The sequence below is a fragment of the Sycon ciliatum genome, chromosome 11, assembly GCF_964019385.1.
Source record: "Sycon ciliatum chromosome 11, ocSycCili1.1, whole genome shotgun sequence".
NCBI classification, from domain to species: domain Eukaryota; kingdom Metazoa; phylum Porifera; class Calcarea; order Leucosolenida; family Sycettidae; genus Sycon; species Sycon ciliatum.
In genome coordinates, this window is record NC_088653.1 from 5,630,211 (window position 1) to 5,702,299 (window position 72,089).

The window sequence follows — 72,089 nt, forward strand, 5'->3', positions numbered from 1 at the left end:
TCTGTGTTCAATTTCTGACTTAACAGCGGAAATACGATGTCCGTACCACCCATCAACAATCATAAAGTATTTCTCCGTGGAGATGACTTTCTCTGATGCAACCGCTCATTGCCATAAGTTCAATGCATATATCGCGTCTAAGGTCTCGTGCGTGCAGGACTATCTTCGGCCCACTGACAGCGTTGCCTGGTTGGCCCAGAAGAGAGGGGTGTTGCAGACTGCCAGTGACGGGAAAGCATATAATCTAGCATCTCAACCAGCGCCCAAGCTCACGGTTGTGTGTGAAGTTGAACCGGGTAAGCCTGGTCCTTTTTTTCCCACAGCCAAGGAACACGCACGTGATTTCTGTGCGTTCACAGCCAGCTTATACGTGTGTCCCATATGGTGCAGTGGTATGTGCAGCGATTTCCAATCGATAGGTTGCGGGTTCGATTCCCGACGATTATGGTCACACACGTCTTTCTTCTCTTTCTCAGACTCTTCCTGACTTTTCTTTCATTCTCCTGGGTGGTTACCAACAGCCAGTGTATGCCGGAGTATGTGGTGTGTGTGTGTAGAAAAAAAATAGGGATTTACTGGCCAGAAAAAGTCACTTCAAACAGCTGTGTGGTGGATACCAGGCTAAAAATAGTGGCGGTCAATTCATCAGCCTTGCAAGCTGTTGAATGGTGTAATCCCAGCACAAGTTGCTATGTCTAACATAGCTGTTCGCTATCATCGCTTCCGCGATGGGCATGTCTGAGGTCTGAGGTGTACACGCAAGGGCAGTTCTCTTCAATGTTCGCATGGTCAGTGGAAATAGGAGGAATTGATTGCCATGCATCTTTGCTTGCAGCATTTCTAGCTCCTTCTGTCCTTCCACTCTCCCACTTCCTCTGTCTCTTGTTTGCCTTCTTTCTTGCTCTCTGTCACTCTCTTTTACTCACCATTTCTCTTTATTTCTCTCTCTCTCCTCTCTCTCTCTTCCGAGCTCACTGTTTCTCTGTATGTGTGAATATGTGCTATTTTCTGTGTGCAGAGGTCAGCTACACGTGTAATAAAACTAGAGCTCACATTGCCGTGTACGCCAATATCGGAACGTATACACAAGCGAAAGAACAGTGCGGACGCCTAGGCGGGCGCTTACCGGCTGGAAGTGATGAGGGAGATTGCCTGAATCACGCTCTGACTCGTGCGAAGAGCACGTCGCCTGCTAAAGGAGCCAAGCCCTGGATAGAAGACTTTGAGGACCAACCACTCAACGTGAATTCAGCTAGCTACACGTTGCATGAGAGCAAAAGAGCACACCGGCTCGCCAGACACACGGCCGCTGTGGCATGTGCTTTCAATTTCAGTAAGCCGAACACATGTGTTGATCAGAATTTCTTGTTTTAGTGAATCTATGAAGGGGCAGCCGTCCGCGAAGTTTGTTTAAAAAATACTTCGGGCTCCCGCACCGCCTTACAATATCGGTACCGATGTTTGGACTAGGCTGGCTGTGCCTGCTTCTTCAGGAATGTGTACTGTCATACACACACACACACACACACAAACATCACGCCATACCCATGATTCGATTGCACATGTGCAGCTTCTGACCTTTTCTGATGGTTGTCTTTCACGGAGAAATTCCGGGATTACATCACACTTGGTGCAGATCTGAGGTGTGAAGTGGCATAGTGCACACAACTGAGCTGCAGTTGCGCAGAAAGAGACCTGCTTGAATCCTGGCGGTATACATCACAACACTGAAATGACAACAGAGACCCATCAGATACATTCATGCAACGTGCTTTAAGTCGGTGTGTCGTCAATACACATAATTATGAAAGTGGCCATACACATGAACAGTGTATTGCTGATCTATGGTTGTGTAGGGTATTGACCAGTGTATTGCTGATCTATGGTTGTGTAGGGTATTGACCAGTGTATTGCTGATCTATGGTTGTGTAGGGTGTTGAACAGTGCATTGCTGATCTATGGTTGTGTAGGGTATTGACCAGTGTATTGCTGATCTATGGTTGTGTAGGGTGTTGAACAGTGCATTGCTGATCTATGGTTGTGTAGGGTATTGACCAGTGTATTGCTGATCTATGGTTGTGTAGGGTGTTGAACAGTGCAGCCGATCTATGGTTGTGTAGGGTGTTGAACAGTGCATTGCTGATCTATGGTTGTGTGGGGTGTTGAACAGTGCATTGCTGATCTATGGTTGTGTGGGGTGTTGAACAGTGCATTGCTGATCTATGGTTGTGTAGGGTATTGACCAGTGTATTGCTGATCTATGGTTGTGTAGGGTGTTGAACAGTGCATTGCTGATCTATGGTTGTGTAGGGTGTTGAACAGTGCATTGCTGATCTATGGTTGTGTAGGGTATTGACCAGTGTATTGCTGATCTATGGTTGTGTAGGGTGTTGAACAGTGCAGCCGATCTATGGTTGTGTAGGGTGTTGAACAGTGCATTGCTGATCTATGGTTGTGTGGGGTGTTGAACAGTGCATTGCTGATCTATGGTTGTGTAGGGTGTTGAACAGTGTATTGCTGATCTATGGTTGTGTGGGGTGTTGAACAGTGTATTGCTGATCTATGGTTGTGTGGGGTGTTGAACAGTGCATTGCTGATCTATGGTTGTGTGGGGTGTTAACCCATTCACTGCTACTGGGCCTTGCCTATGGTACTCTGCATATAAAATGCTAAAAACAAGGCAAATAGAAAGTTCTAAAACTCCAGGGTTCTGGCAACTGGGTCCTCAAATATTTTGGAAATGATTGCCAAGACTATCAACCACAGGGTGACAGAATCGATACAGTCCCCGAAAAGAATAGCGCTTCACAATAGGGGACGCAAGTTTGCTCAAATTGCGTGAAATACGTTAAATGTGTGAAATTGCAGCTGAAAGATCGCTGAAAAGAGAAGAAAAAAAGACGCATAGTGTTACCAAGCGGGATTCGTACCGACGACCTATCGAGTATTGTACAAGAGGCAGGATCATGATCCAACTGACTAACAGTGCTTTTACACACCTGATAGTGACGGAAATCACTATAATTATATCCCATGACGTCTATAGACGTCATCCCGCGCATGGGGGCATTTTCAATGACGTCTATAGACGTCATCAGCGTTCAATGGGTTAAACAGTGCATTGCTGATCTATGGTTGTGTAGGGTGTTGAACAGTGCATTGCTGATCTATGGTTGTGTAGGGTGTTGAACAGTGCATTGCTGATCTATGGTTGTGTAGGGTGTTGAACAGTGCATTGCTGATCTATGGTTGTGTAGGGTGTTGAACAGTGCATTGCTGATCTATGGTTGTGTAGGGTGTTGAACAGTGCATTGCTGATCTATGGTTGTGTGGGGTGTTGAACAGTGCATTGCTGATCTATGGTTGTGTGAGGTGTTGAACAGTGCATTGCTGATCTATGGTTGTGTAGGGTGTTGAACAGTGCATTGCTGATCTATGGTTGTGTAGGGTGTTGAACAGTGCATTGCTGATCTATGGTTGTGTGGGGTGTTAAACAGTGTATTGCAGATCTATGGTTTTCAATGGTTGGCATTATTGCTTGTCTGGTGTATTGCTGGTTGTATTGTTTGATACTGAACCAGTGAATATAAATACAATAGAAGGAATCACATGGAAACGAGTTATGAAGCAACTATCGACGACTGTAACAAGTTAGTAAGCAGTTTTAAATTACGATAACAGGGCACAACACTGGCATGCTACTGAGACATTCCACGACCTGAGACGTAGCTCTAGCTTGAATATCTCAGTAGCCCGCCAGTGTTGTGCCCTGTTATCACACTATTTGACTGCTTGTTAACCTTTTATGTAGCAAGAAGGACCCATGAGTTTGTGTGATCCCCGGCAGTCTAATCGGTAGGGCACTGTCCCGGAAAGACAGGGGTGCTGGGTTCGAATCACGCTCATGGATCCTTCTTTTGCAACATTGGCGCCTGGCGATGGCTCGAACCCACGACCCATCGTTACCCCGCGAGTAGGTACGGCGTGAGAACACAGCCTGTTGGGGCGGAGGAGCAGTGTAGCAAGAAGGACCCATGAGTGTGTGTGATCCCCGGTAGCCTAATCGTTAATCGTTAGGGCACTGTCCCGGAAAGACATGGGTGCTGGGTTCGAATCCCGCTCGTGGATCCTTCTTTTGCAACACAGCTACAGTCATTGACAGTAGCTTCCTGCCTTGTTTCCATGGGGATTTATTCTATGTTTAATGTATTTTTTTGGTGGTAATTTTTGTTCTATTTTTGCTCCTTGCCTTCCAATCTGCCTGACAGGGGAATACTTCTGCGAGCAAGCTAATAAGGCGGGTGGTGTTACAATGGTCCACTATCCGTACCAAGCATTGGACCACCCTTCAAAGACCGACGCGTTTTGCCAGGAGAAGATAGGTCGCCGTGCCAGCACCCACGAGATGCACTGTATTTTGGAGTTCAGAGATTTGATTTACAAAGAGACGGGCCACTTGGAAAATGGCCTGGAGTACCAGGTGTGCGTTTTCGATCCGCGTAAGTCGACTTGTCGATCCACCCCTTCATCCATAACTAGTGAAGATGTGTGTTTGCCGCTGCTTACCTTTTGCTGTTGAGATTCTTAGGTGATGTTATTCCATTTTGCACTAAATGGGAAAGGATTAACTCAGACGCCATGATTTCCATGGCAACGTCGCATAACAAAAATGATCCAGATCGGACATTTCGGTAGAAATGATCTTATACGCAGTCAACAGATGATCATTTTACCTGCCTGCGCGCAAGTGCGCAAAATATAAAAAATCCTCGTGTTGTGGTTTGTGAAACGAGTTAACATTTGATTTTAAAATTCTCGCGTACAAAACAATGCAAAGTAAGGGAAACAGGTCGAGCCGCGGCTCGCAGTTTTGACCAAGAATGGTATAGAAATCTCGTGTCGTCGTGAGCTTCGGCCTCGCTGCTCCAGCTCGAGCCGCGGTCACTATGGTAATGGTGACATTTCAAGCCGCTGATGACGAGCAGCAGAGCTGCAGTGGAACCCGGCCATTAGTGCTATTCGCTGTTTTTTTTCTTCTTTTGTCGTGAATACCCAATTTACACTGTTTATATTTCTATCTTAGTGACATCCACAATTTCCTATAAAGTGCCTGGTGTGTTCGTGCCTTTATGTGCCCCCATGTGTGTTTGTGTGTCAACGTGTTAGTTCTTGCCTGTGTGGGTGGGTGTCCGTGTGTGTGTGTATCTGTGTGTGCATGTGTCTTTGCATGAGAGAGTGTGTGTATGTGCATGCGTGTGTGCCCATGTTTTTTTGTGCGTGCGTGTCTGTTTATGTGTGAATATGCACACACGTGTTCTGTGTTTGTCCATCAATCGGAGATAGGTGAGAAATTTTGTCCGGCCACAGCCAGGATGCTCAAATTTTTTCCGAAGAAGATGAACTATGTCCAGGCAAAAGATCACTGCGAGAGAGTAATTTCCAGTGCAGCTGAAGGACCCGAACCGTTATATTCGATTCAAGCACGGTTGCCGTACCCTCATGAAGGGCAATGTATCTCAAATAACTTTCCATTCACAGTTGATGCCAAAGAGTCTGCCTGGATCGATGCTCATGGCGATCATAAAATTAACACCACTTCCGGTGCTTCTTACAATGAAAACGGGCCGGATCTCAATTACGTTATATGCTCTCTTTCCGTCGGTAAGTGCCATACCGTGGTTATATGTATACCCACACCCTTATGCATGTGCACATACACACACCTTGGACACGGCACGGCCATAATTTGGCTTTGCAGACTCCACGGGGGGGGGGGGGGGGGAACAGGTTCGGAATAGTAGGGGCGATGACGGGATAGGTCATGTGGTCTACTGAAACGCCGACCGCAAATCCAAATGATGCAAATGAAGCTTCATGCCTTGACACGATAGCATACAGTGGTTGCAGCGGGCGCAGTGGAAGCTGCAGCGTTGAGGAGGAGTTGTCCGTAACACACAGACACTACTACTACTACTACTACTACTACTATTAATCAGCTACCCCAGTGGGGTCACGCCACCCTCCACTCAGAGAACTGAGCGCATGGTGAGGGGCAGTGGCGCAAAACAAAACAGGAAGTACAGCAGAATGAATTGAAAAAAAGAGAAATCAACAGAAGCTGCCATATTGATGGAAAAGAACTCACCAGGAGAGGAAAGAAATATCACAAACCAGATGAACAGTCTGCTGCAGGTCCACTATAAAATGCAACGACTGAAAAAGGAACAATATAAAAAGTAAATATGAACATGATGTTCTGTTCAACAAACGTCTGTACGCGTGCTGCTTCAGCCTTCGTGAATCAGGAAAACACAATCTTGAGCTGGAGGGTGGGCACCGAACGTCCCACAAGGGCTTCACAAGACGTACTTTCACGAGCGACGAGGAGTGTGCACAGCAAGCTAATAACACTACACCATCGCCGCACGACGACTGGCCCCTCAGGTCCAAACAACACGGCCAAGGACAAATTCACGATTCCAGCGATACACTGTCCCCTTGGAAAAACGCGATTCCGCGGCCGCGGCAAATTTCGCAGAAATTGCCATCATCCGCGGAAGTCACTGAATCCACACTATTGCCCGCGGAATTTGAACTTTTTAGGATGAATTAGTAAAATTACTACTCAGAAAGCAGCAGAAAAACTACTTAGCTCTTGCGGGTGTGGAATCTCCAAGATTCTTCACTCTCATTCAGTTTGTGACTGCAAACTATAGTGTGAAAAGACTACTCCTTTACGCAAGGAGGGTGAAAAACTTGCAGAAAGTGCCGCAGATTTTTGATTTTACCACAGAAAACGCCGCAGAAAACCCCCCTTTTCCCCCGCGGAATTTGCTGCGGAATATTGAATTATTGGCCACGTTTTTCCAAAGGGACAGGATGCACCGTGCAGGAAGAATTTTCTGCGAGTCTGACCTGCTTCCTTTCTCATCCAGGAGTCCGCCACTGCATTGTTTTTGGCTGGGGTTGATCCGAGGGCTCGCCACACCACTGCGGAGGATGCGGAGAGGACGCAAGAAGACGGTGACGGCAACAAATTACCCGCCCTGGTCGTTAGCTCACTGAATGTCCACACACACACACATACACACACCATTGGACCATTGGACGCCCATCGCCGAAGGCGATGATAGCGATGCTACAGCAGAAGCCATAGCAGCTTGTGCTTGGATTGCACCATTCAACAACTTGCAAGGCTGAAGAATTGACCGCCACTATTCAGACACAGCTATGAAGTGACTTTTTCTGGCTAGTGAATCCCTAACACATACACACATGCACATACACACACATACACATACCTTTGGACCTTTGGAAAGCACATCGCCGAAGGCAATGATAGCTATTAGGCGAGGCAGTAGTTCTTGTGTCGGGATAAATCATTCGGACGGCGAAAGTCGCGGCCGCAGACACAGACGAACACTCTTGGTTGGGGCTGGCTTGGTGGCTTCCGACGGCTACGTTCGCGCCAGTCCCTCCGGTCCTGAGCAAGGTGGTACCATTGCGCCTCCAGGATACCGGTCGCACGCAGGTCTGAAGCTGCCACATCTCTCCAACGATGCTTGGGTCCATGGCGGGGCCGCGTGTTAGTGCCCTCCGCAAACAGGATCTGCTTTGGCAACCTGGTGTCGTCCATCCTTGCGAGATGACCAAGCCATCGTAGGCGATTCGCACGAATGGCCTCCTCCAGCGAGGCTGGCATGCCGCTGCGCTTCGCCAAGTCTTCACTTGACAGGTGTTCCTGCCACTGCTGGTCTCGGGTAACACTCAGGATCGTGCGAACACACTGTCGATGGAACGTGTCCAACCTGCGCAGGAGGGGTGCCTTCAGCGTCCATGTCTCAGAACCATACAGCAGCACTGTAAGGACCACGGTACACATACACACATACACACACATACACATACACACACATACACACACGCACACACACACATACACACACACACACAGTCATATGCACATGTACCCCCCCCCCCCACACACATGCACACACACATATGTCGTCGAAAATGCTTTGGGCAATGCAGGCAGGCTGCACCAAGACGTTTTCCATGGTGTCGCCTCGAACAATTACCGAAGCGATACGAAGAGAGGTTGCTGAGTTATCGCACTCGTAATTCTGGTCCCGGGAAATGTGTGTTCAGAGCGCAACGCGCATGTCGGCGGCTGGGATTTTCCCTGTTTACGTCACCTGTTGGCAATGCTACACCGATTCAAATTCAAAAGTAGGTTTCCGGGAGTCTCTACGAAAATATTTGAGCTTGATACGAGCAACAGGAGTGACATGGTAGATTGAGATCGATCTCGAGCGTCAGCTCAGCACTGGTGTGCGTTGCCTGGCTTGCAGCGCTGGACCAGTGCATCATGTGGCGCCGACTGTTGGTTCATTGCTTTCGTCTCGTCAAGACCTTTCCAGGATGCCCAAGATCGTCAAATTCAAACCAAAGTTTCGTCTAAGGGGTAAGAAAGAGTACCCCCTCCTCCTCCCCCTAGTCCACTTGGAACACGGGTAGTAAAAACCTCATGCATGGTGTCTGTGTGTCTGTCGTCGCCCCTCGTATGACAGGGCATGTGGCCGTTTTACAGCAATGTTCAGGGCAGGTGTGAGTGCCACTGGGTGTGTGTGTTTGTGTGCGTGTATATGTGTGTATCTGTGTGTATATGTGTGTATAATGTGTATGTACGTGTGTGTAAGTGTGTGTAAGTGTGTATCTGTGTGTATTTGTGTGTGTCACTGTGTGGGTGTGTTTGTGAGTGTATATGTGTGAGTGCGTGTGTGTGCATGCTGCTCACATGTCTGTTCCCTGTTTGTCTTGTTGCTTTTTGCTGCCTTTCAGAATACCATGCTAATTCAACTTACCACTTTGATGGGATGGATCTGGTTGTTGCACCCTACTTCATCTCTACCACACACATTGCCACAAGGCACGTCTGCCCCATTGGCACCGAGCATACCACTGACAGCGCAATCAAGGCGCATCAGTATGATGTGGAGACCTCAAATCTTCGCCATCTCTCATTTGTGTACGGCATGTCCGGCGCTTCGGTAAGTTTAGTTCGAAGAACAGTGAGGGAAAATATCCCAATCTTAGTTTCTACATGGAGTCAATTGACCCGTCCGGAATTGGTTAAGCCTTACGTTCATATTTCGACCACAAGCCGTCGATGACTTCTGTATGCTCGACGCTGCAGTGTTTCGCCGCATTGAGCTGGGAATTTCCCTGTGGGGTAGCTGGGACTTTCCCTGTGTGGTAGCTGGGACTTTCCCTGTGGGGTAGCTGGGACTTTCCCTGTGGGGTAGCTGGGACTTTCCCTGTGTGGTAGCTGGGACTTTCCCTGTGTGGTAGCTGAGACTTCCCTGTGTGATAGCTGGGACTTTCCCTGTGGGGTAGCTGGGACTTTCCCTGTGTGGTAGCTGGGACTTTCCCTGTGTGGTAGCTGGGACTTCCCTGTGTGATAGCTGGGACTTTCCCTGTGTGGTAGGTGAGACTTTCCCTGTGTGGTAGCTGAGGCTCTCCCTGTGTGGTAGCTGGGACTTCCCTGTGTGGTAGCTGGGACTTTCCCTGTGTGGTAGGTGGGATTTCCCTGTGGGTAGCTGGGAAGTCACACGTTCCCTTCTGATTACCGTAAAGTCTTGTACAAAAGCCGCGGCTTCTATAAATTTCTTGGTGAAATTTTGCCGGCTTCTATACAAGACAGGTATTTCTATGTATGTCAACACTAAAACCTGGCTTATGTGTGATTTGATGGGCCCAAAATTGCGGCTTCTATTCAAGTGCGGCTTTTATACAACACTTTACCGTATGCCAATATTGCCCATTGTCCTGCCAACAGTACCTTATCTTCCCCACTTTTTAGTGTCACTGAAGGTTCGTGAAAAAAAAACTGGGCAAGTGCCAATGTGATGTAGCCTGACTATTATTCTCTATTACTAGCACAGTTCTCCATGACTACTAGCTCAGTCTCTATTACTAGCACAGGTCTCCATGACTACTAGCACAGTCTCTATTACTTGCACAGGTCTCCATGACTACTAGCACAGTCTCTATTACTTGCACAGGTCTCCATGACTACTAGCACAGTCTCTATTACTAGCACAGGTCTCCATGACTACTAGCACAGTCTCTATTACTAGCACAGGTCTCCATGACTACTAGCACAGTCTCTATTACTAGCACAGGTCTCCATGACTACTAGCGCAGTCTCTGATACTAGCACACTGTGAGCACCTTTCAAAACATAGCTTATTGTGTTCGCCCTGCAACTGCTGGCTCTAATCGTCTGCTTGAATCTTGTCTCTGTGGATTGCTGCAGCGAACGCTGTCCCTGTTTACCGGACCGCGGAAGTGCTCTTGTATGTATGGGACTGCCGGCGTCGTACCCGGATTTCGCTGGGTGTCCTCCTATACGCTTCTGCAGTTGTACTGGTACCTGCTCTGCAACGATGAACCACCAGCGTTGCTTTGTAGCAGTAAGTTTGCCTCCCCCCGGGTCGTTTAGTGACAGCACACTGACCTAACCTCAGCCTATCAGTTCCAATGGAATTTTAATTATTTATTTCAGGGTGCGTAGCACCCTTGAAAACCCTGAAAGTTTTCTTCCCCCGGGAATTCCCTGAAATCCCCTCAAATTTTGTATTTTATAGAAAATGTTCCTTGAATCCCCTGAAATTTGTTTTCCAGATCACGCAACCTGGTAGACCTCCGTACTCAGCGACTGACTGTCATGACATCAAGATTACATAACTCCCTCTGTACTCTTGATGATATGCATAGCTCTACGAGTGCTAGTCCGGTCACCTGTACTGGTCATGTGAGTCGACGGCCTTAGCGGCCAACGCAGCTCGCGTAGATCTTTACAGTATTTTTACATTTGAGCCTTGATCGCCATGACTATCGACTGCGGTACGACGGTTCCTGACTGAAGCGAAACTGGAATCCGCCACTGCAACTGCCTTTCCGTTTTATTTGTTTGTTTTGGCCTTCAACAAGACAAAGTGTCTTCAGCTTCAAGTTTTTCGGAATGCCGAATATGTTTTACAGAGTTGTACTTGTTCTCCATGCTGAAAGGCAAGTGTGTTTTCAACGATCGCTGGTTGTCTTTGGACCCGTACACAGACTGGCTAGTGTGTGATGGTGACGGTGGCTCTACAACTTGTAGTATTCATGATTTAATCTTCGATTGTTGACATTCCGAATCAGTGAACCTCTGCATGGCTACGGATATGTTGTGCTACGAACCCTGTTTATTTCTGCGCATAATAGCATGTCAAGACAGCCAATCGAATTGAGGAGAGGGTGATACCAACCACGGAAGAAATGAAAAAAAAGAAAAGAAAAGCACGTACACAAAAGGGGTAGGGCAAGTTACAAGGCAATGGGATGCCCAGCGGGCTATGCAGCGGAAGTGGTGAATGTGATTTTGTTTACTGGAAGCTACTGAAGTGCCAAACTTTAGAGATCGCGTAGGTACTGGAATGAATCGAGCAAAAATGGATGGGCTCGTACGAGAAATTGTGGGTTTGAGTGCATGCTTTCAGAGCGTGATGGAGGCAAGTTACGTAATGAAGGCAGCCCGCCGCGCACTGGGCCATAACCACAGTTGCATACTCTTGTTTATGCACTCTTGGTAATATAGGACCAGTCAAGGATAACAAGAATTAGTGGAGGTCGATATAGAAGAGTGATAATCCTGAATATGTGCGAGAATTGGTGGGGGGGGGGGGGGCAGGCTGCTCTGCCGACCTTAAACGTTTCGGCGTCTACCCAGACAAAGTGCGCCTTAATACAGTAAAACCACGAAGAGTGGAGGAGGAGGGGAAATTAACAATAGTGAGGAACGAGGACAATGGGTAGGTTGAAGTGCCTCCAACAGAATTGGAGGTGTTGTGGTATGGCAGGTCAGTTATCACACATTGCATCATACGTTGTATCATACATTGCATTACACATTGCATCACACATTGCATCACACATTGCATCACACATTGCATCACACATTGCATCATACATTGCATCATACATTGCATCACACATTGCATCACACATTGCATCATACGTTGCATCATACATTGCATCACACATTGCATCATACATTGCATCATACATTACATCATACATTACATCATACATTGCATCATACATTACATCATACATTACATCATACATTGCATCATACATTACATCATACATTGCATCATACATTGCATCATACATCATGTTACATGCTAGTCTTGTAGCATTTCAGTTGTTGCCTGTATGCTATCACCTTGCCTGCATGTTGACATTTAGCTACACTGCATTCATAATGCTTGCTTTTTGTAAGTTACTCGTCACAATACACCTGTTCACTAGCTTAACCCTTTGCCGGCAAGTGCATTTTGTATATGAAATCCATAACATTGAGAAGGATGCCAATAACTCACAACGAGGGCACATTTTGTATGTGCAAGTTATGTTTTCTTGGAAGTCTGGTACTACTTCTTGACCATGGAAAAAATTATTTTCACATACCACACACATACGCTGCTAAATTGGCACCTATACGTCTAAACACGGAAATTGTACAAATAGTCAGATTCCGACATTGACATGATACTGCCGAAACAAGTCGACTTCGGAGCGGAAACGAACGCCATAGCCATCAGAGACTTCAGTGGCCGTGTCCTATCCACTTTATAGACATGCATTCCACAAAGTACTTAGATTGAAAATCCCTGCGTTTTGACGTACAACACAAACATGTATGTTAATAGGTGGGCCGGGTCGGAGGGCTTGATTTGATAACCCAGCACCCTTGTTTATCCAGCAGAAAATGTCGCTGCAAAAGGTGCCGGATTAGAGAGGGACGGCCGTACTATGCTAACAAACTTACAGCCTAGCAGGAAGGGTGAACAAGTAGATTTAGATTGAAAGTTCTGTGTAGACTTTTATGGCATGGCACAGTGGAAGAGTCATTCGGAATCTACAATATCTAGGATAGCAGTGGTGTTTCCAACATAAGGCTATGGCTTTAAAGGCGCTGACATGCGGAAAGAGTATTCATTTTTTTTGGAACACGACACATGTATTATAACATCCCCACTGGGCAAGGATCTTTTGAGTTCACGTCATGTTGTACGTTGAGGTGTGACATCAGTGGTGCATCATACATTGCATCACACATTGCATCATACATTGCATCATACATTACATCATACATTACATCATACATTGCATCATACATTGCATCATACATTACATCATACATTGCATCATACATTACATCATACATTACATCATACATTACATCATACATTGCATCATACATCATGTTACATGCTAGTCTTGTAGCATTTCAGTTGTTGCCTGTATGCTATCACCTTGCCTGCATGTTGACATATTAGCTAAACTGCATTCATAATGCTTGCTTTTTGTAAGTTACTCGTCACAATACACCTGTTCACTAGCTTAATATATGGGGTGTGACAGGAGTCGCAAAGGGATGCAGCGATCTCCGTTGGACAGACAATCTGGCAAAGAAAGGAGTGAAAAATGTTCTGGTGAACACAAGAAATGAATGTTGTGAACCAGCCTGGGAGGCAACACTGTTTGCCCAATGGGATGTACGTCATGTATGTTGTAGAGTGCATGGTGCTGAAGCCATGGCCCTGACCACACTAGACTGAGTGGATGACGGAACACTAGTGTTGATTATCTGTACTTTGATACAATTCACATTTCACGTTACATTTCTACATTTCTTCTCGATTAGTTTTCTGTCTCTCCGGTGAAAGAACTCATCCGCAGGAGCACTATTTCTCAAGTGCTGATTTGCAAATTCCCACCCATTTTTCTATCAGGTTATTGTATGTGGGTATTCTCACCTTTCTTGTCCTCCAGGAAGGACAACTCGCAAGTCAGAAACATTGTGCGGACATTGGAAAGTTCTTCTGCACACCCAGACTTTCGAAAAGGTAACATATGATGCAGCCCAGGATGCGTGCCGCAAGAACGTTGGGTTTTTCCTGCCAAGCGAAGCGTTATGGAAAAGCGTATTGGGCGAAATGAAGATAGGCACTCCCGAGTGCAGAGAACTTGCCGCAACCTTTGACAAAATCCCCCTCTGGTTCACAAGGCATGGTAAAGAAAGACAATTTGCGAAGTATTCATCGGTTTGTGTCGGTAAGTGAAGGTCAAAGAATGCATATCCTTTTTTTCATGTCAATGTGCACATTGTACCATATGTCTGCACCTTAAAAGCCATAGCGGTATATTCGATCATAAAGCCATCATGGGCTTCGTGAATGAAATGACATTTGAAGTATGTTTTGTAAAAATTAAGGAATAAGTACAGTGGTCCCTCTCTAATCCGGCACTTGTTTATCCAGCACCCTTGCAAACCAGCACACTTTCTGGCGAAACGGATTGTTTCAGTTCATTTCCTACTCTTTAATCCCGCACTTGAATTCCGCCTCCAGCAGCAATTTTCTGCAACAAATCGCTCAAACTGTACATAGTTCGATTTTATAATCGAGCAGTTGTACATCGCATACCGTACGGCCGTGCACAGCTATGTCAGTTTGGTCAGTGCATGACGTGCATGAACTAACTTATCAGGGAGCATTATTCACATGTGACATACACTTGGGAATATCCTATCCACTTTATAGACATGCATTCCACAAAGTACTTAGATTGAAAATCCCTGCGTTTTGACGTACAACACAAACATGTATGTTAATAGGTGGGCCGGGTCGGAGGGCTTGATTTGATAACCCAGCACCCTTGTTTATCCAGCAGAAAATGTCGCTGCAAAAGGTGCCGGATTAGAGAGGGACGACAGTACTATGCTAACAAACTTACAGCCTAGCAGGAAGGGTGAACAAGTAGATTTAGATTGAAAGTTCTGTGTAGACTTTTATGGCATGGCACAGTGGAAGAGTCATTCGGAATCTACAATATCTAGGATAGCAGTGGTGTTTCCAACATAAGGCTATGGCTTTAAAGGCGCTGACATGCGGAAAGAGTATTCATTTTTTTTGGAACACGACACATGTATTAACTCATCCCCACTGGGCAAGGATCTTTTGAGTTCACGTCATGTTGTACGTTGAGGTGTGACATCAGTGGTGGTGGGGGGGGGGGGGGATGTGTAGATTTGCATGTGTGTGTGTGTGTGTGTGTGTGTGTGCATGCACATATGTTTGTGTGTGTACGTGTGTGTATGCTGAAAAAGTATGCTACTTATTTGGTTAAGGGCTTGTACCTGTTCTTTGGTGTTGTGCTTTTGTGAATGTCAGGAGCACGTCTGCCAGGCGGTGCAATCTCCAGCCGCGGTATTCGCCGAGATGAAGGCATCCGCTATGTTGATGAGAGCGGTCGTGTCAAGTGCCACCACGGTTACAGGACATCACTGCGTGAGAGCATACCCGCCAAGCCATATAAGGGTATCTGGCAGAACACTGCTGGTTGCTACAGTAAGTTCACACGGATTAGTCGAGAGCCAGTTTCGAGGCGAAGAATAAACGCTGGAAACGATTAACTTGTCAACTTGTCGTTGATCACTGCGCATCAACATATTGAGGATTTATAAAACAAACAATAGGAGGACAGAGGAAGTGTTTTTACTCAGAGTTTCACGCACTAAGCGATCATCAGAAAACAGCCGGGATTTATAGGAAGATGGGTGGCAATTCTGTCGTTTTGTGCACAACAAATTCGAAAATGGATGTTTGATATCTGATCGCCTAAAAATCTATGTAAGAGTAATTGCGAGAAGGACCTGGTCAACATTCTGAAAAAATTCTCAAAAAGCTGTAGCCAAATTTGAAATATTTCAAAAATACCATGCACCTATATTTTTGAAATGGACTGTACACTGGAAACTTACATAGAATACTCTGCGATAACAGAACACTAGAAAACTCTGTGATCATAATTTTAATATAAGGCCACACGTTTTTATATCTATGTTTCTCGTCACCCGCGCGCATACGATTCAGGAGTCTGGAGGAAAAAAAAGAAAAAAATGTGCTGCACTGACTGTGCATGTGGGGACCAGCATACTCATGCACATGTACATAATGTGGCCTGGCCTGCGCGACACATGATGCGAGGTCACCAATTATTGTGCGCAATCTAGCTGCACATGCACAGATTGTGACAGAAGCTCCTACCACATACTAGTTGCTAACTATGGATGCTATTTTGCATGGTGTATTGGTGGATTTTAGTGTGAACAAAGGTCTGATAAACTTTTTTATTTTTCGGTCATTTTTTATTTTTTTCCACCTCTCGCATATGTTTTTAGATTTTCAGGTGACGAGAAGCATAGAAATAAAAACGTGTGGCCTAATACAATTGCAGCAGATGTTGTGGAACCGGCAGTATTCTCCTGAACACAAACCACGGTTGAATGAACAGTGTGTGTTTGTGTGTCTGTATCTTGCTTAGAGTATGTACGTAGGCGCGGGAATTACCAACTCGCTCTAGTAAGAGAAGACGGGGTCAGGAGTCATTTTCACGGTGAGTCTTTGTGTATGTATGTGCGTACGTGTGTGTGTGTGTGTGTGCAGTGTAGGTGAGTCTCGGTGTATGTGCGTGCATACGTGTATGTGTGTGTGTGTAGGCGTGTCAGCGCGTGTGTGTAGGTGTGCTTGTGCCAGTGTGTGTTTGTTTGCATGCATGTGTGTTTGATAATTGTGTGCGTGTTGCTGACACGATTGCAACAAGCCGTCGTGGTGCAAGCACCAGCAGAAAGACCTCAGGTGCACACAACAGCATGGATTGCATGTGAAGGATTCATGTTTCTGCTGCCCTTGTTCTTCCCCGTGCTGACACCCGATGTGGTTTCAGTGAAAACTCTTACTAAGGTGCTGATAGGTGGAATGCACTGCCACCGGCTTGCCGTACGCCTAGGTCACCAGCTGAATTTCGCGCATCCATCAAAATGTCCCTAGGGTTCCCTGTAAGAAGGCGTTGCCGCCTGTTGGGAATTCCCTAGTAAAACAAGAAGAAATAATAATGCTGTGCGTGCTTCCCTTGGTGCAGCTCATGTTAAGAATTTCTAAAGTGGTCTTTGTAAAATCAAAAATTGAAGAAAAAATGCAGTACCCACCAGCACCAGCACATTCCCTATTGGAGTACATACGCATGGACGGAGAATATACATCAATCTACTGTTAAACGACAAACTTTCGCGGCGGCTAAATTAGCGTTTTGGCAACCTGGACCAGTAAGCGGCGATTAATTTTAGCGATTTTTGCCTTCCACCGAAAATCAAAGAATTCATTTTATGAAGCCTCGGAGTGCTGGGTGCAGAGTGCATGAAGAATGAGAGAAGAAATCAAAGAATGAAAGAAGGAATCAAGGAATGTAAGAAGGAATCAAGGCATCAAAGAGAACCATAAGGTAAGTACTAGTACTGGGAGAAAGGATGGCACGTTTGAAGAGTGATCATCGGAAGACTTTCTCTTCGAACTGCTGAGCCACTGCGATACTCATCGCGATATAATTCAGAAGACTTCTTCGAGCAGTACAACACTAAAATCTACGCAACAGCAAGCTGGCCAAACGCTCCAAGAAGTTCAACAACACTCTCCACAACACTGAGACATTCTCCAGCCGATCGTTTTATTCTCTTGTGGTTCAAGTCGCCGTACACCAACGACAACTAATGTTTGTTACTTGCAAGACTGGTGTTGGTACGTAACCCGTCGTTGCAACAGCTGCGCGCTTTATGTGGACATAGCCGGCCATACAAGCATCGATCAGCGCTGTGAATGTACAGCCAGTGAGTGATGCATGCGCATATACGGTACAGATCTGATGCAAAACGATCGATCATCGACGCATCACGTAGTACGTAATAGTACAAACTTTCATATTCGCGTGTCAAACTTTCGCGATTCGACCCTGCTCGCGAAAGTTAATCGCTCGGGAAAGTTTGTCGTTTTACAGTATAGAGCTCATGTTCCCATTGCAAGCTTTGCCCTCGCGTGAGGGACCACTTAATTCGCAGGCTAGCCCTCATTTGGCCAATCGCATGTGATCACAGTGCAGTCTGCTCACTGGCAGTTGAAAGTTGGAAGCTGGAAGCAACGGATGTTGACTTGACTTTGTGACATCACGGTGATCAGCATCACACGCTGCAGACCCCGACCTCGATGACGTGGTGAAACAACTGTCACTTGTTAGCAAGGGGGTCAGAGATTTGCTCATGACCACCTAGATCCCGGGTTCGAGTCCTGGTGTCCTGGTGTCCGGGTGGGGTTTGCACCTTGTCCTCTTTTCACGCATTTCCCCTCAACGACTGATCTTTTGAATTTTGAAGTTCCGCCAATCTTTCAATTTCCCAAAAATCTTCTTTCATAACTCCGTACCATGCTCACTGGGTCTCGGGACAAGGTCACATCGGGATAGTGTAATTGTGCAATGCAAGCGGCATTTGTTTATCTGCTCTTTTTGATTTCACTCCTCTTCGTCTACTGTTTGCAGGGTGTGGTGGTACTCTACAGGGTACTGTGTGGCAGGATAGCAACATAGACGGTACAGACCCTTGCCCTAATGGGAACTTTTGGCGGTGTATAGCCGAACATGGTTGTCCAAGTGCGGATGATGATCCCAAAGTAGGGCCAGTGTGCACCGGCACTGCACGCAAGAACTATCGCACCTGCTATACATGTAAGTTTTTCGCTGTGTTTGTACGTGAGCGCGGACGTGTGAGCATGTGTGTGCAGGAATGTGTATGTGTGTACGTGTTCAGTTGTATGAATGTGTGTGTGTGTCGCTGCCAACTTGTTGAGAGCTTTGAAGTGCTCGAGAAACCCCTTGTCCTTGTGCGTTGCGTGATTCAGTAATAATGGCTTGAAACACGGTCAGAAGTGCGTGTGGGTCCTGCAATGATATGCTCTACACTATCTTGTTATTCGGAAGAAACTTTGATTTGAATTTTCGAAATAGAACATGAGCACCCTCACCATTAGCTAAATGCATCATGTTGCAGACCTGTGTTTGTAGGACCCACTAGCATTGAGAATGACCCCGGTCCACTAATAACGCATGTACTATAGATGTCATTAGTGGACAGGGGTCATTCTCAATGACATTATATGAAAAAAGTAAATTATCGTGTCCGTTCCCGAAGGGAACTCACGACGGCCGCTAACACCCGATAAACCCTAGCGGCAGATGCAGCGCGTAACGGTGGGGGTGAGTGGATAAGTCTCACAACCACTGGCACAAGTGCTGAGAACGACCCCATTAGCTGCATCCATGTACCCCTTGTGCCTGGCCACAAGTTCCCAGTATATACATGTTTAATTATATAATATTGAATGTTTATTATACTCACAACAAGGTTGTCAATTTCATACCAGAAGCTTTTCACCCATTTTCATCAGTGGTTACATGGGAATAAGCAATAACGAAAACGAAGCCAGAATTTATATTAGGGGTAAAGAATCAGCAAGAATATTCTTACACAGCTCAAGTATATTGTATAGAATAATATATATATATGAGCCCGGATCAGCGAAAACCATCGCTTGTGTTTGATATCAAGTTGATCAAAAAGTGACGTTGAAGTCGAGCGAAAGAAAAGTCGCGGACCTAACAACTACCCACCACCTTTCTGTCTTTCTTGTCACTAGTCCTTCTTTCCGCCTGACAAGCCCGTGTTTGTTTGTTTGTCAGTGACTAGCTAGCTAGGCGAGCCCCAGGCAAGTGAGGAGACACGGCTGGGAAACCCCACGTACCTGAGCTTGGCTGGCGAATAGGTACGATCGCGGGGCGCGAGCATCGCACGCGCATCGATCGTCGTTGACGCCAATCACGACACGACATTTTTTGGTGATGACTGGGATGGCGATTGCTCATCAAGGGAGTCAGGTGAAAGCCGCGGAGCTCCAGAGGACGACTCTCTCCTGCCGCAAAGCGACTCGGCGAGGCTGCAGACTTCGTGTAGAAGAAAGCAGCGCTGATGAGAATGACGACGGCTCGAGTGGATATTGTTGAGCGATGAACGACTCCTTCACTAGTAAGTTTGTCGGATATCGACAGTGACGATGCAGAGCAAAGGCGCCTCGATTCACGACTGGAAGAGCAACGAGAGCTAGCGCCAGACAAGATCTGCTTCGTTGGCTTGGACACTGAGCAACGTTACTTGAAACATTTATTTGGTCCATGCAGCAGCTCCCAAAATAATTCCAAAAAATATGTTCCTGTAGGGTCAGGTAACCGTTGAATGTATCTGCACCTAGTACGTACCTCATGCTCATGAGCCTGTGTGCTAAGTAGTCACAGCTGCTGTGATTGCACTCCGTGTGTGCAGAAATGTTTTCATGGAAGTGAAGGGCTTGGAGAGCATCAGTACAGAGCCTGGTGTGGATGCAATATCAGCCCCTGGAACTTGGCCATATGCCGTTAGCTGCGCGATAGTCAGTGAAGCCAATGATTTACTTGGACGAGCCAGTGTCTGAGTACACCCCCAAGGACCCCTCCTTGTTAGCCGGCTGAGTGATGGCAATGCCTAACAGGATCAGACACATACCAACGCTCATACTTGCATCCTACACAGAAATGCCACTTCCAACATTTGTTCGGAGATGTGGTGTACCGCATTGTTTGGTCACTTACGGTGCTGTGATTGATCTAAAATTTCTTGAGACTGGTTATCAGTGGTTGTGGATCAATTTGGAGCACAAAAATATTTTTCGAAAATTTTGCACATGTGATGGTTTTTGCCGATCCAGGCTCATATATAAAATTATAACACGAAATAGTGGTTGCGACTTCGGCAATGATTTGTAAGAAAGGGTTCGCTCCCCACACCGGAGCTCGCGCTATTGCACCGACTTGACTTGACTGACTCACGACCGCCATCCAGAGAACACGAGAAGTCCATCGAACCTTCGACTCGGCAAACCTGCAAGAAAGCACCACTCCCTGTTCAATACCCAGTAGGGAGTGGTGCTTTCTTGCAGGGTTTTCCGAGTACTTCACGTTGATTCGACGTGACATAATCTATTGCCTAGCATTTACATGTGCGTGCTAAATACACCACGGGTGTCAGATATCCTGATCTCGGTAGGCAGGGAGTTCCACCTGGTGATCATAGAATGTAGCAGAGTGGAGCGGAGACGGGGACCGTTGTCAGTGCGGATTGCATTTTCGCAGCCCTCTCTAGACAAATCCTCTAGACGAATCTTCTAGACGTTGTACTTGGCCTATGAGCGCTACACACCGTTGTGTATAGACAGTCTGCGACACTATTCATGCGTATGAATCCTATTTTGACTAGTGCGGTACGAGCCTGTTCTGCTTTTCTTCTTTCTGCCCAACAGCACAAGTAACAGTCGAAAACAGGAATGATCGGAACCGATACCTGGAATGGGAGACGGCGAAATTCAAATGCTTTTGGCCGCGTTTTGAACGCTGCACCAATCCTCCATGTGCAGGCGGGCGATACCACAATTCTGCGCTTTTAAAAGCTGCTTCTTTTGTGTCCTTGAGGTACGGTAATCTGCCGGTTTGCCAGGAAATAGGTGAGTTTTGACTGTGTTAAGGTTGATGGCGCCGTGTTGCCCCACGATTGCATTAGTGTTAAGTTAAAACATATAACATTGTGTTGCCAAATCATACCGAGATCGCGAGCAAAGTTCAGTCTTGTTTTTGTGTTGCCTTTCTAGTTGGTCAGCGATTGCATCGTGCTGACCATTTCAATGTCATTTTGTTAGTGGAGGAGTCTGAGGACACAATCTTCAAACATGAAAAAGCCAAGGTTTTGCTCTTCCCGGAAAAAACTAATCGCCTGGCTCTGGGTGCAAAGAAAGAAATCGATGTTGCTGAAAGCGATGGCAATAGTTTCCGGCTGCTCCCTGTCCGGAAATTGAGGGACAAAGCATCTAGATACTATTTTGGAAGTGATATCTGTGGAGGGAGAGGACAGAGCAATTGCACAAGGGATGATTCCCATCTGGTTCTCACTCACCACTTGATGTTTGGACAATGTTTTGTGTTCTCGTCTGTTCCCTTTTGTGTGTGTATTGTAGACTCGGTGACAGTTGGCCAAGAACACTGGTATTTTAGCCAACACAAGACAACAGTTGATCGGGCTAGTATGGCGTGTGAGGACAGAGGCACAAGACTGATGACGATGGATGAAGTGCTCGAAATCAAGAATTTCATTCTCGAAAACAACTTGAACATTGCTGATGGTTCCATCTGGGTGCTGAACCCAGTCTCAAGAGCCCCCATCAATTTCAATATGAAGACAAACACGCGGTACATTTACGCATCCACTGCTTCTCTCCTGTGCAAGTCGTCAAGTGAGTATTCACTTTGAGCATGATATGTTGCAACAGGCAGTTGCTTAGCTGGTGCGGGAGCCCTAGATCTTGTTCAGGTCCTAAAATCGTTCAACATTTTAGTTCAGTACGTGCATATTTTAACTGCATTGCCAAGGCACGGCAGTTCAGTGCCTGCTGTGAAGCCAGAACAGAATGCTCGCGTGCCAAGTCCGCTGGGAACATTACTTGCACATGAAGGTGCAGCGACATTGCACAATGACGAGCCGCCGGCTGTTGCAAATGTAAAACGTTCACAACCATCCTTATTTGTACTCTTGGCTATCAGCTTTACCCAATGCCATTTATTACTGCTCAGTCTGTAGGGTGGTGGCGTTCCTGTGGATGCTGAAAAACCCGTTCTAACCGAGTCTCAAGAAAACTGCGTTTTCTTTTTGTCTCTGCAGCCAAACTTGAAAAGAAGGCAAGTTGCTGGACGGCTGACAAGTTCCTCCTCTATCCCACGCAGACCATACAGGATTATTCTACCTATTACGCGGCCATACATAACTGTGAGCATCCAAGGGAGATCAATGCCATCATCCCGCTGCCCTACTTGCACTACTGCCTTGATTCGCTGACCCGATACACAGGAACTTACGACTCGTATTGGATCTTGCATCAAGGTCCTGACGATCCTTTCCGTGCCAGCGATCTGCAGACGCATCCTACAACGCAGACTCGGCGTAACATCTGCTTGAAAAGTGAGTAAATATTTGCGATCGGGCTCTGATCAACCATCTAGAATGCTGCTTCCGTTTCGGTTGCTCATTCTTTGTTGTCATTTCAACCTTAATGGAGATTAATAATTAAAATAAACTCATTTGTTCATTACAGCCTTGGGCACTCAAGACGTGAAGTAGGTGACCACCATGCTATTGAACGTCAGTATGGCTTCAGTCAGCTTTGCTGCGACTGTGTATTTTACTTTATAACATATAGAAGAATTGTTCAGCTGCGTGAAGAATTGTTCAGCTACGTGAAGAATTGTTCAGCTGCGTGAAGAATTGTTCAGCTGCGTGAAGACTTGTTCAGCTGTGTGAAGAATTGTTCAGCTGCGTGGAGAATTGTTCAGCTGCGTGAAGATTTGTTCAGCTACGTTAAGAAGCAGTGCATCTGAGTGTTGCCCAGTGTTGCCACAATACAAGTTGCTGTAACGAAGCTGCGTGAATTGAAGTCATATTTTGAATAAAAAAAGAAGAAGAAGTGAAACACATGGGAGTGAGTTATGCTTCAGCTAACCATGACTGTAATAATTTGATAAGCCTTCAGAAAGTTTTTTTCAGTATGGTCTGTTTCGTGTGTGGACTGGCTTTCCTGCTGCTGTTTATATTTGTCCACACAGAGCGCCCCTGGTCTCCCCTGTCAGGTACTGTGAAGCACGAATGTCAAAACTATGATCTTTACTACATTATAAACGGAACCCGGAGCACCTACGATGCTGCCGACTATCTATGTGGAGTACAAAAAATGAAACTTCCTTTGCTTGAGATCAAGGAGTGTCTTTCGTTCTTTGTCAAGAAACTTGGCATATCTCCGGCTTGGATCCATCGCGATGAACATGGTTTTGCAAAAGCTAGTGATCCTGAATCCATTCCAGGCCTAACTGGCCAAGAATATTCCATAATCTGTGCTAAAGGTAAGAATAATGACCTGTTCAGTCAGTGCTGCTGGGTTCTGGGTTTTTGTTAGTCCTTATGCTCCTGGGAGAATGAAGTTGTCGACACCACTGCAGCTGTAATTATGATTGATTGCTGCGGGGTTCTGGGTTTTTGTTAGTCCTTATGCTCCCTGGAGAATGAAGTTGTCGACACCACTGCAGCTGTAATTATGATTGATTGCTGCGGGGTTCTGGGTTTTTGTTAGTCCTTATGCTCCCGGGAGAATTAAGTTGTCGACACCACTGCAGCTGTAATTATGATTGATTGCTGCGGGGTTCTGGTTTTTCGTTAGTCCATATGCTCCCGGGAGAATGAAGTTGTCGACACCACTGCAGCTGTAATTATGGTCTATTGCTGTGGTTGTAAATACGTAAGTACACGCTTGCCCATACACGCTCCCATCGGTTCGCGCTTGGCGCCTAGTCTCCATGCCAAAACGCTGCAGCCTAGAGAGCATGTGTGGGCAGGCGCGTATTTACCGCCTTGTCGAATGGTTGCACATCCCGCCGAAGCAGCGCAGACCCCGAGTGTCCTGACGTAATTGCAGGGTGGGCGGCCATGTTGGTGCACAGGCAGGCTGAGGCAGCAAAGTAAGAACATCTCTCTCTCTCTCTCTCTCTCTCTCTCTCTCTCCCTCTATCTATCTATCTATCTCTCTCTTTCTCATTCTCTCTTTCTCTCTCCCCCTCACTCTCACTCATTTTCTCCCTTTCTTCGTGTGTTCTTTCTGTCATAATTATTATATATACGACCTCAGCACGACCCAAGCTCGATTTTTCATCCTTAATCATCCTTAATCATCTTACACATCTTTTTTTTCAAAAGCTGAATTGAGATAAATATAATTATGACGTCTGCATGATTTTAATCATTTTATACACACATTTTCATTTTACTCTTCATCATTTTGTTGGAACTAGGTCTCCGGACCTGGTGAGAAGGCAGACATGCCTGTTCACTTGGTGAAGTAAAATAAACAAACAAACATCAAAGCTACATCAAAGAAGAGTGACGTGAGTGGCTTTTTGGCATTATTTCTTGCTCTTGTTTCGATTGAGATGTCGGCCGGGATAGTTTGTAGTTGAATCCTGCGAGTATGAACTGCTTGGAACAATCGCAGACTGCTGCTGCTGCTGCTGTTGCCGCAGGTGCAGCTAGTGAAGCACAAGTGCCGAGTCTCGAAGCTCGATCAAGTAACGATATTTGCGGACAAGGGTACAACCCAATGCATGACTCACTGGGTGGATTCAAGACGGTTGCTCCTGTGTAAAATGTCGACCTGGTGTCCTACTGTGTGATAGATGCTGGCTTTTGTACCAAGAAGGGCTTCAAAGCGAAGAATAAAAGAAGCCTTGCAGCGTACAACCAATTTGTTTCTTTTATTCTTTCTGTAGTTTTTCACTCCGGTTCACTTAACCGACTGATCCTTTAAATTTGAAGTTCTCCCAATACTTTCAAAAATTAATCAATTTCTTTCACCTCTGGTAGTTTCCAGAAACTGACCATGGTTTGTCCCCTGGGGGAGGGAAAAGACCCAAGTGCCATCAGTATGTGTGGCACGTGTTTTGAGCCGCCTTTGGAGTGAAACACTTGTTCAGCCTAGTCCCATAGCTCAGTGGTTAGAGCAATGCTCATGACAAGCAAGGTCCCGGGTTCGAGTTCTGGTGGGGTTGGCGTTTTTTTCTCTTTTCAGGCGGTTCACTTCTCCGACTGATCCTGTGAATTTGAAGTTCTCCCAATCCTTTCAAAAATAGAAATCTCATTTGGTTTGGAACGCAAATATCGGTACACGCGGGGTGCTTCTCGAAATTGGCCCCATAAGTTTTCTTCATTTCCTCAAGACGTACAGCCAGCTATGTGGTTCATACACAAACCATTAGATATTCGATAATGAATCAATGTGAAGTACCTAGGAAGGTAAATTGATGTATTCCAGGCATCAAACAAAATTCAAACTGCTGTATAGATTTCGGCAAGAGTACATAAACCAGAGTGTGCAACTCAGGATGGTTCCTGTGGGAGCGTAATTCGTGCAGTACGTCATTTCTGACGGCATGGTAAGCCACTGGTACGATGAAAAGTTGCGTAACCAGTCATGGTGGTGCAGGTCACTGAGTTCGTTCCGATTTCGGTTTTTTGATACAGATGGCCTGGTGAATTTACTTGCCGGTGGATGTACACAGTCACACAAAAACACCGAGATCCTGAAACAGGACGTCTGAAATCAAGCAAACTTGGCTGATTTCCGGGCCTTAGAACCACGAAAATTTGAGCTGTACGAAAGTCGCGGCTTGGCTGACCTCATCAGGGTGACGTAGTGCACGAACTGCGCTGTTTCAGATCTGATATGCACAGTTGCACACTCTGGTTTATGGACTCTTGATTTCGGCAATACTACAGTCCATTTCAAAACTATAGACGCGTGAACTCATACGTACGAGCCGCACGTGCTGTAGCGCACGGCAGCCGTGAGTTTTGCATGAGTGTTTTCTGGTTTTCAGATGTGTTTTCAGGTGTTTCTTCGTCGCCGCGGGAAGTCGCAAATGAAAAGGTGTGAGGAAAGTCTCAAAAGAAATGAAAGCCTCAAATGAATCTTCTTCTTGTTTGCATTTTCTGAGTGCCCGACTGTAATGGCTTCCAAAGCCCGTAAGAATCTCAGTGATGCCGAGAAAGATATGATTAGTCGTGTTCATTGTTTCTTCGAACAAGAGCTGGATTTTGATTGACGCTCGAGTATCCGAAATCCTCGTCGTCGAACTCACCTTGCAACTGGCGTGAGTGAAACCACTGTCACTCGTTGTGTCAGGCGAAGGGAACAGGGAAGCTCAAATCAAATCAAAAAGAGAAAATAATTATCATCTCTACTGTATTTCACCCAACAAGATCCAAAACATCCAGAAAAGAAGAGAAAAAAAGGCAGGAGGCGTGATTAGATTCGAATGCCCCACACTTGTACTGGAAATCACGGATCGAAACCACGAGGCTACCAGGACACGTACAAAAATGCACCCGCGATGGTCTGGGCGCAGCACTGTCTCAGCAGGAGCAAAAATCCGAAACAAACTGGTCAAACCCTTCAAAACAGAAATTACATGTAAAACCGGAAAACCTGTCCTTAAAATAAACTTCAATTGTAGCGAAAAAAAAGTATATAGCCAGAATTGTGAAGCGATGCAGAGACGGGATCTGGAGAAAAAACTGAAAATATTTAAATAAATCCCATCGAATTTTGCAAAACACTACGCGTCTATAGTTTTGAAATGGACTGCAGGGGAGTTGTGTGTGCTCTCTACGTGGGAGCTTGCACTATTCCTGCCGACTTGAACTCTCACTTGACTGACTCACACGAGAAGTCCGTCGAACCGTCCACTGCGCAAACCTGCAAGAAATCACCACTCCCTGCTCAGTGTTTTGGGGAATTCACCCCTCCCTCGTCAGAAGCAACTGCATGTGCCGGTTAGGCTACAAACTGGAAATTTCTGACTGGACATCAGCACTAATATACATATTATTATTATTATTATTTTGCTTGTTCGCGTTGGCATCAACCTGCATAATATACAATAATATACTAATATACATAAAGGACAAAATTCGACAATACTCATAAAAAGGACACACTTCAGGCAAAAAAGGTCAAAATGTTACGAATTATGATTAACTGTTCACCAACGTAACTAGATCATATACAGGCAACGAGTGCGACAAAAAGGCACGAACTGACAAGGAGTACTGAGACATTCGACGTTTTGGTGGACAGTTAGTCATAACTCGTGACATGTTGTCCTTTCTTTTTATCCGTGTTATCTTTGGCTCAACATCCGAGTTCATGACCCTTGACCTTGTCGTAACACATTCTTTTTGGTGGTATGTTTCGATTCACTGTGTTCATCTCTGTGCAGAGCGCACTTGGAATGAAGTGAAGTATGAATGTGGTGATTATTACGACCTATACCTTCTCAAGCCAAGCTCTACTCACTACACTCAGTCTTCGTCTCAAGCACAATGTTCCGCGAAAGGCATGGCCCTGCCAGAGAAATATTCGCAGGACTGCCTTTTCCGGTTTATCACAGAACGTGGAATAAGACCAGCTTGGATCTCTGGCAGATGGACCGTTAACTTTCAAACTTACGGTCATACAGTGGGTCACCTTGGTTTACTGTCGAGAGCAACACTGGCTGTTGAACCTGTTTCCGTCATCTGTGTAAAACGTAAGAACAATGACTGGTTTAATTGCTGAGGTAGACCCGGGTTCTAAGCACTTAACCTCTTTAGCGTGAGCGTCGCACTAGTACGACGCAAACGAGTTGCGTGTCCCACGCCCGTCGTACTAGCACGATGTTGTACAATGAACCTGCATCTCATAGTTGTGGGTCCGTATTGAGTCCCTAGTGGCTCGTTTAAATTATCATACCTCAGTCAATCCATGTTTGATTCTCACAATTGAACCATGTATCTGCAAGGGAAAACTCCGAGCTTTGTATAGAAACAACCCCAAAGCATGTACAATGCTGGCACATGGGGCCTCTCAGACTCTCAGTTATGTACTCTTGACTCGACATATCGGAGACACCTGAGAGTCGTTGTGGGTATCCACTACCCACAGATAATGAGCAACGATGACCTCCACCGCAGAACAGAGACACAGCCACTAACTGTCCTGATAAAAGCTGCTCGGATGCGACTACTCGGTCACATATGCAGACTAGACCAGGAGTCCTCAGCACAAATGACCATGACACCCTACTTCCGGCAAACAAAGGACGAGAAAAAATTCCATGGCCGGCCGCCTTCCACACTCCCAACAACACTGAGAACAGACCTCGCATCAAAGGGAATGAAGCTGCAGACGGATAAAGATTTTTCACATATCAGGGACCTGGCACAGGACAGAGCAGTATGGCGGCAGCTTTTCCGCACCTGAGCCTGCAGATGAATGCCCGGATTTGCCCAAATGGAACATGACATGATGTATGAAGTGAATTTAATGGACTATCTGATATATTTCTTCCATATTCTTTGCCTCCTGTTTCTTTTTTCCTTCCTTCGCCCCCGCTGCTCTGTGCCCCTTCCCTCACTTTCTCTTGTCCTTACTGTCTTCTGACTTGCTGAGCGGCCTGAGCGAGTGCTAGGGGTGGATGTGTATTATGTCGATTTGTTGATTTTTGTAGTACCACACCCTGATGCAACACGCGGAGAGGCAAATTATAATAATAATAATAAATAAAAATAATAATTTTTGAACGGATTGGGAAAACTTCGAATACAAAGGATCAGTTGGGGAAGTGAACTGCCTGAAAAGAGAAAAAAATCGCCAGACCCACCAGTACTCAAACCTGGGACCCTGCTTGTCATGAGCAAAAACTTGTCAGCGCCTTCTAGGTTCGGCCTGGTCCCATAGCTCAGTGGTTAGAGCAATGCTCATCACAAGCAGGGTCCCAAGTTTGAGTTCTTGTGGGTCTGGCGATTTTTTCTCTTTTCAGGCAGTTCACTTCCCCAAGTGATCCTTTGAATAATAATAATAATGATAATAATGAGAAGGGAAAGAAAATGTTTGATAGAAAAAGTATCTACTGAATTGTGTGGATTTGCGTCGTTGCATGCGAATACGTATTACGAAACTGTTTTTCCCACCGCCTCCAAAATACTGTTTGAATGATAATAATAATAATAATAATATCTCCGTGCAGTGGGAGCACACCACCCACGATCTTCCACCATCCACTTTCACCTGCCGAGATCTGAGGGCGGCCGAGGGATTGTATCGGTTGAGCACCTGCTGTAGAGGAAATACATCCGCCTGTCTAGGTATCTCCAGGCGCACTCTGACCTGCCGCTGATTGCTGCGCTGCATGCTCATCATGAAAATCTTCCGCCAACAAAATCGACCATCTCCCGGGCGGCCACGGCAATGGAGCGCTTCAACATCCTGGACATCGGAGGTGCAACAACTGACGTTGTTAAGTCTGCTATCAGAACCACCACCCAAGCTTCTCTGCGGCAGAAGCCCCTGCATGGTCGCTATTGGCAGAGGAGTGGCAGTGTATTGGACATGCCTCTCTCGTTCAACTTCTTAAAGTCTCCAACATTGCATCCATCCACTGAGTCATCCGTATTTCCTGCTCAGGATCAGTTGGTTAATACCAGGAACTACCAGAGATCGGTTATTGGCGACACTTCCGTGGTGGACGTGTGCCGCTAGTGCAGAGGTCCGGGGAGACTGTTGACCATATTTTGGCATGCTGCCCCATGTTGGCACGGACGGCATACATTACTCGCCATAATTGTCTTGCCGCTGTAGTCCACCGGGCACTCTGTCATCGCTACAAACTGGTATCTCCTGCTCCCCCTGGCCACTTGCCACACTACGTCGAGGATAGTGAAGGCCGTAAGTTAATGTGGGAAATGCCAATCCCGACAGATAGGATGGTTGGAGCAAATCGGCTGGATCTTGTGTGGGACGATGGCAAGTCAGTCCAACTTATTGATGTCAGTGTGCCACTGGATCATAGAGTAGCACTAAAACATGCTGAGAAGAGAGCGAAGTACTTGCCCCTCGCAGTGCAAATTGGGCAGATTTGGCAGCGAGAGGCAGTGTCCATAGTGCCCATCATAGTTGGTGCTCTTGGTGGCCTGACAAGCGGCTACCTCAATTAAGCAGCTATGTGGAGAAGAGCGGCACCTTCGTGAGCTGCAGCAGGCTGCTATCCTTGGCTCGATGGCCATTCTAATTTTTCGCCAATTTCTGATGTCCTTTCTGCAATACCTGTTGTCATGATACCTTTGGGCTTTAATGCCTGTGATGGTACATGCGCCTTTCTCCCTTCCTCTCTCTCTACCTTACTTTTTCCATATATTATTCCGTGCTGCTTACCTTTGGCTATGATAAGTCCGGTGAGTTAGTGTAATACCTCCAATTTTTTTTTTTTTCAATTTGGAGTGGAAGAAGTATAGAATAAACAACTCTGTCTTGTGTTTATGTATAGAATAAACACCGATGTCGTAGTGTTTATGGAAATATAAACACTGCTACTTGGTCCGCGTCAGCGATATTGTCGCTTATCTTTCAGCTTTGTTTATATGTCGCCAATGCTTGCTTGGCAGCCCATTTCATCCCAATTTTGGTTAGCAAGTTAGTTTGCTAGTACCTGAAAGGTCTAGCTAGAGTTCGAGTGGATTTCAAGAGCGACAGGTGGGTGATTCTGATTGATACAGCGCCGGATCAAAATAGATTATCTGGTAACGCTGTGCAGGCAAGAGCAGCGCAAGCCACAAGAAAGTAATCGGCTACTCGGAATCAGCTCCATTTTGCTGAACGGCCAAGATTGCTCACCTCAGGGATCGTTCATCAAGCTGAGATGGCAGCTCCCGTACCTCCAGCTCCTCGCTCGGAGTATCCAGCGCGCCGTGGAGATTTGCAAGTACATGTACTGTACGCGTCGTCGTCGTTCAAAATAAATTCTTGCAAAGAACGGCGTCTGATTTGAACCACACAGGCTGTCGTGCTGCCCAGGCCGAGAGCAGCGACGAGGAGGACCGAAAAAAGTAGGAACCCTTCCTTGGACAAACCGATGCGTAGCCGAGGTTTTTATAGACAGTGTTTATATTCCCACAAACACAAGACAGAGGTGTTTATTCTATTTATACCTAGCTTCGTTTTTGGCCTGAAATACTGGTCCGAAATAGCTATTTTAGTATCCCAGTATACTATAGTATACTATTATGTGTAGGTAGCATTGCGTGTTCCAGAGCTAAGACCTATCTTTCAACCAACATCTGCATCAACACCCTGGTGGCTGGGTGGTCAATATAGGTGCTTGGGAATCTTATGGTTGCAGGTTCGATTCCTGCTGAGACTTCTTTCTTCTCTGCAATCTTTGTCTTTTTCAATTGGAGAGAAAATTTCCAAGTCCCTTGAAAGTTGTAAAGTTACAGCCTCTATTAAAGTGGGTAATAGAGAGGTTCTGCAGAACGAAAATTCGAACGAAGTTTCGGGACAGGCCTTGCGAAAATGTGTACGAATTTTCGCACGAACTTTGTGTTCTGCACATTTTCGTAGTTTGCATGCGCCAAGGGCACGTACGCCATGATCCGATCTCACGAAACTTCCTACGAAAGTTCATTTCGCGTTCCCTGCAAGTTTCGCGTCCAAAGTTGTGAAAGTTCGTGCGAAGTTTCTCACTTTGTGACGTAGAGGGAAAGTTCGTGCGAAGTTTCTCACTTTGTGACGTAGAGCGAAAGTTCGTACACATTTTCGTTTTGCAGAACCTCTCTAATATAGCGAAGTATATACCCCAACTTAAAGTGGTGAGTGAATATGGAGATATATTCACCAGTTATAGATCACAGGAATTAGTGGGGGTTAATATGAGCTGGGTATAAATAATAATAAGCGATACGACAACCGGTTGATGACTTATGCGACTCGACACGCCAAATTTCAATTCGATTTTTGTGCGCAGTCTGCAGAACGTGTATTTTCAATTTGAAGGAAGTTGCGCACGAAGTTGTGGTGGAACCGCTGCTAGAGCCGCTGACAGGTGAGAGGATGACGCTACGGTCAGCTTCAACTGAAGAGAACGCCCGCCTAGACATCGGTGCCAGTGGAGTCTGGGGAGGACGGTACGAGCGTTCGTACTTTGATGTCCGGGTTTTCAACCCCCACGCCCCCACCAACGCCAAGTTTGCCTTGCCCGCTGTGTACAAGCGACATGAGCAGGAGAAGCGTCGCCGCTACGAGGAACGGATCACCAACGTCGAGCACGCCTCCTTCTCACCAGTTGTCTTGTCCTGCACTGGAGGGTATGGCAAAGCTGCGACAGCACTCTATGCTCGGCTGGCATCGATGCTCGCCGACAAGAAGCAGGAGCCGTACGCTGCCACAATGTCCTACATCCGATGTAAGCTCAGCTTTGCCCTCATCCGTGCGGCTGTTGCCAGTCTGCGAGGCCATCGGCACCGCGTGCCCTCAGATGCAAATGACTCGGCCCGATTTGCGGTTGCCATGAGCAGCATCGGTTAAACCTCCCTCCCGAGGCTCCGTACTAGACTGTTTTCACAGCCATTTTTGCTCTCAGCCTTTTTTTTGCTCTCTCAACTGTTTTCACAGCCATTAATTTTTTGCTCTCTCGGCTGTCTTCACAGCCATTTTTTGCTCGTTTTTCTTCCGGTGCTGTTGAGGTTGCACTCGTAATTGTGTTTATTTTGCCCGTATAAGAGGCTTGGCAGTTGTTGTGCGCCATCATTTTGGGTCATTTTGCGTGACCCACTGCCATTGAAACCAGATTCAAATGATCGTTATCAAGACTGCATAAACAAGAGTATGCAACTGTGGTCATAGGCCAGTGCGCGGCGTGCTGCTTTCATTACGTAACTCGCCTCCTTCACGCTCTGAAAGCATGCACGGAAACCCACAATTTCTAGTACGAGCCCATTTGTTTTTGCTCCATTCATTCCAGTACCTACGCAATCTCTGAATTTTGGCGCGTGAACTCCAGTTCCATTTCAAACCAGAGGGAAAGCGCGGTGTTTGATTTTACGCAGTGCGCGGACTGCAGCTGAATGATGTAATGAAGGCAGCGCGCCGCGCATCTGGCCCATAGAAAAGAGATGACAGTTGCATGCTCTTGTTTATGGACTCTTGTCGTTATGGATTGTAATGGGAGTCCTCGCAAAACTCGATACGAGCAAGGAAATGTGTTTAGCTCCTCATTGATTTTTTTACCAGGCGTGGGCCATTCCCTGATTACATAGGTGGCAAACATTTTACGTTTTTCATTCACTATCATGCAATTTGTCTAAGCAAGGAAAAAGCAGCTGAAGATTTGAGCTCTTTATATCCTGACCAGGCTCAAGTCTGTCGAGTGCGTGAAATTTGCCAGACTGTAGTACGGGGTTTTGGTTTCTCTCCAAGCTGGGTTTGACATCATTTTCTTCTCATCTCAAGACTTTTCCAGGAGGCTCAAGATGGTGGAATTCGTCCAAGGGAAAGTAAAGATATCGATCCTTGAACAGCTAGTACTTTCATGGGAAAATGCGACTTTAAGAGGTGTTCCAGTGCGGCGCGTTCAGGTAGCGTCCTGCTAAAGAGTTTAAGGAGCCATAATAATAATAATAATAATAATTTAAAAATTCGACGAGGAGACAATAATTTTAATATGGCAATAAGTAGGACGAGCTGAAGCGACATGTGGACTACTTTATTAACAATGTAAGCGATGGAGACGATGCAAGAAACAACCTAAAGGGTAAGGAAAAATACATGTAAGAAGAAAAAGGGCAATGGAAAAAAAAAAAAGATGATTCGAACAAGTTTTCGTACAACACTCTTCAGGAATCACCTTTAGGTTGTTTCTTGCATCGTCTCCATCGCTTACATTGTTAATAAAGTAGTCCACATGTCGCTTCAGCTCGTCCTACTTATTGCCATATTAAAATAATAATAATAATAATAATAATAAGAAAATGGCTGAAAAGCGCTCGAAATATTATGATTTGAAGCGGGAGATTTCGAGGATTTGGTCCCTCAACCAGGTTGACGTGGTCCCTGTGGTTGTCGGTGCCCTGGGAGGCTTGGTGGGGGAGACTCCTCAATGCCTTCGGACTGTGCAGGGAGGAGACCTGGCTATTGTGCAACAGGAGGCTATACAAGGTTCGATTAAAATACTGAGAACTATCCTTAACATGTAGATGCACCTCTGCTGCGTTTGCATGTTCAATAGCTAAGAGACTTGAATAACGACTGATAAGGACTGATATTTCCTTTGTTACTACTCCCTTCATTGGTTGATGTATTTTGCCTATCGCTGCAAATTCTTTATTATTGTTTTGATGTTGGAGTTCGGATTGAGTTTCTTTCCTTTCTTCCTCTTCCTTCAACTAGTTCTTGTCCCTTTGGTTTTTAGGTTTTATTTATTTATTTATTTTTGGTTTTGTTTTTTCACTTTCTTTTTGCTGTCCCACCCATGGAAATATTTCCCGGTGGGTCTGGCTTATCGCCTTCGAAAGAAGTGAATAAAGGAGAAATAATAATGAAAAGGCGACGAGGAGACAATAACTTTATTAATGCGATTAATAGTATAAGTGAAGCGTATAGCCTCTATTGTGAGACGATTTTCCCTGATGATAGTCTCAAGAAAATCGATTAGGAACAACCATTTTAGATACATGTATTCTCATTCATCATTTTGTAATGTCCGCTTCACTTATACTATTAATCGCATTAATAATAATAATAATAGCACATTTCGCGTAGTAGAGCACTAAGGCGAGACCAAAATAAAATCGAGATTCCCGGGCAGGACCCATGTGAAATTGGTGCGGGCGGGGGAATTTTTAATTTTTTTTTCTCCTATGGCTGTGTGTATGCGCATGCCATGCCGAGCTTTTTGTTTACGGTATTTTCAAGTAATTTTAATTTTTTTGTTCAAATTTCACAAAAAAAACAGGCACGCGGTTTACCCGTTCAATTTTTCTGTATTTCGGCCAACGATGGTTCTGATCTGTACATCAGGGAGTCGTACAAGCTCGGGTTTGTGTGACTCCACGTCACAGATCTACTCACACAATTAGTACTGTACATGTATTATGAACTGTTCAAAACAAATTTGCCTTGGCTCCATTTTGGTGCGGGAGGCCCCGGAATCACTAATATTTTTTTTGGCCTCGCCTAAATAAAGAAATTCAGTGTTTTTTCCGCTTCTGTCTTGTGAGCATCATCAGCTAGGTGTAGTAGCTGCTGATACTGATTTCTGATTTCTCTGATTTCTGATTTAAGGAGCCATAGATGAGTTTATAATTATTTTGATAGGCCAGATGTTTTCTTAACTGCATCGGCTGTCATAGTGCCGGTGGGGCTGAAGCGATGTTCGCTGCCCCCAACCCAGCCCCATTTTGGTTGAAAACATGTTTGTATGGGGTCCAATTCACAATCATACAGCACTGTGCTTTCTGCCTTGGCAAGTTTCGCGTCCAAAGTTGTGAAAGTTCGTGCGAAGTTTCTCACTTTGTGACGTAGAGGGAAAGTTCGTGCGAAGTTTCTCACTTTGTGACGTAGAGCGAAAGTTCGTACACATTTTCGTTTTGCAGAACCTCTCTAATATAGCGAAGTATATACCCCAACTTAAAGTGGTGAGTGAATATGGAGATATATTCACCAGTTATAGATCACAGGAATTAGTGGGGGTTAATATGAGCTGGGTATAAATAATAATAAGCGATACGACAACCGGTTGATGACTTATGCGACTCGACACGCCAAATTTCAATTCGATTTTTGTGCGCAGTCTGCAGAACGTGTATTTTCAATTTGAAGGAAGTTGCGCACGGAGTTGTGGTGGAACCGCTGCTAGAGCCGCTGACAGGTGAGAGGATGACGCTACGGTCAGCTTCAACTGAAGAGAACGCCCGCCTAGACATCGGTGCCAGTGGAGTCTGGGGAGGACGGTACGAGCGTTCGTACTTTGATGTCCGGGTTTTCAACCCCCACGCCCCCACCAACGCCAAGTTTGCCTTGCCCGCTGTGTACAAGCGACATGAGCAGGAGAAGCGTCGCCGCTACGAGGAACGGATCACCAACGTCGAGCACGCCTCCTTCTCACCAGTTGTCTTGTCCTGCACTGGAGGGTATGGCAAAGCTGCGACAGCACTCTATGCTCGGCTGGCATCGATGCTCGCCGACAAGAAGCAGGAGCCGTACGCTGCCACAATGTCCTACATCCGATGTAAGCTCAGCTTTGCCCTCATCCGTGCGGCTGTTGCCAGTCTGCGAGGCCATCGGCACCGCGTGCCCTCAGATGCAAATGACTTGGCCCGATTTGCGGTTGCCATGAGCAGCATCGGTTAAACCTCCCTCCCGAGGCTCCGTACTAGACTGTTTTCACAGCCATTTTTGCTCTCAGCCTTTTTTTTGCTCTCTCAACTGTTTTCACAGCCATTAATTTTTTGCTCTCTCGGCTGTCTTCACAGCCATTTTTTGCTCGTTTTTCTTCCGGTGCTGTTGAGGTTGCACTCGTAATTGTGTTTATTTTGCCCGTATAAGAGGCTTGGCAGTTGTTGTGCGCCATCATTTTGGGTCATTTTGCGTGACCCACTGCCATTGAAACCAGATTCAAATGATCGTTATCAAGACTGCATAAACAAGAGTATGCAACTGTGGTTATAGGCCAGTGCGCGGCGTGCTGCTTTCATTACGTAACTCGCCTCCTTCACGCTCTGAAAGCATGCACGGAAACCCACAATTTCTAGTACGAGCCCATTTGTTTTTGCTCCATTCATTCCAGTACCTACGCAATCTCTGAATTTTGGCGCGTGAACTCCAGTTCCATTTCAAACCAGAGGGAAAGCGCGGTGTTTGATTTTACGCAGTGCGCGGACTGCAGCTGAATGATGTAATGAAGGCAGCGCGCCGCGCATCTGGCCCATAGAAAAGAGATGACAGTTGCATGCTCTTGTTTATGGACTCTTGTCGTTATGGATTGTAATGGGAGTCCTCGCAAAACTCGATACGAGCAAGGAAATGTGTTTAGCTCCTCATTGATTTTTTTACCAGGCGTGGGCCATTCCCTGATTACATAGGTGGCAAACATTTTACGTTTTTCATTCACTATCATGCAATTTGTCTAAGCAAGGAAAAAGCAGCTGAAGATTTGAGCTCTTTATATCCTGACCAGGCTCAAGTCTGTCGAGTGCGTGAAATTTGCCAGACTGTAGTACGGGGTTTTGGTTTCTCTCCAAGCTGGGTTTGACATCATTTTCTTCTCATCTCAAGACTTTTCCAGGAGGCTCAAGATGGTGGAATTCGTCCAAGGGAAAGTAAAGATATCGATCCTTGAACAGCTAGTACTTTCATGGGAAAATGCGACTTTAAGAGGTGTTCCAGTGCGGCGCGTTCAGGTAGCGTCCTGCTAAAGAGTTTAAGGAGCCATAATAATAATAATAATAATAATAATAATAATAATAATAATAAGAAAATGGCTGAAAAGCGCTCGAAATATTATGATTTGAAGCGGGAGATTTCGAGGATTTGGTCCCTCAACCAGGTTGACGTGGTCCCTGTGGTTGTCGGTGCCCTGGGAGGCTTGGTGGGGGAGACTCCTCAATGCCTTCGGACTGTGCAGGGAGGAGACCTGGCTATTGTGCAACAGGAGGCTATACAAGGTTCGATTAAAATACTGAGAACTATCCTTAACATGTAGATGCACCTCTGCTGCGTTTGCATGTTCAATAGCTAAGAGACTTGAATAACGACTGATAAGGACTGATATTTCCTTTGTTACTACTCCCTTCATTGGTTGATGTATTTTGCCTATCGCTGCAAATTCTTTATTATTGTTTTGATGTTGGAGTTCGGATTGAGTTTCTTTCCTTTCTTCCTCTTCCTTCAACTAGTTCTTGTCCCTTTGGTTTTTAGGTTTTATTTATTTATTTATTTTTGGTTTTGTTTTTTCACTTTCTTTTTGCTGTCCCACCCATGGAAATATTTCCCGGTGGGTCTGGCTTATCGCCTTCGAAAGAAGTGAATAAAGGAGAAATAATAATGAAAAGGCGACGAGGAGACAATAACTTTATTAATGCGATTAATAGTATAAGTGAAGCGTATAGCCTCTATTGTGAGACGATTTTCCCTGATGATAGTCTCAAGAAAATCGATTAGGAACAACCATTTTAGATACATGTATTCTCATTCATCATTTTGTAATGTCCGCTTCACTTATACTATTAATCGCATTAATAATAATAATAATAATAGCACATTTCGCGTAGTAGAGCACTAAGGCGAGACCAAAATAAAATCGAGATTCCCGGGCAGGACCCATGTGAAATTGGTGCGGGCGGGGGAATTTTTAATTTTTTTTTCTCCTATGGCTGTGTGTATGCGCATGCCATGCCGAGCTTTTTGTTTACGGTATTTTCAAGTAATTTTAATTTTTTTGTTCAAATTTCACAAAAAAAACAGGCACGCGGTTTACCCGTTCAATTTTTCTGTATTTCGGCCAACGATGGTTCTGATCTGTACATCAGGGAGTCGTACAAGCTCGGGTTTGTGTGACTCCACGTCACAGATCTACTCACACAATTAGTACTGTACATGTATTATGAACTGTTCAAAACAAATTTGCCTTGGCTCCATTTTGGTGCGGGAGGCCCCGGAATCACTAATATTTTTTTTGGCCTCGCCTAAATAAAGAAATTCAGTGTTTTTTCCGCTTCTGTCTTGTGAGCATCATCAGCTAGGTGTAGTAGCTGCTGATACTGATTTCTGATTTCTCTGATTTCTGATTTAAGGAGCCATAGATGAGTTTATAATTATTTTGATAGGCCAGATGTTTTCTTAACTGCATCGGCTGTCATAGTGCCGGTGGGGCTGAAGCGATGTTCGCTGCCCCCAACCCAGCCCCATTTTGGTTGAAAACATGTTTGTATGGGGTCCAATTCACAATCATACAGCACTGTGCTTTCTGCCTTGGCAAGGTAAAATTTTAGCAGCTCAGGACGAGTTTGTTTCTTTGTTGGATTGAGAAGATGTCCCGTTTCCACAATATTACGCCCTGCGCAAAATCAGGGTATCGATCCTGGCCTGATCTGGAAACATGTGCGCCCGAACGACGCGAAACATAGATATAAAAAAACCCGAGGGCCCTGCGCAGAGTGATCACAGGTTTAAGTGTTGTATAGATGCAGGGCAAGTGTTCTAATGCTCTGACTTTTTCTGACAGTATGTATGTGTGTATACCTGGCTTCACTTCTGTATTCATACAGGACGAGCAATGGTGCACAGGTGTCGTAATTATGACTTTTACCATGTCGTGAATGCAAGATCTAAATACCGTGATGATGCCAAGAAACGATGTGAAGACACACAGATGTCCCTTCCAAAGTCGAGGTCAGACGAATGTCTTGGTTCATTCCTGCGCATACTGGCCATATCGCATGTAAATAATGTTTGGATTCAAGGAGTTGGTAACCAATATTATAGCAATCCGCTGGTCATCATCTGTGTTAAAGGTAAGGACAGCGGCTTAGATGATCAAAAGACGAGTAAATCCGTTTTTCAATGTATAGCTGCATTTCTAAAGACGAGTATTATACATTTTCAAATTTCAGCTTGTGAAGCGCAGATTGTCGTAACTCCATTGTCCTTTGAGTGAGGGCTAGTTGGAAAGCAGCTAGAACAAGCTTTGCAACGGTTTGAGGGATGATACGCCAAAAAGAGAGAGAGATAACACGGACGCTCTTGAATTTGAGTTCAAATTCTGTGCGAGGGTGGTAATGGTGTGGTCACTAAGGAGTGTGGGTATTTATCAAAGATCTATATCTTTTTTTTTAAACAAATCATATTTTCCTTTTTTTGCGTACAGGTTTGTACTGCGATGTACCGGCTATTGCTGATGGAAAAGCCGACAAGAAGTCGGTCCGAGTTACGCAAGATGTTAGTTATTCCTGCAACAGCGGCCACCCGCTAGTGGGGAAGTCGACGGCAACTTGCCAAGCAGATGGAACGCTCACTTCCGTACCTTTCTGCGATGCCGGTAAGTACAACTGTGTGTTCATATTTACTGAAAAAAGGCAAGTACAGTACGTGGTCCTACCAATTTTTAGATATTCACACACACACATACACACATACACACACACACACACACACACACACACACACACACACACACACACACACACACAGATACAAATGAAGGGCCATGGACGGTGGATTAGAGCCCTCTCTTGAAACGTGCCCTTTATCTCGAATAGAGCCCCAGTGTCTAGGAGCGAGTGAACTAATAAAGCCGACTCTTGAATTGTCCCCCCCCCCCCGGTTTGTAACCAAGCGCATGTGCAAGTTTCGTGTTCTTTTGCTAATGTTCTTGTCCAAGTCATTGAACTGGTGGTCTTAGGATCAAAATCGCAGTTCTTGTTGCCCTTTCTGTTGAATCGTGATAGTTTACTGTAAACTTTAGGCTCTGTTTTTCTTTGCCTTCGTTGTTTTATGAGGGATGACATAAATAAACCAGCGTTATGCCCTCTCTTCAATAGTGCCTCATCTGTGATGGACATTGACAAAATAGTACACGAGCGGCACTAATCGCACGAGTACAGTGTTCTGTCAATACTTCTTATCAAGTGAAAACAGGAAACAGACACGGAACCATGACAATGGATTTAGTACAGTAGACAGATGATGAAATAGGACAAAGAAAAATAGCTAAAACAGCGAAGATGGGCAACTTTCTTCTGGGTCGTTTATTACCATTCATTAGTGTGTACCTTGTTGTCAGATTGGGTCATGATTGTGTGAGGTGGCCTTAAAGCTCAGATGCTGCGGCAAAGCCGCGATCTCGCGGCGCGAAGCTGCAAGTGCACTAGCGACTCACGCCGCATACTTAGCGCCTATTCCAAAATCCGCTGAATCACACTGTGTACTTAACCCTTTAAGAGCAGCCCCATACTTGAATGCGTCGTAAACGACGTACAGTTGCAGCGATCTAGCACTGGATAGACGGTGTGCTGGCTATCATGATCGACCTCATTCTCTTCCTCTCTCGGAGACCGTTCCAGAAAGCTCTAGATTGTGAGGATTGAGTGAGTAGAACTGAAGCTGTGATCCAAGGAACACGAAAAAATGCAGGATTTTGAAATTTTCTTGTGGCTCTTAAAGGGTTAACGCCCATTAGAAAATGCGCTGAGAAATCATTGGCACAACCTCTAGGTGCAATCTGGTTTTTTTCTTGTGTTTCCTACTAACGCTCGTGTTTAATTTGTTTTAATTTTCTGCATTTTCATGTAGTGGTTCCTCCAACAACTACTCCCACCACCCCACCAACGACTACTCCAACCACCACACCAACAACCACCCCAGCAACAACCACCCCAGCAACAACCACCCCAACCACCACACCAACAACTACTCCAACCACCACCCCAGCAACCACCACCCCAGCAACCACCACCCCAGCAACAACCACCCCAGCAACAACCACCCCAGCAACAACCACCCCAGCAACAACCACCCCAGCAACCACCACCCCAGCAACCACCACCCCAGCAACCACCACCCCAGCAACAACCACCCCGGTAACAACCATCCCAGCAACCACCACCCTAGCAACCACCACCCCAGCAACCACCACCCCAGCAACCACCACCCCAGCAACCACCACCCCAGCAACAACCACCCCAGCAACCACCACCCCAGCAACAACCAACCCAGCAACCACCACCCCAGCAACCACCACCCCAGCAACCACCGCCCCATCAACAACCACCCCAGCAACAACCACCCCAGCAACAACCACCCCAGCGACAACCGAAGCTCCAAGCACTCAAACCACCCCAGCAACAACTACTCCAGCCACCACACCGCAAACGATTCCAAACAGTACTCCAGCCGCCACATCGAACGACACCCAAACTCCCAACCCAAGCGATTCAACAATGCAGCGCCGGATTGAGCCATCCATCACGCAAGCAAATTCTCCACCCACTACATCCCAGGAGAATGGAACCAACCTTGGATCTGACCACAGGACAGGTTCCATTGACAGGAGATACAACGACAGCTTGCCGACGACTGGTCTGCCTAACAGCACGACAAGAGCCAGCTTCCTTCTGTTCAACAAAGGCGGTGAGTGCTAGTGATAGTTGTAATGCATTGTCTTCATGCTGATCGAGTCAATGCAATGGTTGGCTAAGTTATCACCGCTTTCTCTCTCTCTCTCTCTCTCTCTCTCTCTCTCTCTCTCTCTCTCTCTCTCTCTCTCTATCTATCTATCTATCTCTCTCTCTCTCTCTATCTATCTATCTATCTCTCTCTCTCTCTCTCTTGCACGTTGTGGGCCAATTGGTCAATGGACGAGTTGAGTGAAGTACAATGAAACAATGCCATCAGGTGTGCAAGAATGGACTCGGATGGAGATCCAAGGATAAATTTGAATATAGAAAAGAAAAATGACCACATGATGTCAGTGGACATTTTAACGTAACTTGTGGTTCCTTGGTCCTTTCTCTTTTCTAAAAAATGCCATATAACGTATTTTACACATTATAGGCTGCTCTGGAGTACCGTCTTGTCCGGGACTGTAGCCACGCCGGGGTTTCTTGGCAACTTACCGTATTCGCGCGCATATAAGCGCACGGGCCTATCTTCTGCATGGGCTTGTAATTGAACAGAATTCACATTTCCGGTACCACCAGTATCACTGTGCCACTTTACTTTCACCAGGAAGACAGATCAGAAGAAGACAACAGTGTTTTGGGGCAAAGAAAGCGCATGGATGTAACAGCGAATTCAAAGTGTCGATAACAACAATTTTACCAATAGAGGCCCATGAGCTTTTAGGCCCTCTTCAGATTAGGTACAAAACAGCCTATAAGGCTGCAACCACACTGGGTACAAAATCACGTACAAACGGCATTACAGTAGAAATCGTCATGCCGACGCGTGCGAAATGCAAAATGCGCTTTGTAGGTTTTCAGCAACCGGCGCACCCCTGTAGAAAGCCACGTTTGTCGTTTTCGTCGTTTTCGAGCTCCTTCTGCTGTGTACAACTTTGCCTTTGTACCGGGTCATCGTACATAGCATCAGCATCAGCATTGTTTTTGAATTTCCCGGTCTTTTCCAGCGCATGGCACACGCTTTGGTACGACAACGTCACGTGCTGGTCGCGTGAAAACGTCATCTATGCAGACCAAAAAGTGTAGTGTGGTTGTGTACTGACTTGTACTGAGATATGCATGAAAATTTGTACTGTGATTTTTACGTAGTGTGGTTGCGGCCTAAGTCACATTTACATAAAAGTTTCTAAGACAACAACAAGAATCTGGCGGGAAGCCTAAAAAGCTGCCAAATCCTTTCGGGCAGGGTGCGAACCCTTGTACATGGCAACTTTCCTGCATTTATTGTACTTTCACCAACCATCGTACAAATGTACAAACTTTGTACGGCTGCTGTCACACATCCCAGGCCCCTTGTGCAATTGTGTACGGTCAAAGGTTGCCTGTATATTGCATGTAAAATGTGTAGTCTGAATGCAGGCGTGGAAAAATGTTGCCTTTTAGGTTTTATGTGATTTTTGTACTGGATGTTCTCTGTACGTAGTCTGCAGAGGGCCCTAAGAGCGTGAACACGGTAACTTAATGGGTGTTGGCATACCGTAATGTCGTGTATTAAACCCAGACTTCTTCCTGTAGAAGCCGATGTCGGGAGTTTGGATTCTATTCACATCAGCCGACGTCGATGGTTAGGATTCTATTCGCGTCAGGCTTGTACTCAAACCAGGGGTTCCCCTTTTCACCGTGTATAGACTATTTTGGTGTGTGTGCGTGTGCATAGAGTGGTTTCTATGGGTCACATGACGTCGGTGGCCATGTTGGTTCCACTGTCCACAAGGACTCCACATGCCATGATCACTTTCTGCACAACTTTATTCACATGGCAAACTGATGTGGCCGCCACTGGCTGCCCGGCAATTGCTCTACGTTTAATCTTCTGCATGCACGTTTGCTGTGTGATTATCTGTGACAGACCCCACCGGTGCCAGCCCCAGCAAGGGACACAGCAATTACCTGTGGCTGATAGCGGTGTTTGCCGGCTGTCTTCTGTTTGCACTTGCCATTGCCATTATTCTGGTGTTCCGCCGCAACCGTTCCATACTGTTTCCTCAGTCGTAAGTATTCTTGTTGCTCAGATACCGAAGAATTTTTTTAATTTTTTTTAAACTATTATTAATTTTTCTACATGTTTTCGTGACGTCCTAGTGCCCCGTGGCACAACCCTCGTCACAGACACAAGCTCCTAATTTCTCTTGTTGGTTAGAAGGTGCTCTTTATTGATCTGTCCCTGTTCTCGGGAGTTGTGTGATTATAGGAAAAATAGTGTGCAAAGTGAGTCGGACATGTATGGAAAAGTGTTGTGTCGTGCTCTTTACAGTGGGTGCCCAATCGGGCAAAGCACAAACGAAAAAGGGCGCCGCGAGTCAGTGTTGTCATGCAGCCACACTACAACATATTCACAAATCATAAGGAGGTACTTTATTGCCATAACATCAGTACTTTATTGCCATGAAATCAGTATTTTTGGGCCATGAAATCAGTGCTTTATTTCCATGAAATCAATACTTTACTGCCATGAAAAAGTCAGTACTTTACTGCAACAACATCAGTACGTTATTGCCATGACATCAGTACTTTATTGCGGTGAAATGAGTACCTTTTTGCCCTAACATCAGTACTTTACTGCCATGCAGTCAGCAATTGTCAGGGATTACTAGTAGGTTTGCATCACATGGCGGGTTTAGAATGCTTGGAATTGCAGCGAGCTAAACAGGGGTGCGGGTGAGCGTGGCTCGTGAATTATCCAAAAAGAATATGCAAGGGCGTCGGACATGGTACGGTCACTACGGTATTGACCGTACCACTTTTTGCCCCAGGTACCCCATACATCAATAAAGTACACTGATCTAGGCTCTAGATTTCCAGAAAATGTCAGCTCAGCAACCCCTCCCCCACAGTGAATTTTACTTCCAATGGCTGACCGTACCACACTGAAGTACCTTTTGACACCCCTGATATGTGATTGAGTACACGGACACTGCTCCGAGTTTCACGAGCTGAATCGATCATCAGACAAAAATCGATACTTACCCTGTCCTGAGAGTGCTGCTAGCTACAGTAAAGTCTTGTATAAAAGCCGCACTTGAATAAAAGCCGCAGTTTTGGGTCCATCAAATCACACATAAGCCTGGCTTTATTGTTGACATACATAGAAATACCTGTCTTGTATAGAAGCCTGCAAGAAAGTCATAGAAGCCGCGGCTTTTGTACAAGACTTTACGGCCATGAATGTGGCACGCCCAGTGTAGCAATTACAGTAAGACATCAGATGAGATGTATTCACTATAATAAGTTCTGTTGAGGCCTCACTGCCTTAACAGAACTTACTATGACGAATACATCTCACCATGTGTGGATATGGCTGAAGACTGCAAGATCGTTATCGTATGTTCTCGTCAACCAATGGATTTTGGACATTCGTTGAATTTGCGACTTATTATAATAACATGTCTTACTGTATCATGTAATGTGTAGCGCAATATGGAGTGCGTGAGAAAAATGCTAGTTATCTGTGCATTGCTACATGATATTTTCGTACGATAATGTGACATTATACGTGATACAGTTGATCGTTCCAACCAGGAAGACGAGCTTCCTGCCGAACGTGACAAGTGACTGACTCACGACTGCCACTCACAGCACACAATGAGTATATCACACCTTGCACTCGGCAAACCTGCAAGGAAGCACCACTTCCCGCTCAATATACAGTTGTTTCCCGGAATTCACCTCTCATCCCTTGAGCTTGAGTAGGCTGAGGAAGATTGTGCCTGAAAAGTACCCCTAACATACTGCTCTCCAGGCCTAACAATCAACCGTGTATTGAGCAGGGCGTGGTGCGTCCTTACAGGTTTGCCGAGTGGCAGGTGTGGCGTGCTCGTTGTGTGCTGCGAATGGCAGTCGTGAGTCAGTCACATATCACGTTCGGCAGGAAGGGCTTGTTCCTTGTTGGAACAATCAACCTCATCACTAATACCAAGAGTACATGAAAACCAGAGTGTGCAGCTTGGGGCCTTCTCTGCTATGGGTGTCTGCCACGGCGAAATTCCGTGATTACATCATTTTGGTGCAGATCTGAGGCGGGAAATGGCGTAGTGCGTACAACTGAGCTGCAGTTGTGCAGAAAGAGACCTGCTTGAATCCTGCTTGTACGCACTACATCACTAAAATGATGTAATCACGGAATTTCGCCGTGACAGCAACCCATCCGAGCTGCACACTCTGGTTTTCATGTACTCTTGCTAATACCACCGGAGTCGCAACTTCTACATTACTACATTCTATTTGACTGAATATTAAATGTTGTTGTTATTATTGTTGCTGCTTCCACTGCTGCTGCTGCGGTTGCTGTTGTCGTTGCCATTGTGGTTGTTGCTGTGGTTGTCTTGCCATCATGTGTGTGGTGGCGGTGGTGTTCTTTCTGTTTGCACAGGCTGCGTAACGTCAAGCCACCGCAAACCCTGCGCAGTCAGACGGTGACCGATGACTCGTCGCTCCTATACAGCGGACGAGAAAGCCACCGGGGTTCGTTCATCGAGGAGAACCTCAGCCATCCAAACAGTGGCGAAGTCGATGCCTGGAATCAGTCACTAGCTCAGGACAACACTGCATACGCGGTGGCGTACAAGAAGAATCGAATGCACAGCGTCGACTCGTCGCATCCATTCTATGAGGCCGAGGACTGCGGCGGCGTCAGGTTCTTCCCATCCTCGGTTGCTCACTGTGGCAGCTCGTCCACCCTGAACACTCTGCAGACAGGAGAGGATGTGTACACAGTGGCGGCGAACACCGACCCAGGCATGGGTTCTCTGAATCCACCACGCCTGTCCATGGTGAAGGGCAGCACCAGCACAGACAGATCCGCCAGCAGCAGTAGCGACAACACCGGTGGTGTCGACGAGAACTGCGACGCTATCTACTCCACCACTACCGCCAGTGAGGCATTTCCTAGGAAGCACAGCAGCTGCAGCAGCAGCAGCAGGCGGGCAAGAACTGCCACTGCCAATGCCAACGCGTACGCAACTGGACGTACGGATGTGAACACGAACACGCACCAAGAGCGCGTGTACGCTCTAGGTGGTGCGGCCGGCGAGATGCTCAACTTTGACCTAGTCACCAACAATGAGCACTTTGCAGATCGCGGCGGTCGCATGATAAACGACGCAAACGGCCGAGAAGGTAAATATTTCCACTACGCTCAGGGAGAATCCGCTCATCCGGACCTGCTCCACTCCACCGCCTATGCCAACAGCTTTCAAGCCGCCCGACATGCCAGCGGGTCATCATCGGCGGAAGCTGCGCGCCAGTCTGAAGACTTAATGGAAGACGATCAGGACTTGCAGCAAGTTGAGTATGCCAGCAGTATGGCATGGCAGAACCTGGCAGTGGACTGTGTGGACAAGGACAATAACGAGCCCACGACATTCGCAGGCCAAAACGACGGCAATGCACGGTGCAATCGCAGTCTGACTGCCGACGGAGACTCTCTTACGGCCATCAATGCAGTGTCGGGTGGCAGTCAACGCACATCCTCGCTGAGTAGCCTGGCAAAGAAGCTGTGGTCGCGCCAATCGCCCCGTTCACCCAGCCACGGCCAGGAGGCAAACGAGCAGAACAACGATACAATTGACAGCGCGGTGGACGGAAGTGCCTGGGACCTAGGGGACCAAGGTGATGACACGGCAGCGACTAGGGAGGCCAGAGCGAGAGCCGAAACCAGCCCTGATGATGGCGTGCCAGGGCTGTGCGCAATTCTGGGCTCGTCACACACCAATGTTGCCGACCAGTACAGCAAACTGAGAGTGTGGACTGCTTCGCCGGACGATGAACACTATCGAGCCATTCCGAGGGGCAACGTTGGCTGGCAGGATTCCAACGAGTCTGGCGGCCATGACAGTACACCATCCAATCCCAGTAATCTTACTGGTTTGGCGCTAGGAGAAAGCAGGCTCACGCAAGACATGGCCAGTGGACAGGGACTCTACGACTCTGTTTCGTTCGACCCTTCGCCGTTCGCCTCGCCCAAGGCTGGAGACCAGCTTCTGTCAGAGTCCGAAGATAGCTCCTACCTCACACTGGACAGCGCTAGCAAGAAGACGAGCAACTACTCTCATCTCCCGAGCAAGGCAAGCACGTCAGCTGCGGCGACTGTTGCTAGTGCCAGCTCACATGCCACACACCAGGCTGATATGGTGAGCGGGTATTCTAAACTGCCGGCAGCACCACGCCCCGCACCACGCATTCGCAAGCCAGCGGGTCAATCTGCTGTCATGGTGCCAATCCCGAGCACACGCAGCGAGTGTCTCGTGGATGTGAACCAACCTCTGACTTCCTCTGGGTATTGCAAGCCATGTGATAAACCCAACTGCCAGGATATGCCACAATCTTCAACGCGGGTACTCCATCAGGAGCTTGCCAATGCAGGCGGACACACATCAATGCAGCAGAGTGCGAACACATATGCTGGAACCGCTGATTCCATGGCTAAGGGCGCGCACCAGTCAGACATCAGCGCAGTGGACATGGTCAGCGGCTTTGACGATGAGGAATTGTATATGGATGGTGAATTGACCCTGGGCGACGGTGGAGCACGCAGAGCAGTGAGCAGATCCAGCAGAGAATGCAACAAGACAGCGAGAGCACAGCAGAGCACAAACACCTACGTCGGATCTGCTGACGGCATGTCTAAACGTGGACCTCAGTCAGAAATCAGCGTAGTGGATCTAGTCAGTGGCTTTGCTAATGAGGATGAAGATCTATACATGGACAGCGAATTGACTTTGAACGATAGCGGAATACGCCGAACAGTGAGCAAATCCAGCAGAGAATGCAACAAGACAGCGAGAGCACAGCAGCAACCAGCCACATCAAACACTCACCCGCAGTCTGGCCACACCCCAAACACTGAGCAATCGATTGGTGAGAACGCCGAGGAATCCGATTACAACTATGTCGGCTTCGGCCAGCTGTCAGGAGTGAGGCACAACGCATCAACGGCTGCTCTCCGTAAGAATAGCAAATCGGAAGTGAACCGTGGCCGAACCCAGACCGTCACCAAGTCCTCTTCCACAATGGATGGCAGCAGTCACGTCGCAACCACTGATGGTATACGTCATGCCGAGGGCCAATCAGAAATCAGTGCAGTGGATCTAGTCAGTGGCTTTGCGGATGCAGATGAGGATCTCTACATGGATGCTGAAGTGATCTTGAACAATAGTGGAATGCGCAGAACTGGGAGAAGCTCCAGTAAAGAGTGCAACAAGGCAGCGAGAGCGCAGCAGCAGCAATTAGCCACATCAAACACTCACCCGCAGTCTGGCCATACCCCACACACTGAGCAATCGATTGGCGAGAACGCCGAGGAATCCGATTACAACTATGTCGGCTTCGGCCAGCTGTCTGGAGTGAGGCACAACGCATCAACGGCTGCTCTCCGTAAGAATAGCAAATCAGAGGTGAACCGTGGCCGAACCCAGACCGTCACCAAGTCCTCTTCCACATTGAATGGCAGCAGCCACGTCGCAACCACTGATGGTATTCGTCATGCCGAGGGCCAATCAGAAATCAGTGCAGTGGATCTAGTCAGTGGCTTTGCGGATGCAGATGAGGATCTCTACATGGATGCTGAAGTGATCTTGAACAACAGTGGAATGCGCAGAACTGGGAGAAGCTCCAGTAAAGAGTGCAAAAAGACAGCGAGAGCGCAGCAGCAGCAACTAGCCACATCAAACACTCACCCGCAGTCTGGCCTTACCCCAAACACTGAGCAATCGATTGGCGAGAACGCCGAGGAATCCGATTACAACTACGTCGGCTTCGAGCAGCTGTCTGGAGGGTGGCACAACGCATCAACGGCTGCTCTCCGTAAGAATAGCAAATCGGAAGTGAACCGTGGCCGAACCCAGACCGTCACCAAGTCCTCTTTCGCAAACCTGCTACCAGGATCAACCATTGGTGATCCTACACGGCATGTCGCATCGCATAAGCTCTCTTCTCAGCCGACACACGTGGAAGGCTGCAGCAGCACCGACCAATGCGTTGAAGACGATGAGGGGATATACAGCGTGGCAGATACGCACCTGCCGTCCCAAGCTCTATCGACCAGAGGCAAAGAAGCTCGGAGAGCGTCGAATCAGGAAAACCAGCAGCTTTCAGCCTCGCAGGCAGCACCGGCCATGGCTGGGAGTGATGCCTCCAATGCTGATGATTACATCTATGTCGGGTTCGGTGGCATTGCCGCACCGGCTGAGAAACTCTCCAGGGCTGCGCTTTGCCAAACGAGTGAGGTGGAGTCGCAGCGCCGCCGTGCAGAGTCCCGAGTCAAGAAATAACTTCAGGTCGGAATACTAATGGTGCCACTCTCTCTCTCTTTCTCTCGCTCTCTCTCTTTCTCTCTCTCTCTCTCTCCCTCTTTCTCTCTCTCTCTCTCTCTCTCTCTCTCTCTCTCTCTCTCTCCGAACCCCCTGCTGGATTCTAACTACTATTCCGGTCGAAAATCAAAATAATTATTCATCTTCTCTAAGTCTAGATCTAAACTAATTTCGCAATCTACCTTCCCATGCTACGGCACAAGTCCAAGCAATCAAATCATCAAGTCATAAGATACTTCCTTTTGTCCGTTGAATGTTTTCTTCCCTTATCTAAACGGCCGTAGTTTGAATAATTTCCACCTGGTATTGTCTTTAAATTTTATAGTCTACATATTACTGCATGCTCTCCACCGTCTTGTCTACATATCTACATATTACTGCATGCTCTCCACCGTCTTGTCTACATGCAAACGACATACACTCACTGCCACGCATACTCGTATGAATATCCATACACACATCTCTCCATGCGCATGCGCACACATGCACACGCGCACACACACACACACACACACACACACACACACACACACACGCACATGCACACACACACACACACACACACACACACACACACACACACACACACACACACACATCCATTCACACACACACACACACACACACACACACACACACACACACACACACACACACACACACACACACACACACACACACACACACACACACACAACACACACAAGGCCAAATCCCACTAAACGACCATAAGAACACCGATCTCTGCGTCTGGGCTTGCACAGTTATAGTACTATACACTAATACACTGCAGCAAGGGAATATTTTCCGTAGCATAAACTCAGAACAATGTTTTCTTTTCATTTCTGTTTCGTTAGTTTTAGCAGAGCCAGTGTACAAAATGTTTTTGAGGGTGATGACCCAACTCTAGCACAAGTGATAGTAGCTTATCCAACGTCCCTAGTCCCCTGCCCTGTAAGTCACTATAATCCAATTACTGGCCCCCTTTTGACGCTTTCTTTCGAGGAAAGGCATTTTTGGTATAATGTCTTTTATGTCCGACTCTCTTCGCATGAAGTGTTAATTTTTTAAATAAACATCTCTCTTCTTCTTCTCTTATTAATCCCGTCTGCTGTCTGCTGCGAGCTATGTGATCAAGTGTCTGGGGTCAGAAGGGGAGCTGGGTTAGAGATAGGGGATGTTTGAACTGTACTCATCCATGCATCAACGTTTCGAGGAGAGATAAGGCCGCGGCCACACCAAACAAGGCGTTTTCAGCTTGCGCTGAAAAGTGGCTTGTGCTGAATGAAGCGGTTGGTCACATCGACCCACGCGATGTATGGAATCGAGCATGAGTACGAGGACGAAAGTGCGGAATCGGAGCCCGACGCGCGCTAGCGCGGAGGGCTCCGATTCTAGCACTTGAGTCCGAGTACGAATGCTTTGATACCATTTCTGACATGCATTGTACGAACTACTTCGTACTACTAGTACTACTACATGTAGTACTTCACACATACCTAGTACCTAGATTGGAGACCATGCGGGGACTACCGTGCTTTAAACAAGGCTACTGTTCCGGACAGATACCCAGTGCCTCATATCCACGACATTACGTCATCGCTGGAAGGATGCACAGTGTTCACGAAGCTGGACTTGGTGAAGGCATTCTACCAGATACCTGTTGCACCAGAGGACATCCCCAAGACAGCTGTGACTACCCCATTTGGGTTATTTGAGTTTGTTCGCATGCCATTTGGTTTACGCAATGCTGCTCAAACCTTCCAACGGTTCTTGGATGATGTCCTACGCGGTCTGGATTGTGGCAATGGCTACATGGATGATGTTCTCGTTGCCAGCAGGGACATGGAATCCCACCGAATCCATTGTCGAGCAGTTCTCCAACGCCTTGCCGACAATGGTTTGGTCATAAACCCCGCAAAGTGTCAGTTTGCAGTCTCAACCGTCACGTTTCTCGGCCACCGTATCACCAGCAGTGGAATCTTCCCTCTGGAACAACGAGTCACTGCGGTGCGTGATTTCAAGCCGCCTTCCTCCGTCAAGCAGTTGCGCCGCTTTGTCGGCATGGTGAACTTTTACCGAAGGTTTATTCCTCACTGTGCCGACCTCATGAAGGCGCTAGATGACCTGCTGCGTGGTAAGAAGAAACATGACACCTCGTTCAGCTGGCCCGACACTGCCGAGCATGCGTTCATAGCTGTGAAGACCGCCCTCTGCAACGCCACTCTTCTCTGCCACCCTGCTCCAGATGCTGCAATCAACATCATGGTGGACGCATCTGACTTCTGTGTTGGTGCAGTGCTGCAGCAGGAAGTCTCTGGTCAGTGGGAACCAATCGCTTTCTTCTCCAAGAAGCTGAGCCCCACACAGTGTCGCTATCACACCTTTGGTCGTGAGCTGCTGAGCATCTACCTCGCAATCCGGCATTTTCAGCATCACTTGGAGGGCCGTTCGTTCCATATCCTGACAGACCACAAGCCGCTGACATTTGCTATTAATCTGTCCTCTTCACGTCATTCACCTCGTGAGCTTCGTCAGCTGTCGTACATTGCTGAGTTTACGACCGACATTCGCTACGTGAAAGGCTCGGAGAATACTGTCGCCCATGCTCTATCTCGCCCTGACGTCGATGCCGTTAGCCAATCGCACGCTGTTGATTTCACCGCTCTTGCCACTGCCCAAGAGACTGATGCTGAGTTGGCTACCTACATGTCGAAGCCCGACTCACCACTCAAGCTCCAGCGCCTTCCAGTGCCCGGCAGTCCCTCTCTGCTTGTCTGTGATGTGTCCACCGGTGTAGCTCGCCCATTTGTGCCGCAGAAATTTCGCCACGATATATTTCTGTCTATTCACAGCCTCAGTCATCCTGGTGTTCGTGCAACCCGACGGCTAGTCTCTGCTCGCTTTGTTTGGCCAGCTATGCAGAAGGATATTGCCACTTGGACCAAGGCCTGCGACTCGTGCCAGCGCGCTAAAGTCCAGCGTCATACCCACTCTGCTATTGGTAGCTTTCCTGTGCCGGATCAGCGTTTTGATTCCATCCACATCGATCTCGTTGGTCCCCTTCCTTCATGCAACGGCAATCGTTATCTCTTGACGTGCATTGATCGATTCACCCGGTGGCCTGAGGCGTTTCCAATCCCCGATGCCACTGCATCCACTGTTGCGTCTGCCTTAGTGTCAGGCTGGATTGCCCGGTTTGGTGTACCCTCTTCTCTCGTCACGGATCGTGGTGCTCAATTTGAGTCGGCCCTCTGGAACAGTTTGATGGCGCTACTGGGATGCCAGCGCAAGCGCACCGCCGCCTACCATCCCCAGTGCAATGGTTTAATCGAGCGATTCCATCGGCATGTCAAATCATCACTGCGGACTCTGTCTGACTTAACCCACTGGCTGGAAGCGCTACCACTTATTCTGCTCAGCATCCGGACATCGACCAAGGCTGATAGCAACTGTTCACCGTCCAAACTAGTTTACGGTACAACGCTACGCCTTCCTGGTGAATTCTTCCCGTCTAGTTCCCTGACTCCTGCCAGCGACCGCAGTGATTACGCATCTCGCCTGTCTACCTTCCTGCGGCAGAACCGTCCTCTTCCTGTCCGTACTAGCATGAATCCTGTCTATCTGCCTCGCGATTTGGACACAGCCGCTAAAGTGTATTTGCGCCGTGACGCAGTTCGGCTCCCACTCCAACCGCCGTACGATGGTCCGTTCCCCGTGGTCAAGCGCAGTCCCAAGTACTTCACTCTGCGTATCAATGGTAAGGACCAGACTGTCTCTGTTGATCGTGTTAAGCCTGCGCATTTGCTTGATTGACTTGCTGCGCTGCGGATCATCCGCTTTCCGCGGCTAGTATTCCATACTGTACTTCTTTCCTGTAAATTTTGATTTCTTATCGTTCACTTGATTGTTCCCGCACTCGTTCTCTGGGTGGGGAATACTGTGGCAGTACGACTCTAGACTCGGACCTTGGGCACAGAATTGGAAAGGCTTCCTGTCTGAAGCCTTTCCATACTGGTACTCGATGTTCCAGTTTTGTGACACGAGAATGGCACGAGAATTAGTGTACCGCTGAGTGTACCGCTATACACGTGGTCGACACGTAGTCGACACGTTGTTGATACTTTTTTGACACGTGACCCCGTCAACGGTCTGCTTTGTGCCAATGCCACTCGGTAAACGCCGATGTCGCGTACGACAAAGACGACTATCCCGTACGCGAAATAGTTGAGAATTGCATGACGTGGACCTGACGGCAAGGACAACTGCGAGGAGGCCCCTTTCGGTACCCCTGACGGGAAGGAGAACTGCAGAAGTCGACGAAGTCGAACGAGGAGGCCCCTTTTCCGTACCCCATACTGCAAAGTGCCATTGATGGATACCTTTTGCACCTGGAACGACCCCTTAAACGCTGTCGCGGCGACTATCCCGTACGCGAAATAGTTGAGAACTGCTGACGTGGACCTTTTGCACCTGGAACGGCCCCGTAAACGCTGTCGTGTCGGCGGAGTGAATGTGCAGGGTACTAGGGTGAAAAGAATTGCTGCAAAGACGTCCCCTCTACTAGGCTCTAGGCCTTTGCCTTTGGAGACATGGCGAACTGAATGCGCAGGGCGAAAAGAATTGCTGCAAAGACGTCCGCTCTAGGCCTTTGGAGACATCGTGGGAACTCCTTCCGGTACTATAAAACTGCTGACGTGGCCGTGGACATGTACATGGAGACATGGTGGGACTTCATGTACAGGGTACTAGGGTGAAAAGAATTGCTGCAAAGACGTCCCCTCTACTAGGCTCTAGGCCTTTGCCTTTGGAGACATGGCGAACTGAATGCGCAGGGCGAAAAGAATTGCTGCAAAGACGTCCGCTCTAGGCCTTTGGAGACATCGTGGGAACTCCTTCCGGTACTATAAAACTGCTGACGTGGCCGTGGACATGTACATGGAGACATGGTGGGACTTCATGTACATGTGGGAAATCCTTCCGGCACCCCCGTACCGCAAAGCCAACGGTGGGGAAGGAGAAGTGCAGACGTGCAGGAAGACGAACGAGGAGGAACCAGGACGAGCGAGCAATGGCAGGACTGGCTGGACCGTAAGTAATAGCTGAATTGTGCATGACAACTTGACATCCATGCGGCACTCGCCACTTGCCACTGCATATTTCTTGTCCACTAACAATGTCTCTCCTCTGCCCCCTGTGTGTCCACGGCCCTGTTGCTGAATTGGCCCGATGAATCGAATGTCTTCCGCAACTGGAACGGCCCCGTGAACGCTGTCGCGTCGGCGACTGAATGCGCAGGAGGGAAAATATTGCTGCGAAGACGTCTCCTCTAGACGACGGTAAGGCACCCCATTGATATGTTGCCAGTGTGTGCCAGGGTATCGCGCGATGGTGAATGAGGAATGATGAAGGGTACGGTGGGACTGTAGACCTGTTGGCCTTCTACTAAGGCTGTGTTTACATGAAGCGTTTCAACCCGGGTCAGATTTCAACCCGCCATGTGCACAAAATGAATGGCGCGTTCACATGACGCATTGCGCTTGACCCGGGTTGAAATCAACCCGGGTCAAGAAAATCGTACAAACGTACTTCTGTGCGTATCTCGCGCCAGGTTTGAACGGCACTGCAGATGCAAATTTCGCGCGAACGGATTCACGTGACCATACAGGACTGTAGAAGTGGACTTTTGGCGGCATATCAGTATTTGACCCGGGTCAACTGTCTTCATGTAAACACTCACCTCTTTTGTCTATCGTACAGACTTTCAACCCGGGTTGAAATTTCTCATGTAAACACAGCCTAACACGTTATCAGGTGGAGAGTGTCTTGTACTCACGTTATCAGGTCGAGAGCGTATTGTAGTCACTCTCTCTATTCCTGTACTTCATTACGTTTAAGGTGTACGTATAACTTCTCAAAAATATTTAATGGTCTACAGTCGTGTCGGAAGGGTACGGTGGGACTGTAGACATGTTACCTTCTAACACGTTATCAGGTGGAGAGTGTCTTGTACTCACGTTATCACTATATCAGGTCGAGAGCGTATTGTAGTCACTCTCTCTATTCCTGTACTTCATTACGTTTCAGGTGTACGTATAACTTTTCCAAAAAACTTAATGGTTCACGTCTTCAGATAGAGAGCGTATTGCACCCACTGTCTAGTCTCTGTAGTGCATTGAGATTTTGTTGATCGAACATGAAATGGATACACAGACAAAGCCAGGCCAAGTACATGGCGAGATGTCGCCAGAAGAACGTCTTCAGGTAGAGCGCGTATTGCACCCACTGTCTAGTCGATTTTGTGGATCGCACATGAAATGGATACACAGACAAAGCAGGCCAAGTACATGAGAGAGTGGACGATGTGCAGATCGACACGGCCTGCGGGTACTTCATTAAAGTTACCCGTGACACTAGGATAAAAGTTAATCACTGCAAAAACATTGCCAAGTATGTGAGCACTTTGGACTTGACAGAAGAGTGCACGGGCGACGTTGACAAAACATACTGCGGTGACTGTCACTATCATGACAGCAGGGCACATCGCACGCAGCATCGCAGATCGTGTCGAATTGCGCATCATAATATTGCAAAATTGCTCCTGTGCATGCAAGTGGATTTCATTGCACTTCTCAGTTTGGGAAATGCTCGATTATGACAATTCTCCGTGTGAGTGCACTAGCCCTGAACAGACATGTAGGTGAACCGTTTGTGGTGTCTCATAGCCTACCTCACGACCTTCTGCTTTCTTTCTTCATCACTTGTATCTTGCAGGTATATCATCCCGTGACGACCACATTGAAGTCTGAATTTGAAGTGTGAAGATGCTTCAGCAACCACATCGTACTTTTCCATTGCTTTCATTGTGCTTCTACTGTGCATGTGTGTAACTTGTGGGGTAAACATGTGATGACATTGTATGCTGGCGACACGGTCAGATGTTCATGCGTCTAACGTACACCTGCATGTTATGCATTGAAAAGGGTTTGCCACTTGCGATCCTGGGACGAGTATCAGGTCCGCTTTGTCCTGTGTGGGCTGTATCAGATTGCTGTTCACTTCTCTATCTGTTGGATATGTGACTTTCTGCAAGTTTCTGGTGTATGATGGCCACGTCCTTGCTTGTCACTTTGTATGATATTACATTCTGTATTCGCTGCTTCCATGGCATGGTCTGCAAACTGCAATCATTGGGCAAATGTCATGTTTGCTATGTTGTGCTTTGGCCGTCAGCTTGTCTACACGCTGTAGTTGAATTATTTTTGTTTCACAACTGACTTCCTCAAGTACGGTGGCCACTGCTTTGCATGGCATTATACATGAAGAATTTCCTGTTTGTGTCGTGTGCATGTGCGTATGTGTGCGTGGCCACGTGTGTGTGCCGTGTGCATACACATGTTTGTGTATCTGTGTGCGGGGTAGCGAGGCGGGGAGGGCTGGTATGTATCAGTGTGTTATTGCAGTCGCATGGCTACATACAGTACATCGCGCGTGTGGTCATCATGTTTACCTTCGGGGTTGGGGTGGGGAGGGAACGGAAAAAGAGCTGAAATTATCCATATAAAAATCGCTCTGTGAGCGGTTCTGAAAAACCTTTACTGGTACTGCCCCGTCGTAAAAGTAAGAAATTAGAACTGGCCCATTGTCCCCCCAAATGCGAACTGATCCACCTAAATCGCGAATGACGGGACCCGAACGCACCAGTAGCACGAGGTTCCTACCTGTGGATGCAGATGGGGACGTTGGTCCGGACCATAGGCCATGTACTGTACTAGCGGTAGGCTTCCCTATCAAAATAATATATTCTACTGCTACTTCTGGTGTTACCCTATGATAATATCCGTGATCCTGTGCCCTCCCGACCTCGTGCTACTGGTGCGTTCGGGTCCCGTCATTCGCGATTTAGGTGGATCAGTTCGCATTTGGGGGGACAATGGGCCAGTTCTAATTTCTTACTTTTACGACGGGGCAGTACCAGTAAAGGTTTTTCAGAACCGCTCACAGAGCGATTTTTATATGGATAATTTAATACTTATCATGAAATCGCATCAGCAACTTTCATTTCCCTTTTCTATATTCGTCATGCAGGTTTCTTATTCGTCATCGTTGTACATTTGGTTTGCATGACCTCAGATTGACTTGTACACATTTCCCGTACGATAGAGTTTATTTATGTACCCCCGTATTCGGATACGTTTCCCACGTTCAGTGTACCTGCTCACATACGTCCCTTTGCGGACCGTACCGTATCTACTAATTTCTATAAACGCATTTGTCTCTCCTTATTGCTTTTTCCTTGTCTCTCCTTCTCTTTCTCTTTGCTCTTTTCCTTTGGCATTCATACTGTTTGGTAACACTTTTCTTGCTCCTCAATAAATAATAAATAATACAGTGCAATTCTATCGAGCACGCCAAAAATCCGCAGAAGCGACAGTCTCGCTTCGAAAATTTTGGAGGAAGCGGATTGGAGTTTCCGCTGAAGCGGAAGTTCCGCTTTTCGCCGTTGCCATGCCATTTTTCACTCCTGCGACCTCGCTTCAGCGTATACGCTACTTTCAAGTGCATGTGTGACCGGGCCCTTATGTACTCCTGGCTGAATATGTTTGCGTGCTGTACGAGGTGATTTGTAAAATTAATTTACATGACATATTATTTTACAGATCGAGTAAAATATCGTTGTTGAGGGCGATTGCACTCTTCCCATCAACTTCAAGTGTTGTTGGACAGACTAGTGAGTTGCTACTGCATTGTAGTTTGTGAGCAGCAGCAGCGTTTCGCGGAATTGTTTTCTTCCACGGCCTTGTGAGCTGTCAATCATGGATCGAAATTCGTCAATTTGTGATCAATGTGGTAAAATATCCCTCAATGGATACTCGAAGGACGTCCATGAGCCAGCAGGCATATTATTATTATTATTATTATTATTATTATTATTATTATTATTATTATTATTATTATTTGAAACTCGGATGTTGAGCCATAAATAAATGTGGAAGAGAAAAAGACATATGGATACGAGTTAAGAGTAACTCTCCATCACTGTAACATGATACTATATACAGTCAGAAAGTGCAATAACTAGGCACAAAACTGACAGAGTACTGAAACATTCGACGTCCTGACACCTAGCTTCAACACATCTCCGTAGCGCTAACCAACAGCCTTCCAACTTGGAAGGTTCAAGGTTATCGAAAAGACCAAAGAGGGGAAGGCAAGCGCAACGAAAACGAGCAAAAGCTACAGTCTCAACGGAACAAAGAATGTCGATTGTTACTGGACGATGACGAGACCAGTACGATATTTGACAAAGCGGTCTAACTACAATTCGAAGCAGCAAAGCAGCACACCGCCCAACTTGGGTGGGTCATAAATATCAAAGATAAGTAAAGAAAGGGAAGCTTTGCGAAAACGAATTGTACAAGCCGAAAGCCAAACTCCTACAGTACTCCTCATGCATGACATTGTGATGGACTAGTTGACTACAAAACAAGTTGTTTCACACGACGTACGTTTCGCCGTATGGTTCGTGACGGCTCATCAGGTGTGCAATTTGAAACTCGGATGTTGAGCCATAAATAAATGTGGAAGAGAAAAAGACATATGGATACGAGTTAAGAGTAACTCTCCATCACTGTAACATGATACTATATACAGTCAGAAAGTGCAATAACTAGGCACAAAACTGACAGAGTAGTGAAACATTCGACGTCCTGACACCTAGCTTCAACACATCTCCGTAGCGCTAACCAACAGCCTTCCAACTTGGAAGGTTCAAGGTTATCGAAAAGACCAAAGAGGGGAAGGCAAGCGCAACGAAAACGAGCAAAAGCTACAGTCTCAACGGAACAAAGAATGTCGATTGTTACTGGACGATGACGAGACCAGTACGATATTTGACAAAGCGGTCTAACTACAATTCGAAGCAGCAAAGCAGCACACCACCCAACTTGGGTGGGTCATAAATATCAAAGATAAGTAAAGAAAGGGAAGCTTTGCGAAAACGAATTGTACAAGCCGAAAGCCAAACTCCTACAGTACTCCTCATGCATGACATTGTGATGGACTAGTTGACTACAAAACAAGTTGTTTCACACGACGTACGTTTCGCCGTATGGTTCGTGACGGCTCATCAGGTGTGCAATTTGAAACTCGGATGTTGAGCCATAAATAAATGTGGAAGAGAAAAAGACATATGGATACGAGTTAAGAGTAACTCTCCATCACTGTAACATGATACTATATACAGTCAGAAAGTGCAATAACTAGGCACAAAACTGACAGAGTACTGAAACATTCGACGTCCTGACACCTAGCTTCAACACATCTCCGTAGCGCTAACCAACAGCCTTCCAACTTGGAAGGTTCAAGGTTATCGAAAAGACCAAAGAGGGGAAGGCAAGCGCAACGAAAACGAGCAAAAGCTACAGTCTCAACGGAACAAAGAATGTCGATTGTTACTGGACGATGACGAGACCAGTACGATATTTGACAAAGCGGTCTAACTACAATTCGAAGCAGCAAAGCAGCACACCACCCAACTTGGGTGGGTCATAAATATCAAAGATAAGTAAAGAAAGGGAAGCTTTGCGAAAACGAATTGTACAAGCCGAAAGCCAAACTCCTACAGTACTCCTCATGCATGACATTGTGATGGACTAGTTGACTACAAAACAAGTTGTTTCACACGACGTACGTTTCGCCGTATGGTTCGTGACGGCTCATCAGGTGTGCAATTTGAAACTCGGATGTTGAGCCATAAATAAATGTGGAAGAGAAAAAGACATATGGATACGAGTTAAGAGTAACTCTCCATCACTGTAACATGATACTATATACAGTCAGAAAGTGCAATAACTAGGCACAAAACTGACAGAGTACTGAAACATTCGACGTCCTGACACCTAGCTTCAACACATCTCCGTAGCGCTAACCAACAGCCTTCCAACTTGGAAGGTTCAAGGTTATCGAAAAGACCAAAGAGGGGAAGGCAAGCGCAACGAAAACGAGCAAAAGCTACAGTCTCAACGGAACAAAGAATGTCGATTGTTACTGGACGATGACGAGACCAGTACGATATTTGACAAAGCGGTCTAACTACAATTCGAAGCAGCAAAGCAGCACACCACCCAACTTGGGTGGGTCATAAATATCAAAGATAAGTAAAGAAAGGGAAGCTTTGCGAAAACGAATTGTACAAGCCGAAAGCCAAACTCCTACAGTACTCCTCATGCATGACATTGTGATGGACTAGTTGACTACAAAACAAGTTGTTTCACACGACGTACGTTTCGCCGTATGGTTCGTGACGGCTCATCAGGTGTGCAATTTGAAACTCGGATGTTGAGCCATAAATAAATGTGGAAGAGAAAAAGACATATGGATACGAGTTAAGAGTAACTCTCCATCACTGTAACATGATACTATATACAGTCAGAAAGTGCAATAACTAGGCACAAAACTGACAGAGTACTGAAACATTCGACGTCCTGACACCTAGCTTCAACACATCTCCGTAGCGCTAACCAACAGCCTTCCAACTTGGAAGGTTCAAGGTTATCGAAAAGACCAAAGAGGGGAAGGCAAGCGCAACGAAAACGAGCAAAAGCTACAGTCTCAACGGAACAAAGAATGTCGATTGTTACTGGACGATGACGAGACCAGTACGATATTTGACAAAGCGGTCTAACTACAATTCGAAGCAGCAAAGCAGCACACCACCCAACTTGGGTGGGTCATAAATATCAAAGATAAGTAAAGAAAGGGAAGCTTTGCGAAAACGAATTGTACAAGCCGAAAGCCAAACTCCTACAGTACTCCTCATGCATGACATTGTGATGGACTAGTTGACTACAAAACAAGTTGTTTCACACGACGTACGTTTCGCCGTATGGTTCGTGACGGCTCATCAGGTGTGCAATTTGAAACTCGGATGTTGAGCCATAAATAAATGTGGAAGAGAAAAAGACATATGGATACGAGTTAAGAGTAACTCTCCATCACTGTAACATGATACTATATACAGTCAGAAAGTGCAATAACTAGGCACAAAACTGACAGAGTACTGAAACATTCGACGTCCTGACACCTAGCTTCAACACATCTCCGTAGCGCTAACCAACAGCCTTCCAACTTGGAAGGTTCAAGGTTATCGAAAAGACCAAAGAGGGGAAGGCAAGCGCAACGAAAACGAGCAAAAGCTACAGTCTCAACGGAACAAAGAATGTCGATTGTTACTGGACGATGACGAGACCAGTACGATATTTGACAAAGCGGTCTAACTACAATTCGAAGCAGCAAAGCAGCACACCACCCAACTTGGGTGGGTCATAAATATCAAAGATAAGTAAAGAAAGGGAAGCTTTGCGAAAACGAATTGTACAAGCCGAAAGCCAAACTCCTACAGTACTCCTCATGCATGACATTGTGATGGACTAGTTGACTACAAAACAAGTTGTTTCACACGACGTACGTTTCGCCGTATGGTTCGTGACGGCTCATCAGGTGTGCAATTTGAAACTCGGATGTTGAGCCATAAATAAATGTGGAAGAGAAAAAGACATATGGATACGAGTTAAGAGTAACTCTCCATCACTGTAACATGATACTATATACAGTCAGAAAGTGCAATAACTAGGCACAAAACTGACAGAGTACTGAAACATTCGACGTCCTGACACCTAGCTTCAACACATCTCCGTAGCGCTAACCAACAGCCTTCCAACTTGGAAGGTTCAAGGTTATCGAAAAGACCAAAGAGGGGAAGGCAAGCGCAACGAAAACGAGCAAAAGCTACAGTCTCAACGGAACAAAGAATGTCGATTGTTACTGGACGATGACGAGACCAGTACGATATTTGACAAAGCGGTCTAACTACAATTCGAAGCAGCAAAGCAGCACACCACCCAACTTGGGTGGGTCATAAATATCAAAGATAAGTAAAGAAAGGGAAGCTTTGCGAAAACGAATTGTACAAGCCGAAAGCCAAACTCCTACAGTACTCCTCATGCATGACATTGTGATGGACTAGTTGACTACAAAACAAGTTGTTTCACACGACGTACGTTTCGCCGTATGGTTCGTGACGGCTCATCAGGTGTGCAATTTGAAACTCGGATGTTGAGCCATAAATAAATGTGGAAGAGAAAAAGACATATGGATACGAGTTAAGAGTAACTCTCCATCACTGTAACATGATACTATATACAGTCAGAAAGTGCAATAACTAGGCACAAAACTGACAGAGTACTGAAACATTCGACGTCCTGACACCTAGCTTCAACACATCTCCGTAGCGCTAACCAACAGCCTTCCAACTTGGAAGGTTCAAGGTTATCGAAAAGACCAAAGAGGGGAAGGCAAGCGCAACGAAAACGAGCAAAAGCTACAGTCTCAACGGAACAAAGAATGTCGATTGTTACTGGACGATGACGAGACCAGTACGATATTTGACAAAGCGGTCTAACTACAATTCGAAGCAGCAAAGCAGCACACCACCCAACTTGGGTGGGTCATAAATATCAAAGATAAGTAAAGAAAGGGAAGCTTTGCGAAAACGAATTGTACAAGCCGAAAGCCAAACTCCTACAGTACTCCTCATGCATGACATTGTGATGGACTAGTTGACTACAAAACAAGTTGTTTCACACGACGTACGTTTCGCCGTATGGTTCGTGACGGCTCATCAGGTGTGCAATTTGAAACTCGGATGTTGAGCCATAAATAAATGTGGAAGAGAAAAAGACATATGGATACGAGTTAAGAGTAACTCTCCATCACTGTAACATGATACTATATACAGTCAGAAAGTGCAATAACTAGGCACAAAACTGACAGAGTACTGAAACATTCGACGTCCTGACACCTAGCTTCAACACATCTCCGTAGCGCTAACCAACAGCCTTCCAACTTGGAAGGTTCAAGGTTATCGAAAAGACCAAAGAGGGGAAGGCAAGCGCAACGAAAACGAGCAAAAGCTACAGTCTCAACGGAACAAAGAATGTCGATTGTTACTGGACGATGACGAGACCAGTACGATATTTGACAAAGCGGTCTAACTACAATTCGAAGCAGCAAAGCAGCACACCACCCAACTTGGGTGGGTCATAAATATCAAAGATAAGTAAAGAAAGGGAAGCTTTGCGAAAACGAATTGTACAAGCCGAAAGGAGATGTGTTGAAGCTAGGTGTCAGGACGTCGAATGTTTCAGTACTCTGTCAGTTTTGTGCCTAGTTATTGCACTTTCTGACTGTATATAGTATCATGTTACAGTGATGGAGAGTTACTCTTAACTCGTATCCATATGTATTTTTCTCTTCCACATTATTATTATTATTATTATTATTATTATTATTATTATTATTATTATTATTATTATTATTATTATTATTATTATTATTATTATTATTCAGTTTCCTCTGAGACAAAAATGCGATAATACTCATAAAATTGACACACTTCAGGCTCATTACAAACATCTTGAAAGTTTTCGTCTTCACAAGTATACTTTCAAGCCTTCTCATCAGGTGAAATACAGGCAAGGGAAAAGGAACAGGAACAGTGGATTAAATACAGTAAGAAGGTGGTAAAACAGCGCAAAAAGAAAGAAAGAAAGAAAGAAGATAGCTAAAGTAAACAGCGAAAATTGCAATAATGACACAAAGGTGCAAATGCGAGAAAACTCAATAAGCGCGACATGTAGTGCGACAACAAGAGACAACCACTGGACATACATGTAACTAACGAGGTTTTGACGACCTACCTAACAGCCTAAGTGTGCCTTTGCAAGCAGAAACAAATCAAATTTTACCACCTTCTTACTGTATTTAATCCACTGTTCCTGTTCCTTTTCCCTTGCCTGTATTTCACCTGATGAGAAGGCTTGAAAGTATACTTGTGAAGACGAAAACTTTCAAGATGTTTGTAATGAGCCTGAAGTGTGTCCTTTTTATGAGTATTATTATTATTATTATTATGACGACTTTATTATTATTATTATTATTATTATTATTATTATTATTATTTAAAAATTCGACGAGGAGACAATAATTTTAATATGGCAATAAGTAGGACGAGCTGAAGCGACATGTGGACTACTTTATTAACAATGTAAGCGATGGAGACGATGCAAGAAACAGCCTAAAGGGTAAGGAAAAATACATGTAAGAAGAAAAAGGCAATGGAAAAAAGGATGATTCGAACAAGTTTTCGTACAACACTCTTCAGGAATCACCGTTGTACTAAAGAACAAAATGAGAACAAAGGAAATAATATAGCAATCAAGGTAGGGTGACACGATACAATAACAGCACTGGAATATCGAGGTGCGATTTCTCACAAAAGTGTGCAGAAAACAAGGGTATACAAGTAAGAACTAAGCGTGACAGGTGTGTATCAGCAACAAAAACAAAACAAAAGTGAGAACGAATGATAATAATAACAATAATTATACAAGAAGGTGACAAAACACATTTAGGCACAAGTGGCAACAACGTTGCCACACTACACAACAGAACATTATTTGAACAATTTTAGGGTAATAACACTATCTTTCTGGACACACAAATTCGGCTTATGAATGCGCTGACAAACAGCTTCCAAAACTTGTAACTGCAAAAGATAACCATGACGAGCACGGCACAAAACAGAAAAACAGGAATCAGAATAAGTACGACAACAGTCAGTACTAGAAACCAAATGATTGTATACTGAAGACTTGTTATTACGAGACGGACGCACACAATCTCGACTCACGCGCACACCCTCACACTCACTCTCACCCTCACTCAGCTCACCTTCTCCCTCACTGTCCGAATCAGAACCTGCTCCGTCATCCACCGCGGTTTGACTCTCCTCCTCACTTGCATCGTCCTGCGTCTCATCTTCACCACCCACGCCAACCCTGAATGCCGTTGCCTTCACGTCAGTCGTCGTCCTTTCCGATTGTTTCCTTTGTATTTTTACCGTGAATTCATAGGTCCGGTTGTAATCTGCTGTAGATCTCCGTGGTCTGTCATTTGCTGCTTTGTTTTGTGGATTAGTTGTTGTTGTTGTTGGATGTGAACCTGGTGTTGTTGTTGGATGTGAAGCTGGTGTTGTTGTTGCAGCCATGGTTGTAGGTCTTTCTGTTGAATCCAGCTCTGGTTCCGGTGGGACAAATCGACCGCCGCGGGTGCTCCCCACCAACACAGACCTCGAAGGAGGAGGGTAAGGGGGAGGCAGAGGTGCTGTCACCACTCGAGGCACAGCCCCATGCAAAGCACCCAGAGGCACAGACTTAGGCACACCCGAGGGCTGCACCAGTGGCGGTTCCGCACGCACCTCCAAAGAGCTGCCAAGCTCCAGCCCGTCCAACACAGATGTCAGAGGGGGAGCGGCAGACAGCGGCAGGGAACTATCCTGCCGTCTAGGTGATGGGTTTTTCCTAGGCCTCCCGCGTTTGGGCCTCTCAGATTGCGCACTGGGTGGAAGGATGTGAAGTGGAGTGTGTTGTTTGATACGTGCGTTCAGGTGCTGAACAGTCCTACCAACATACCGACTAGCACAATGTCGGCATTCGAAGTTGTAGATAACATGACTGAGGTGGAGGGTTGGTAGGACGTCCTTCCGCACCGTGAACGCACGCATTGTTGTGAAGACTGGCACAAAATGTACTGCATAATAAGTACGACGGACGATAGACTTGACTGCGTGACACACTTTGACCGATTCCTGCCCCTTCCATGGCAAACATAGATAGACGGGACAGCGAGGTGGACCAATCAGCACCGATTTCGGTTTCTGCTCCATGGACAGAAACTTACGCAACAAGAATTCCGGATAGCCATTCTTCAAGAAAACAGATCGAAGAAAATCGAGCTCGGCCTGCAGCTTACTGGGCGAACAAATACGTTTCGCACGGTCCACGAGGTTACGAACTAAGTTGACCTTGTATTGAGACGAACAATATGAATCGAAGGCAATGTACTGACCGGTGAACGTAGGCTTACGATACACAGAAGTCAACATTTCACAGCCAGTCTTCTCTACAAGCACGTCTAGAAATGACAACTTACTAGACTGCTCGTGCTCACAAGTAAAGCGGAGGGAAGGATGTAGGCTGTTGAGCACATCGAGAAACAATTCACTGCTCTCAACACTGTCAAAATGCGTGAACGAATCGTCAACAAAACGCACGTAGAACGCGGGCCAAAGCGACTCATCAATCTTGCACTCACAATAACCAACGAATATATTGGCGAGGACGGGACCAAGAGGAGATCCCATCGCCACACCATCTACTTGCTTGTACATCACATCGTTGAACGAAAATTCGACACCAGTTGTAACTGACAGCATCAAATGACGAAACGCCGCTTCCGATACCCATGGAGTATCAACATCATCGTTACGGTACAATACATCCATACAGATGTCAACAGTCTCATCAATAGGAACATTCGTAAAGAGACTTACAACATCGAAGGAGCACATGTGTGCATTGAGAGGGACCGGACTATCACGAAGCCTCGCAACAAAGTCGAAGCTATCCTTCACAGTGCGTTTGCAATAGTAATCTTGAACAGGCTGTAGGTAGATGCACAGCCATTTCGAGATAGAGTATTGAGGGGAGGCGGTCATGGATACTATTGGTCTAACAGGGCATGTAGGTTTATGAATTTTAGGAAGGCCATAGAGTCTAGGACGAAGGGTACCAGTCGGTTTGATGCGATCGAATTCATGTTTTGATATTTGTTCTTCATTCTTTAGCTTCTTAAGGTAAGTTACAAGATCCTTTTCTACTTTTTCAGTTTGATCACTTCTGCACACTTTTGTGAGAAATCGCACCTCGATATTCCAGTGCTGTTATTGTATCGTGTCACCCTACCTTGATTGCTATATTATTTCCTTTGTTCTCATTTTGTTCTTTAGTACAACGGTGATTCCTGAAGAGTGTTGTACGAAAACTTGTTCGAATCATCCTTTTTTCCATTGCCTTTTTCTTCTTACATGTATTTTTCCTTACCCTTTAGGCTGTTTCTTGCATCGTCTCCATCGCTTACATTGTTAATAAAGTAGTCCACATGTCGCTTCAGCTCGTCCTACTTATTGCCATATTAAAATTATTATTATTATTATTATTATTATTATTATTATTATTATTATTATTATTATTTATGAAAGGATTGGGAGAACTTCAAATTCAAAGGAACAGTAGGGGAAGTGAACTGCCTGAAAAGAGAAAAAATCACCAGACCCACCAGGACTCGAACCCGGGACCTTGCTTGTCATGAGCAATGCTCTAACCACTGAGCTATGGGACCGGGCTGAACCTAGAAGGCGCTGACAAGGTTTTCACTCCAAAGGCAGCTCACAACACGTGCCACACATACTGATGGCACTTGGGTCTTTCTCCCTCCCCCACGGGGGACCAACCACGGTCAGTTTCTGGACCCTACCAGATGTGAAAGAGTGAAAACCTTGTCAGCGCCTTCTAGGTTCAGCCCGGTCCCATAGCTCAGTGGTTAGAGCATTGCTCATGACAAGCAAGGTCCCGGGTTCGAGTCCTGGTGGGTCTGGCGATTTTTTCTCTTTTCAGGCAGTTCACTTCCCCTACTGTTCCTTTGAATTTGAAGTTCTCCCAATCCTTTCATAAATTTATCACTCTCTTTCACTTCTGGTAGGGTCCAGAAACTGACCGTGGTTGGTCCCCTGGGGGAGGGAGAAAGACCCAAGTGCCATCAGTATGTGTGGCACGTGTTGTGAGCTGCCTTTGGAGTGAAAACCTTGTCAGCGCCTTCTAGGTTCAGCCCGGTCCCATAGCTCAGTGGTTAGAGCATTGCTCATGACAAGCAAGGTCCCGGGTTCGAGTCCTGGTGGGTCTGGCGATTTTTTCTCTTTTCAGGCAGTTCACTTCCCCTACTGTTCCTTTGAATTATTATTATTATTATTATTATGAAATGACCCAAAGGCAATGTGCCTATCGAGGGGTTCATTTGATTGAAAGAACAGTAGATGTAGATGTATGTACAAAGAGAAGTAGGGATTGATGAGGAGAGAAATGGGGAAAATCAACTGCAAGGTGGCGGAATTCCGTTGATTGCATAAGCATAGTCAGCTGTAAATTTCCTGAGGGCAGCTTTGAACTTATAGAGCGAGGCTTCCGATGTTAGACTGGGGGGTAAACAGTTCCATAGAATAGCAGTTCGGAACATGAAGAGAGACTTAGACAATGATTTAAATTTGGGAAGAATGATTTTATTTGGTCGTCGCTCACTATTCGTAATCTTGAAATGGAAATCAGCAAGGTAATCACGATGATGGAAAACATATCGGTGAAAAGTATTCTACGGCAGATGGAAACCCTAGGCTGGTCCCCGAGACTGGCATTGTGTCTGCCAAATTGTCAAAAGTAGCAAGGCTGAAGAAGAGATTACTAGTAGCCAAAAAGGTAAACTGTGTCGGTGAAGGTCAGAAACTGCAATGCTGGCAGTAAAATGTACATGTACTATAGGTGTAACGTTAGTTCACTCCCAGCTATCATGACGGTGATTCAAATCCAAGTCCGAAGCTACTGATGCGTATGGCATACAGGTGAATAATAATAATTTATACCCAGCTCATATTAACCCCCACTAATTCCTGTGATCTATACCTGGTGAATATGTATAGATTATAGACCGGTTAGGAGGTCTATACAGGATATATAGACCGAGTAAAAGACCGAGGTCCCCCGAGTGTATTTTTTTGTGTATTTCTGCTTTCTTCAAAAATTTCTTTTTCTAAGTTGGAGAGAAAATTTCTAAGTCCAAGAAGTTCTAAGGAGTCAAATATAAGTAGTCAAATATATCGTGTATTTGACTATTAAAGCAGTCAAATACGCGATATATTTGACCGCTTAGGTATCAGGGAAATTAGTGGGGTCAAATACTAAGAAGGCGATAAGTATAGATTATAGACCGGTTAGGAGGTCTATACAGGATATATAGACCGAGTAAAAGACCGAGGTCCCCCGAGGTCTTTTACGAGGTCTATATATCCTGTATAGACCAACTATGAGGTCTATAATCTATTTATCGTGTTCTCCACGCAATAGTTTCTCTTCATATACGACATATCCTTGTAATTCTAGTATTATACTATAGCCTATACTGCATTGTACTGCATTGAAAGTCAAGATCATTGTTTAAACTAGGTTCAGCATCGGTAGCACAGTGGCTGGGTGGTAAGGAAGAGTGACTGAGATTCACAAGGTTGTGGGTTCAAATCCCATCTTGTGTATATCTGCTCTCTTCAAAAATTTCTTTTTCTAAGTTGGAGAGAAAATTTCTAAGTCCAAGAAGTTCTAAGGAGTCAAATATAAGTAGTCAAATATATCGTGTATTTGACTAAGCAGTCAAATACGCGATATATTTGACCGCTTAGGTATCAGGGAAATTAGTGGGGTCAAATACTAAGAAGGCGATAAGTATAGATTATAGACCGGTTAGGAGGTCTATACAGGATATATAGACCGAGTAAAAGACCGAGGTCCCCCGAGGTCTTTTACGAGGTCTATATATCCTGTATAGACCAACTATGAGGTCTATAATCTATTTATCGTGTTCTCCACGCAATAGTTTCTCTTCATATACGACATATCCTTGTAATTCTAGTATTATACTATAGCCTATACCGCATTGTACTGCATTGAAAGTCAAGATCATTGTTTAAACTAGGTTCAGCATCGGTAGCACAGTGGCTGGGTGGTAAGGAAGAGTGACTGAGATTCACAAGGTTGTGGGTTCAAATCCCATCTTGTGTATTTCTGCTTTCTTAAAAAAATTTCTTTTTCTAAGTTGGAGAGAAAATTTCTAAGTCCAAGAAGTTCTAAGGAGTCAAATATAAGTAGTCAAATATATCGTGTATTTGACTAAGCAGTCAAATACGCGATATATTTGACCACTTAGGTATCAGGGAAATTAGTGGGGTCAAATACTAAGAAGGCGATAAGGAGATTTATCGCCTTCTTAGTATTTGACCCCACTAATTTCCCTGATACCTAAGCGGTCAAATATATCGCGTATTTGACTGCTTAGTCAAATACACGATATATTTGACTACTTATATTTAACTCCTTAGAATTTCTTGGACTTAGAAATTTTCTCTC

The 72,089-nt window shown here is 46.1% G+C and overlaps 1 protein-coding gene and 1 long non-coding RNA gene across 2 annotated transcripts; both read left to right on the forward strand.

The window, feature by feature from the left end:
• Positions 1–28,002: 28,002 nt before the first annotated feature.
• On the forward strand, positions 28,003–52,062 carry LOC135827301 (mucin-19-like). Its single transcript, XM_065339828.1, has 6 exons — positions 28,003–28,200; positions 39,749–39,994; positions 40,348–40,518; positions 41,772–42,608; positions 44,508–44,649; positions 47,028–52,062. Exons 1-6 carry the CDS (start codon positions 28,011–28,013, stop codon positions 50,923–50,925), a joined length of 5,484 nt encoding a protein of 1,827 aa, XP_065195900.1. The 5' UTR covers positions 28,003–28,010; the 3' UTR covers positions 50,926–52,062.
• A 3,611-nt stretch (positions 52,063–55,673) lies between these two features.
• Positions 55,674–58,282, forward strand: LOC135827589 (uncharacterized). The gene is made up of 2 exons (XR_010555509.1): positions 55,674–56,303; positions 57,739–58,282. It is a non-coding gene; the product is annotated as an uncharacterized LOC135827589 (long non-coding RNA).
• The last annotated feature ends 13,807 nt before the right edge of the window (positions 58,283–72,089 follow it).

Bases quoted from the DNA above. Each gene is read 5' to 3' on its own strand.
- LOC135827301 (XM_065339828.1), top strand. From the start codon at position 28,011: ATGGCCCTGCCAGAGAAATATTCGCAGGACTGCCTTTTCCGGTTTATC. The intron at 28,201-39,748 runs GTAAGAACAATG...GTATTCATACAG, and splicing joins TTCCGTCATCTGTGTAAAAC to GACGAGCAATGGTGCACAGG. The intron at 39,995-40,347 runs GTAAGGACAGCG...TTTTGCGTACAG, and splicing joins GGTCATCATCTGTGTTAAAG to GTTTGTACTGCGATGTACCG.